Source organism: Nelumbo nucifera, chromosome 2 (assembly GCF_055504915.1).
Source record: "Nelumbo nucifera cultivar China Antique chromosome 2, China Antique-T2T, whole genome shotgun sequence".
Lineage (NCBI taxonomy): Eukaryota > Viridiplantae > Streptophyta > Magnoliopsida > Proteales > Nelumbonaceae > Nelumbo > Nelumbo nucifera.
In genome coordinates this window covers 32,454,561-32,513,928 of record NC_142650.1, presented here as the reverse complement: position 1 = coordinate 32,513,928, position 59,368 = coordinate 32,454,561, and the positions used below count along the sequence as shown (strand labels likewise).

Genomic DNA, 59,368 nt, shown 5'->3' with positions numbered 1-59,368 from the left:
TATGAGCCATAAAATCCAATAAGAATCATTGAAACATCAAGAAAAAGTGTCTAGAACCAGTAGAAAGAAGAAGAGAATAATGAGAGAAAGATTGTTTGGGAGGCCAAAAAAATTCCCAGCCACCCTAATAGATCTCTTATATTGATTAATATTACAATGAAACCAAAATACTACCCCTGCTGCCCTAACAGAGTGTGGTCCCAAATAACTTAGATAATAACTTAAAAATAAAATGTAAGCCAGGGTTAGATAATAACCAAAATAGGTACCCCCCTGTTAGAATTCTTTTTATTTTTTGTTTATAGATGGCAGGGTTATATCTGTCCTTTTCTTCTAGTTATTTCTTTTATTGCTTAAGTAGGGTAAAAGTTGTGATTTTATTTATTTATTTATTATTAAGTGAATAAAAGGTTGGGCGGCAGTTAGAGGTTGAACAGATTCACGATATCTACTGTTCAGCCCTAGTTCTTCTCCTATTATTCTCTCTATTCCATTCTATTTCAGTTTGCGATTTTCTGTTTGATTTCTACTTTTTCTTCTTTCATTATTTTCCCATTTTTAATTAAAACATGACCCATAGGTGATCAGGTGAGCAAAGGCCAAAGCTTCCAACCAGCCTGTCAAGCAAACCATGACCATAAAGAATGTTAACTATCTACAAGTACATGCCTGCATACATGCAAACACATATAGAAAGTGCAATATATGCTTTATATAACATTATGTGATTATTTTGCCCACCATGTTCACAGAGACAATAGCTATATGTTAGATCTGAGTTGTATAACTTCCCCTACATGCACTAGTTGTATAACTTCCCATACATGCACTAGTAAGACTTTAAGTTCAAACTTCTACTTGGATTCAGCAAGTTTCTAACTGAACATCTGTCAAGCATATGGGACTTATATCCTGATACATTGGGGAAGATTTCCAGTGTAGCATAATTGTGGATTTTTATACTATTTTAAATGATAAAATCCCCCTCCAAGTTGTTGAGATGGTCACTTAGCACCCCTCCAAGTCCCATATGCTTATATGGGACTTATATCCTGATACATTGGGGAAGATTTCCAGTGTAGCATAATTATGGATTTTTATACTATTTTAAATGATAAGACCCCCTCCAAGTTGTTGAGATGGTCACTTAGCACCCCTCCAAGTAAGAGGTGTGGCAGCAAACCCACAAAACGGTTGTCCATGTTATGCCTAGTAGGAATCCCATGCACCCTACTATGCCCCATCCCCTAATTGGCTTCAAGCTTAGCTGAGTGTCTAACATTTATGGACTAAGACCTACTTAACCAAGCTTGATTGAAGTCAGTGACTTGATTTTAGAGATTGCAAAAAATGGAATACTAGATTAATTAAGAAGCAATTTTTTGTAGTAGTCGATCAAGACTATAATCAGTCTTGAATCTCAACTGATTTCGGATTGAGAAAAAACAAAAGGAAGAGGAAGAAGAAAGGAGAAGAAGCAGAAGTGCACAAGAGTTTTGAAAGGAGGGACAGATTGAATGAGTCTGCTGCCGACACTCTCTTAATATTTATAGGTTATGTTCACTAAATGTAGGAAAGGACAGAACTGCCCTTAATACTTACATGGCAAATAAAACAAATAAAAGACTGAAATAAATAACAAACTGAAATAACAAGCTGTCTAAAGATAACTACCAACTAACACTGACATGACTAACAAAGGTTACACATGCTGTCATACGAACACAGTGGGGACCACATCCATGGGGCTCACATCAGTGTTCTCTACACTCCCCCTCAAGTTGGGAATAGATATTTGTCATTCCCAACTTGAATAGGTCTGCCTCTAACTTCTTCCTTGGTACAACCTTGGTGAGAAGATCTGCGAGCTGCATGTTGGAGGTGATATATGGGAGACACATTTCCTGTGATGAGACCCTCTCTCTGACAAAATGTTGTTCAACTTCGATATGCTTAGTTCTGTCATGCTGCACCGGATTGTGAGCTATATCAATACCCAACTCTTCAAGTAGTGATTTCAGCCACTCTGTTAGCCATTGACCTGTATTCAGCTTTGGCACTAGAGCGGGAAACAACACTTTGTTTCTTACTCCTCCAAGAGACAAGGTTACCTCCCACAAGGGCATAATATCTAGAGGTAGACCTCCTGTCATCAGCACTCCCAACCCAATCAACACCTGTATAGACCTCCACCTTCATGTGATTGTTGTTCTTGAACAGTATACCTCTACTTGAACATCTCTTCAAGTATGCTAATATTCTTTCTACTGCAAGAAGATGAATAGTTCTAGGGGAATGCATGTACTGGCTGACAACATTGACTGCATAACTGATATCTGGTCGAGTGAGACAGAGATATAGGAGCTTTCCAACCAACCGTTGGAACATAACTTTGTCTTCAAGAGGCTCCCCACCCTCTGCATTGATCTTTGTGATTCTGTTTAATGGGTGTATCGGTAGGCTTGACACCCAACTTTCCAGTTTCCGCCAACAGATCTAGAACATATTTCTTCTAAGAGATAAATATCCCTTGTTTAGATATAGCAACCTCAATACCCAAAAAATATCGTAGTGCACAAAGATCTTTCACCTCAAACTCTTGATGAAGGAGCTGTTTGAGAGACTCAATCTCACTACTATTATTCCCTGTCACTACAATATCATCCACATATATAGCAAGCAGGGTCAAAGAAGAGTCCACCCTTTTAATGAATAGTGTATGATCTGATTGGACTTGTACATACGACCTGGCCGCCTGACACAAGCGCCAACCTGACAACCTCGAGGAGTTCACCGTACCCCGTTTCTGACGGGATATGATGAGTCTTACCGTTTGAAGGCTTTTCACCCACTTAACCCACGAGGACACCCCTATATAAGGACTCCGACCCCCAAAGCTAGAGGGAGGATGAAAAAAGGATGGTAACCCCTGCACTCTAGCTCTCTCATTTCTCTCCAAGCTCTCTGTAATCAGAATGCTAACTTAGGCATTGGAGAGTCCCCGTCGGGAAAATACCCCCGGGTCCTTTGATTCAGTTCTCGCAGGTCCCTCAGCTCCTGCCGCCTACAAAGAGGAGGAAAAGATGGAGTTCTCGCAGGTCCCTCAGCTCCCACTACCTACAAAGGAAAGAAGGTCACCTCATGCAGAGGGCAGTCGGATTGCGCTGCACCAGGGAGCTCCACCACTCTGAGTCACAAGCCGCATAGCAAGGAGCTCGCCACCAGGGAGCTCGTCACCAGGCAGCTCACCACCAGGGAGCTCGTTACCAAGCAACTCACCACCTCACAGGCAGCTCGCCACTAGGTAGCTCGTCACTAGGCAGCTTGCCACCAAGTAGCTCGGCATCTCACAGGTAGCTCACCACCAGGCAGTTCTCCACCAGGGAGTTTGCCACCAAGTAGCTCGTCACCTAGTAGCTCTCCACCAGGGAGCTCGCCACCAGGCAGTTGTCCACCAGGGAGTTCGCCACCAAGTAGCTCATCACCAAGGCACTTCACCACCAAGTCAAATAACGAGGTACTTAGCCAAAAAAAATTTATACATCACAAAAAATTGGTACATGACCAGAAATGGTTACATCAACTGCCGTGAGGATAGCATCACCCCAGAAATGGATAGGCACATCAGAGGTAAACATAATGCTTCTAGCCACTTCCAAAATGTGCCTATTCTTCCTCTTGGCAACCCCATTCTGTTGTGGTGTATGAGGACAAGTGCTCTGGTGAATAACCCCATGATCAAGTAGATAAGAGGCCAGTGGCTTAGCAAAGTATTCTTTTGCATTATCAGATTTGAGAACTTTGATTTTGACCCCAAACTGGGTTAAAATCATCTGATGAAAGTTTTGGGTCAGAGCGGGAACCTCATCTCGAGAACGCATAAGGTAGACCCAAGAAAAACGAGTATGGTCATCAACAAACAACAGAAAATACATGTACCCACCCATAAAAGGGATGTGATATGTCCCCCAAACATCGGTATGCACAATATCAAAAGAATTATTACTTATTTTATTACTCAAGGAATAAGATGTTCTACAATGTTTGGCAAGCTCACAACTCTCACATCTCAAATTTGACATTTCAACAGACTCAAATAAAGTGGAAAATAGACTCTTCAAAGACCGAAAAGATAAATGACCTAATCGATTATGCCAAAGCATAACCAGACTTACACACTGAGAAACAAAAGACTTCTTATCCACTGGCTCTTTCCAATGAGGACTCTCTCCAAGCAGGTAGATCCCATTCGTCTCACGGCCAATCCCAATCACCTTCTTTGTCTCCAAGTCTTAAAAAACACATCGGTCAGGGAAAAAGGTTACTGAACATTTTTGATGTTTGGTAATACTACTGGCTGAAAGCAAATTAGTATCAAGTTTAGGAACATGCAAGACAGAGGATAAAAAGATAGCATCAGATAACTTGATGTCACCCTTGCTCGAAATGGGAACAAGAGAGCCATCAACAATGGATACTTTATCTCTACCAGAAGACAAGTGATAAGTAGTGAACAATGATGACAAGCTAGTCATATGGTCAGATGCTCCTGAGTCTATTACCCAACAGTGTTCAGTATTACCTGGAGCTGAAGCATGGTAGGCTGAGGCTCGGGTACCTGAATGAGCAAATGCATATGTGGCAGAGGCTGATGGTGACTGAGATGACTGGGCCGAATTCCCAACCTCCTTTTCCAACTGTATCAGGGCAGCCCGAACAACATTTAAGGTATCTAGGGGTGTGCCTTTTGTGCCTGACGAGGATGCCGAATCAATATTCACAACCATATGAGCATTACCCTTTTTATTCCTCAGTTTTGCTGTGACTAAATGAGGGTGGAGCTTCCAACTTGTATCGTTCACATACCAGATCCCGTTTGTCTTCCTTCTTCATGTCTCTTTTTGTATCACTCCCAGACTTAGGTTTAACTGCTGCCAGGGCTGGGGGAAAGCGCTGATGTTGCATCATAACCTTCCTCATGGTCTCTTCACTATGCACAAGGGAGTATGCTTGAGAAAGGGTCACACTATCTCTTATCAGTATCTGCTGTCTCACAATGCCATAATCTGAATTCAGGCCAGCCAGAAATTCAAACACCCTATTGGTCTCAACTTGCTTTCTATGAGTCTGTGCATCTTTTGGACTTTCCCACTCAAGAGTCTCTAGATGGTCAATTTTATGCCACAGTGATTTCAGTGTAGAGAAATACACAGAGACTAGTTTCTCTCCTTGTTTAAGGTTATTCACTTCACACTTTAGTTCATAGGCCCTAGCAACATTAAGGGGTTGGGAGTAGGTCTCATTCATGACATCCCATATCTCCTTGGCTGTCTTTGCCCATAAGTAATTTTGGCTGATATGTGACTGCATCGAGTTGCACAGCCATGTCATAATCAAGTAGTTCTCTTGAACCCACTTGGTATACATTGGGTCCTCCTTGGAAGGCTCTTTCACATCTCCCAATAGATAGCTAAGTTTTCCCCTTCCCCCAATAGCCATCATGGCTGATTGGGCCCATTCCAAGTAATTGGATCCATTAAATCTCAAGTTGTAATCTGAAACGCAGTCTCAGACATACTACCAGAACTGCTGTTCCCAAACACACCTTCTCCCTGATTTTTGAACTCCATGCTTGGTCAAGAATCAGTAGTTAAGAACTATTAAGGTTTCCACACTTGAAAACAACACTGAAGCAATCGATCACAATCAGAAAACTATATGAAATCAGTTCAGATATGATCTGAAACCAATCGACAATCAGGATATATGCAGTCTGATAACAGTTCTCACTCTCAAAACTGGCTCGGAATCCAAAACCAGGTCTGAAACTCACTTAGAAAGCACTCTGTAGAGTTGAAGCAGAATTAGGATTTCAATCGTAGGGTTAGGAAAACCATTGTGAGAACATAAACAGTGCTCAACCACACTTTCCAAGAGAATTCACAGTCAAGTCTAGCCGTAGGGTTAATGACAAACCCTAAAAAAAAACTGATCACCTCTGAGAGAAAATAGGAGGGTTCGGCCGCTCCTCCTAGATAGGTCCAACCTATCTTGATTGACAGCAATCTCAAGGGAAAAATAAAGACTTACCTAGAGATTTCTGATCGCTACCTTCAATCGTGGCCTGAACCCTAACCTCTTTTGATTCTTCCTGATTACCAAAACACTCTATCTTGATTGACAACAATCTCAAGGGAAAAATAAAGACTTACCTAGAGATTTCTGATCGCTACCTTCAATCGTGGCCTGAACCCTAACCTCTTTTGATTCTTCCTGATTACCAAAACACTCTGCAAGCCGCGACAAGTCTTCGAACAGCTGCTAAACTTTTCTGGTAACCTCCAAGAATCAGCCAATGAACAGTCCTTTGTAAGCTTCCAGCCCTAGATAGTTCTCATGTGGTCGGCTAGACTAGACTCACATGAGAAACCCTAGATAGGCTCTGATACCAAGTAGTCGATCAAGACTACAATCAGTCTAGAATCCCAACTGATTTCGGATTGAGAAAAAACAAAAGGAAGAGGAAGAAGAGAGGAGAAGAAGCAGAAGTGCACAAGGGTTTTGAAAGGAGGGACAGATTGAATGAGTCTGCCGACGCCACTCTCTTAATATTTATAGGTTATGTTCACTAAATGTAGGAAATGACAGAACTGCCCTTAATACTTACATGGAAAATAAAACAAATAAAAGACTGAAATAACAAGTAATAAACCTAACAAACTTTAGTTGGGAGGATAAGTTAAGGTAAAAATATATACAGTTGAGCTTCAATTGTATGGAGCCCCATTTCGATCTCTTGGGATCTATGCCTTTAATTTTTATCTTCTCTTGAGTCCTTCAATGTTTGTTGACTAAAACTAAAAATTTTGCATTAAGCTTGGCCTACTAGCACTTTAGCAAAGTTTTTTTTTTTTTTTTTTCCTAGGGGTTTAAAAGCATTAGCTCTTATGACACTTTGAAGAACTAAATGTGAGCACCTAGTTATGGTAAGTCTTCATGACACTTTTCTTTTAGTTTCTAGTGGTGGTAGGTTCTTCATTTTACTTGAGAAATAATTGGTTGCATTGCAAAGATGGCTTACAAATTGTAGAATTATGTTTTTTTTTCACAGAATAATAACTACAAATTGACAAGGTTTTTTGAGTTAATGTTGCAATTTGTTTGTAGTATGAATTGTTTGAGTGGTGAATTCATAAAACCACTTCATGGAATTATAATGATACTGGAGTTTAGCTACCTAAGAGATAAGTTGGTTCTAACCCAAAAAATAAAAAATCCCAAACCTTTGAACCATGGCTTAGGCCCAAGTCGAGAACCGAAAGTTGAAGTTAGCCTGTATAAAATTATGAGCTAGGTCAATTCAAACTCGAGTTAAGCTCACCAATTTTGCCTCCCTATATGGACCATTGACCATTAATTAGATGCAAAAACATTTTTCCTTTTAAGTTAGTTTAGTTTTTAATTTTATTTCTATCATTAATAAAAATAACTCCGATTTTTCACACTTGTTTTTGTTTAATATGATGAATACATAATATTAGAGATGCACCCAATTTTTTTTACAAAATTTCTATGTTTCTAATAATGTTTTTGTCTCTATATTTTCTAAGTTTTTATGATTTATTTATGATGCCATGTGTAGACACCCCATTTTTGTGCTCATTTTTACAACACTTTGAGGTTCAAGCATACTTCAACTAACCTTTCAACCGACTTGGGGGTAGTTTTGGAATTTTACAAAAGTTGGGGTCTCAAGGATCAAAGGCCATAGGTACATAAAGCCTAAAAATCCAAATCCAATGACACTAAGGTTACCCAAATCTGATACCTATGGGTGATAGATTCCAATCGTCTAAATTGGAGTCATTTTGATCCTTAATGAACAGACCAAGGCCATAGGTATATTAATAAGTCTTGTTAGTATGTCCAATCCGTCTAAATTAATTTTGGACTGGACGGGGTCCAATCCAAAACCGGTCCATTGACACCCTAGTTGTAGGTCCAGCAGATGCAAGTTCTGAGGCATCTGAGTTTACTGCTAAGGTGTGACAAGTAAGAGGAGAAAGGAAACAAAACCTTAAATAAGTAAATAAGGGTAAATAACAGAAAAAATAAATGTCTTTAATATTCTCTCTCTTCCTCTTTAATTAAGTATTTGATTTTAACCTTTCATTAATGTGACTATAATGATGGCATCATTGAAATTAAAAAAATAAAAATAAAAAGAGAGAGAGAGAAAAGAATCTGATTGTTCAAGTAATAAATATCTAGTTATGCTAGGGTTACCTTGTTTTGGAGATTGTTGGTTCACGAGATGCACTTAGTAGCAATAATTTATCAGTTCAGTACTTACCTCTATACGATTTTACAAGTTCAAATTGTTTCAAAGGTGACAAGGATTACTGTTATCTTGTGGAGAGGGAGGAAGTGCTATCACGCTACTATCACTTGTGAAGAGAGCCAAATGGAAAGAGTCCAAGTAAATATAAAAAATTAAAAAGTATGGTACGAATTGTCTGTCAGTCTGTGAGACTCCAGCCATCCACTGCGAAATGTGGAATTTGTTTGTGCTGGCTTTCATTTTGTAATCGGGCATACTATTAGAGAATCTCTAATTGTATATAAATTATATTTTTATTTCATTTTTAATTGACAATTCACTCATGTTGAGAGCTCAGCAGTGATTGTCATGCCTGCATCTGGAGTCCAAAGTCCAATCATGGTGGTTCCTCTGTTAAATTATCACCGAGAATAATTGAATTTGAAACATATCGTGGTTGAAATGCAATTAAACACATTACCTACTTTCCTTCGGTTAATCGATGATTTCACCAAACATCGTTTTTTAACTTTTTATGCCTAGAAAGTTGAAAAGCTACAATGGCTGGGTTTTGTCCTCCCCAGTCCCCACTGGGTTTTTCTATATTAATCATTGTGGTAGAATCCTCAGTTTCCTACTAAGTGGAGAGGTGAAACGGTTTATGCAAGACTAATTATAAATGAATCAAACCGCCCAAAAAATCAGAAAAATGAAAAAGAATAGTAACAGAAACCGTAACAGAGAAAAGAGTTTGGATTGTTCAAATAACAATATCTAGTTATGCCATAAATACCTTCTTTAATTTGGGGAATGTTGCTTTGTCAGATAAACTCAGCAGCAATTATTCAACAGTTAAGTGCTTAACACCTTGTAACTGTGCAATTTTAAAATTGTTTGAAAGGTAACAAGGATTATTCCAGAGTACACTTGTAAGGGGGGCTTTCGTGACTGGATTACCTAGTCAGCTTATCCTTCTTCCTGTGGGTGAATACCTGTTACAATATCTGTGTTAAACCCAAGAATATATTGAAAGAGTTTTCTTTGTTTTACAGACCACTTGTAATGGAATTTTCATGAATTGAGTACTTGTCCAATTTATCTTGTTTGTTTTTTTCCCGCCTATTTAGGGAATGCATTTTTTCTCTTAATTGTTGTTTCACATGCAGAGTCAAGGTCAATTCATTTTAACTACCGGGGGGGGGGGCGCGGGAGAGAGAGACCTCTTGCTTACTTTGCTACTCTCTTTTCTATTCTCTGCCTGAAACGATATCGTGTCTTTTGTGGAAGAGCCAACTGTAGCAGCTTCTTTTAAATTTCTCTTGGTTCGGATTAGACAGTTGAACTAGTAATATGACGTTTCATAATCCTGGTTAAATGACGGTTCTTGCCAAACAGGCCGTCCAATTAGCAAAGCTGTGAGTGAACATTCCGGTTTTAGGTTTGGTTCGATTTCTCTTACAACAATTAGACCAGTTTATGGGTCAGGCTTTTGTTCTTTATTAACAGAATCTTTTCAGGCCTGAGCCTAAGCCTGGCCCGACTAATGGGCCCGAGCCCAAGCCCAACCTAACAAAATGATTGAGGACTTACCATCGGAGAGAGAGAGAGAGAGGAGAATGGTGCCTGAGTTCGTCGCCGCTTCCTGAGAGTCTGAGCTCGCCTCTAAGAGTGAGAACGGTGCCTGAATTCATTGTCGGTTCCTAAGAGTCTGAGACTGAAGAGAACTAAGAAGATAGAAGATGAAAAGAGAGAAATGGGAAAGGGTTAGTCGGTCTAGGAATTTAGGGTTTAGTAGAAACTATAAAAGTTGGGCCAAGTTGGGCTTTTTTGGCAAATCTTGAGCCCGACCCAAAATATAGTCAGGTCAGGCTTTTAGGCCCGAGGTCAAACCCACAAGTTAAAATTCATATTTAAGCCCATCTGGGGGTTGGGCCCAGGCCGGCCCATCGGCCTACCTGGCCCATGAACAGGTGTAACAACAATATATGGTTCATACAAGGGTCAAGCCCTTAGTTATCAAAAAAATAAATACACGAGTCAAGGTCAACACACCCTTTAACCACTGCAAGGAGTATTTTTTTTGAATAGGATGATACGTCTATTGTGCTACAGGCCATGTGAATCATCCAAGCACATAAGGATCTCGATCTTGAGATGGGATCCATTTAAATTCATGAGAATTATTAAAAACCATCGCATGTAAATTAATTCAACATCATGAATATTCGATTATTGCAACTTGTAGAGACATTACAAAAGAAAAAGAAAATAATAATCTTGCAACTTGTAAGGATGAATAGCATAAAAGGTGATCTTGGAAGAAACACTCAACCACCAAGGGACCTCTCGTGGTTGATTAGGTAGGTGCAAAATAGAAACAGAGGATATATATAATAAATAAAGCTGGATTAATTGTTCTCTTAGACTCTTCATCTAGCTACTTATTGTTATATAGTGTATGCCTTTAGTTCTAATCAGAATGATGTACATTATGATATTTAATGTAAATGAATAAAGTACATATTTGATTCATATTATTATGGTGTGTTTCTGTGTAATACCCTTAAACTGGATACATTTGAGACTCGTGTTAGTTTAGAATCTTCATAGCCGTTAGATAGATGTGGGGAGATTTATTTTGCCAAGGTTAACACTGATGTGCCACCAAGTTGGTTGGGGTGGCTTGTCTCATTTGCTAGGGTGAGATCTGAGGTACATGTAGTGTGAGTTTTCTTAAAACCCTGAACCGGACCAAAATTCTAGTATTGCCTTGGATCTTGGAGATAGATGGACAAAACTGGAATGTTACACCTGACTCATTGACTCGATTATGATACTACACTAGGTGTCAGATTGGTTTGTCTTTGATATGCCAATCAATGAGATCCTTAGAGGGGGTCAAAACCTGGGTACGTTGGGACCGTCTGAGAATTCACCTGAGTGGGTGATCATAATGACAGGATCAGCCTCTTTGTCGGACAAAGTGAATGATCGGGGATGCACTCTCTCTGATAGAAATCAAAACTGTCGGCAGTCGATTTCAACCGTTGAAATTTGTTTTGCAAAATATATTTATATAGAGATATACATATATATATTTTATGGTTTCAAAATGTTTGCAAAATGTTTTAATTCCCGGGATCCATGTGAGTAGAGAGTGTAGCACTGTACCTTGCAGCCGAGGAAGATGGCCTCTCTTGTCGAGTAGTGTTTGATCATTATGGGCTGAGAGGTTAAGTGTAAGACCATTGAGGGTAATACCTGATGGGCTAATCTTGCATTTGCCCAAAGTCCTTAGGTTTTTATAAGGTGGCTTGACCCAATGACCATTTAGTGTAAATGTTGGGCCCATTAAGAGCCCATAGTGATGGACTCAAGGGTTCACTATCTTCTACAGTGAATTCGGCCAGGCCTTGTAACAAAGGTTGGGCTGAACCCATGTGGCTGATGTGTAGATCAATGTTTGGGTCCCACGCCATACAAGGATAGCCAACTGGGCAACAGATTAAGAGGGCTAGTGAGTAGATAGACTTAATGGGCCTAAAGCCCAATTCAAACAAGCTTAATAAGATTAATTAAACGAGGGCGGTTCTGGGATTTGGATCAGGGATTATCCCTATCCACTTAAAGAGTCCAGATCAAAATAAAAATTTGGATCATGAAACTCCTAATTTGATTAGGAAGGCTGATCTTTATTTGCGGATAAGATAAGAGATTATTCTTATCTCTTAAATATAAGAGATCCAAATATAAGATTTGGATTAGAAAACTCCTAATAGGATTAGGAGAACTAAGGATATAAATATAAGAGCAGGGTGAACCTACAGAGATATAACACACACACAACAGATAGGCTGTTGAATGAAGAGAGAAGACAATATATAGTTCGATTGCTTCTGTCTTTTGCTCTTGCCGCCCTATCCAGTTCGATTTCCACCAGTGGGAGTGATCAAGAACAGTTCTTGATATTTCCTTTTGCTAGAAGAGGCAATCTGAAGTCGTGCTCACCAATGGGAGTGATCAAGAACAGTTCTTGATATATCCCTCTACTCCTTTTTGGTTTCAGATCTGGTTTGGTTTGGTTTCAAGATTGATCATTGAAAATGCAGTTTTCTAAAATAGGGAATGCGATTCCCACATGGGAGAAAGAGAAATTTTTGAAATTTCGCCCAACATTCCCGCAGGGTTCGGCCATCCTTATGATGGATCTCTCATTCCTTCACTTATATCCATATTTGTTTTGTCTGGGTGGTGCTATAATCCCCAAAGAGACAGATCCTTGCTTGCTTTGCTATACAAACCCTACCTTTGGCCTTTCTTACCTGAAATAATATGATGTCTTCTGTGGCAAAGGAATCAATTGTAGCAGCTTCTTTTCAAGTGCTCTTGGACAAGTTGGCCAGCCCAACTATCAGGGACTCTTCATCCAAATGGGGCATTGACAAGGATCTCAAAGAAATACAAACATGGTTGTAGACGATTAAATTTATGCTCACAGATGCGGTGGAGCTGCAGGTGAAGGACAAGGAAGTGAAGGGTTGGTTGGATGAACTCAATCATCTGGCTTATGATGCAGAAGACATATTGGACGAGTATGCAACCCATGTTGAAATATTGAAATTGAAAATGAAGCCAAATCAGGTATGCTCCTCCATCCCCAGCTTTAATGTAGTACGTTCAGTAAAAATTGGGATAGAGAATGTTAACAAGAGACTAATGGAACGTAAAAATCAAATAACTATATTTGGTTCAAAGGGGGTTAACACAGAAAGGAGGAAGATGATAGTAACTGAAATTATAGAGAGGCGACAAACAAGTTCCCTTGTGGATAAATCTCGTGTCTATGGTCGGGAGACTGATAAGAATGAGATAATTAAGCAGTTGATGATGGGGGATGCACCCAATGGAAAAGATTTTCAAGTGATTTCCATAGTTGGTATAGGTGGGCTGGGTAAAACTACCCTTGCTCAACTTGTGTACAACGATGAGGAGGTAGAGAGGCATTAATTTTCATGTAAAAGCGTGGTTTTGTCTTTTGTGTGTCTGAGGAATTTGATATTGCAAAAATAACAACTCTTATTAGACATTGGAGGGAAGGAGATTCTTGATTGTTTTAGATGATGTCTGGAATGAGAATCGCCAGTCCAAAAGGAAGTAAAATTATAGTGACAACAAGAAATGAGCAAGTTTCACTTCCCCTATTTACTTTCTTGGTGGTTTGCCATATGGAGATTGTTTGTGTTTATTATGGCAGAGCGCATGTGTAGACAACAATTATTTGATTGCACATCCAGGGCTGGAGGCAATTGGTAGGAAAATTGTGAAAAGATGTAAAGGTGTGCCTCTTGCAGTTCAATCACTTGGAGGTCTCTTATACTCTCTAAACATGAAATATCGGAAGAGTGGGAGAATGGCTTGGCATGTGAAATGCGGGAATTAGAAGAAGATGATGAAAGCAGTATTAATGTCAGCTCATCTGAAGCGGTGCTTTGCTTATTGTTCCATTTTCCCCAAAGACTACCAATTCAAGAGAGATGGATTGGGGAAGGGTTTAACAAAGGAAGTAAACAAGTGGAAGAGATAGGGAGAGAGTATTTTGATGAGCTATGTTTTAGGTCATTTTTCAACCAATATCATCATGGGACATCTAATTCTCCAAATGATCATGAATCATCATCAACCTTATTTGTGATGCATGATCTTGCCCGATCTATTGCAAAGGATATATGCTTTGCGATAGAAAAAGATGATGATTTGTTTGATATTCCCTGTAATGTTCGTCATTTGCGGGTTTCTGGCTTAATAGATTATAATAAATTAGCAAATTGCGCTGCCTTGTACAAAGCTAAGAGTCTACACACATTTCTTCTATCATACAAATATGTAAGAATGCCACGCCATTGGCCAGCCTTTGATAATTTGGATTCATGGGCATGCTTACGTGTTTTGTCCTTGCGATATATAGACTTGACTCGGGGTGGGTTGCCAGATTCCGTTGGGAACTTGAAACTTCTACGGTACCTGGACCTCTCCTTTACAAAAGTTCCAAAGTTACCAGATTCTATTTGTGGCCTCTACCAATTACAATTTCTGTTGCTTGAGGAACGGGATTTGCCTTGCATTCAACCTCGAATCTTGGAGTTACCTATAAACATAAGCAACAGCAGCAACATTCAACTTCTCAAGATCAACACCTACTATAATTGCAGAATTGGAAGGCAGAATGGAATTGAAGCTTTAAAATTCTGCGCCAAGAACATTTGGGCAAAATACATTTCCATATCAGGATTGGAGAATTTGGATGAAACAGATGTTGCCCAAGTATGTTGGGTTTCACAAGCTTACATCTCTTCAAAAGTTGACAATAACGATCTTATTTCCTTTCCAGATGAGGAGTGGTTACTTCCCACCTCTCTTATACAACTGCGCCTTCTTAATCTCAATAATCTCAAGGTCCTACCATCTATGCACAGACTTACTGGAATCACTGGAAATACGGAATGCTCCTTGCCTCAATAATCTTGAGTGGTCACTGCCCACCTCTCTTGTACAACTGCGCCTTCTTAATCTCGATAGTCTTGAGGCCCTACCACCTATGCACAGACTCACTTCTCTGGAATCACTGGAAATACGGAATGCTCCTTGCCTCTCACGGCTGCCTGAACAAGAACTTCCCTCGCAGCTTCAAAGTTTGATAATAGTTGGTTGTACTGATCTGACATATCCATTAGTAAACGAGATATCCCACATCCCAAATGTACATTTTTCTTATAGCGATGACATTGAAGTACGGAAATAGCCTTCAGGTGGAAAGTTCTCTGGCTTGTTAGAGCAGAGATTTGGGATCAGATCCCATATCACCAGGTTTGGGGGATGGAGTACCCCCAGTTTCTCTGTCTGCAAGAATCTATGACCTGTGACATTATGATGGGGCTTGCTCTACAGAGCTCCGCTGGATCATCCACTTACTCATTGGCCAATATAGAAGTTCCAGCACAATATTCAAAAGAAGATTTACACTATTTGGTAACCCTCTATCCACGTCTCTACAACCAACCATAAGATAGCATTGCTGCCGACTCTGCTTAACGTTGTTGTTACGGGATATGCTGAATCCACTGCATGATGGTGATTTACTAACTTCGACAGCGGCTACAAAACAGGGGACTCTCGAGGGTGATATCAAAGCAACAAGGTACTTCATCTTCCCAGTTCTTTTATTTTGTCACTTTAGAAGGAAAATTCAATAATAAAATGGATCTTTAGCTATACTATATAATATTAGTTGCTTTGTGAAAGGGTATATTCTATTTCTTTTTCTAGCCGGCATGTCCTGTTTATCTTCATCCAAACAAAACGCATTTAATTGGAGGGTTTTAAATTTCCTAGTTTCTTCTCCCAGTGCATACTTCATGTATTTAGTTCTTATATTTTTCTTATTTCAACTAAGAAAGTTTTCTTTCTCTACTTGTTTACATGACATTGGATATGCATGTTATTATTGCATATTGTTTAGAGTGAAGAAAGGAATCCGTTGAAGGAAATAACGTTTAATTCAATTTTACTTGTAGGAAATATATTCCTTTTTTATCATAAACATGATTATAATTAGAATAATAAACACATCAGTGCATAGAAAATCTAAGATTCATTGTTAATCCATTACATCTTTATTCTTATCTTGTCCTATTGTTGTATATGCAGCAAGAGGAAAAATCAATACAGATCACCAAATTAAATTTGGTTCATTCAATGGCAAAGGGACAACTTTTCAGCCACAATCAAATGAGAATAACCTGTCCAATCTCTTGGATGAGTGCTGAGCAGGAGCTTCTACAGGACATAACTATTACTTTGTGGATTATGAATGTGAGTGAATTTTCTAGGTTTCTTAGCTTTAAAGTCTTGTTGTCTCTCCCTTTTTTTTTTATTTTCATTTAGATTTTTTCTCTTAAGCTTCCATTCATAGTTTTACTACCTTTCTCTATCCAGCCAGGTTATTCATTAACAAAAAAAAAAAAAATAAAAAGATTCTGAGAGTGTTTTTGATTTGTTCTCTCCACTCTTAAGTTCCACATCTGAATGACCATTACTTCCTCATATCAACCTCGCCCACTATATATGTAATTGCTTGAAGTGATTTTCTACCACAAATATGAAATTTGGATTAGAAAATCAGTAGTTTGTTCCCTTTTTGCTATCAATTTGAGAGAAGAAGACTTGGACCAAAACATGCCATCATTGTAAACCTACAACAATTGAATACATCTATTCTCTTATGTCTCACGTGGCTTCCTGACCCATGAATTCTTCAGATCCTTCAGACACAGTTGGAAGGTGGGTGAAACAGAATTGCCAGGTATTGGGATAACTTTGGCTGTTGGGGGCCAAGTGGCCAACAACCTATGCTGTTGAGAGTGTTTTTGGGCTGGGCACATTCACCTATTTACGCCCATGTCTTTGTTTTTGGTTAAAATAAATTAGGGGGTAATTACTAATTTACCCATTTCCATGATAACGTGGTATTCCCCAAAATGTACGCTCTCAACAGCATAGGCTGTTGGCCCCAACAGCCAAAGTTTTTCCATAACTAACCTATGCAAGCATCGGAAATGGTTCTGGTTATCGGTTTTCTTTCTCTTTGTGCCAGGGTGGGAAGTGAGTGGAATGGATGCAGATACAAACTATGGATATTTAGTGCAAAGCGGACACTCAAACTTATGGATGACACCTTGAGATATTACTATCATACCAAGCAATGCTCTGCTTTTAATAATTGAAGCACTCATTTTTGAAATCTGTATGTAGTCTATGTGAGTAAAAATATATATCTTAATTCCCTTACAATGCTAGGTGTAGGAATATAATTGGAGAATGGGCTGACCGGTTAAACCCAAGCCAAACTCTAACCCTAGGTGGCAGACTAGGATAGGTTTTGCAAATGACACCTCTTGAGAATGTCCTACACAGAATAAAGTATGAAAATTTGATGTTAGTGACTAAAAGAACCTTTGAGTACATGCGCAAGGGGCTTCTTACCGACCCGGTAACTATGTAGTTCAACTATTTTTACATAAACGTGTCAAATGTTATATAGGTAACATGCCCTGTATCCTAAGGCGAAAATGATTTTCTAGAGAAGCATGAAAAAGTCTATTGGTTCCTTATTAGACCAAATCTCATAATCATCTTAATCATTTATTACTTTTATATCATTGTTGAAGGTGTAGGTTACACATTCTTGTTTTCCATAAACAAGGAGTTTAGAAAATATAAACTGTCATTCAGACACTTGTTATTTTATTTTTGTTATAGGTGCTAAAAGCTTCATAAAGGCAGAGATGCTTTCTGTAATGCAAGGTCTCATATAATAAATATAATACATTAGTATATATTTACCAAGAAATTAGTACATAATAGAAATCCCCAGAAATTAGTAGAAATTGTAAAATAGAACTAATTTCCACTAATTGACCAATAAACTATCATATAGTAAGTATAAAAAAATAAGTATATATTGACCAAGAATTCTCATAAATTAGTATAATAGAAATTAGTAGAACTTAGCCCTAATTTCCATAAAATATTTTATTTACCAAGAATTATCATAAATTATTATCTAATAGAAATTACCAGAAATTAGTAGAACTTTAGGAAAAATAACCACTAATTTCCATAAAATAGATGAAATTAGTACAACTTTGTAAAAATAACTATTAAATTCCAAAAATTAGTAAAACTTAGGATGATTATTACTTCAAATTATCAAATAATATGAACCTAAATAAATTATAATAATTTATCAAAAATTGCATTTCATTTTCCCGTGCATCGCACGGGTCCCCGCTTGTATATCTATTACTATAATAAGCTCGATGATCATTTCAAGGATTTGTTCTTTGATCATCGTCAATACGAAACTAGTTTTGGGTTCAAAAAACAGACGATCACTATAAGTGTTCAAAAAATAGACGATCACTATAAGTCATCCAAGTAGTTGTTTTTTCTCCATTGTGGTTAATAAACCAGACGTTTGGACTGGAAAAATCAGGAATCGTTCATTTGACTAGTTTTGTTTCACCCCAAAACCGTTTTTGGCTAAAATTTGTTGATTTGGCCAGTAAATCGATAACCTGAATAGTCGAATGGTCGACTTAGATAACGGCTTTTGGCCATTTTCAATTTTTTATTATTATTATTATTTCTTGTCCAAACGAGCCATCTATTCAAATCGGATGATCGGACGTTTGACCCGCAGTCCCCAGAATGGTTCCCTGTCCAGTCCGATTTTAAAAACCTTGATAAATATCTTCTCTTTACACAAAAAAGGTTAATCAAATTGGATATATAACAGAGAAAAAGTTGAGAGATTTTTTTCATTAAGAATTAGGATGAAATGAGGTTGTGTTTGGTTTGAAAGAAAAGGTAGGGAAAGAATTAGTATAGGTTTCCCATCCATCTTCATTTTGATTGTCGGTGTGGGTAAAGGACAAAAGTTATGAAGAGCATTCCATGCGTCCAAACCAAAACCGTGTGGAGACTGGGTGTCATTTCTGGTATTTCTGTTTAGAACGCAATAGTTAGAAAGGACAAATAAACATATGGAGTATCACTTGGTAAATCTGAATTATGATGTTTGAGGAATTGAATAGTTTTGTAAGCCAAAAACGAAGAGAAATTGCTTCTTTTGTTAAATGTTATAACATCTAAAATGTGCATTTTTTTGTTGCTTATTTTGCTCACAATAAATATTGTTTATTAGTTTAAGTTGGATATAAAGCCTGTGATGAATTTGAAAATTAGCATTATATATCATTAGTATAAGAAGATACACAAATAAAAGGTAAAGTATATACAAGTTTGACATCATAAAATCAAATTTGACTTTTATCACCTCCACCAAAATCAAGTGCAGTATCTGTTTTAATGGACTCCATAGACCCATCCTATTGGCTATTCCATGTGGTAATTAAGGTTGCCAATGAACTCCTTGATGATGTAGGTTCATTCAAAATCGAACCTTAATAAGATATATCCCATTAATAATCAGATGGTTGAACCTTCATCTATCGAAACTCATAACAGTGTCTCTGTAATTAGGGGTGGATTCGAGTTGAGTTGAGTCGAATAGTATAAAGTTTGAATTTAGTTCGTCAATGTAGTATAAGATTCGAGCTTGAATCTTGAACTCGAGTTCGACTTGACTCAAACTTGATTTAAAAAGAAAATATTTTATAAAAATAAAAAATTATATATAAAAAATATTTTTATTTATATATTCGAACTTGGCTCGTGGACACCCTTAAAACTAGCAATGGATGCGTAATTACCAATATATTTGTCCCGATTAATAGTTGGTCCAATTCAGGATGATATGGATATGTTAAGAATGGAATCCAATCCCACACCTGGCCAGATTAGTGATCAGCGTGTGGTTGAAGTTTAATCAGGTTTTTTTAGTCCATTTGTATCTTCACTTCTGGTGTAAATGAAAAGATTTTACAACAGAAGTTCTAAAACAAACATTTGAATATATATATATATATATATATATATATATATATATATAAAAATGAAATTTATAAGGAACAAAAGTAAATCTTTAACTATATTCACGCAAATGGTTTAAATTTCAGTGCTATTTTACACAAGTTTATAAATTTCCCCTAAAGTTGACATCGAAAACAAGAGTAAACTTGGCATCTTACGGAGACAGAGGAAGTGTTTTTTCCGACACAAGTCATTCTGATGTGAAGTGTGAACCCAGCATCTTTTGCTTGTTTTCTTTGATTCTTTCTTAAAACCGCGTCAAAAGAAACCATACCGCATTTACACCACCACATTCACTGGGAAATAAAGTGAACCTGAACCACGTATGAAACGCCATTGAAGTTGCTGCAGCACAAGAGAGGAAAGGTACATAAAAGGCTGGACTATATTTGGATTCATTCTCTGAGATCAGAACTTTTATAATTCCATCTTTCTTAATTCTCGAGTCTTTTATTTCGTTCCATCATAAGTTTGAAGCATGATCAATATGTCTGCTGTGGGAGAGGCACTGGTGGCAGCTCATTTTGAAGTGCTTTTAGGCAAGTTAGCCAGCCCAACTATCAAAGAGTCTTCATCCAAATGGGACAATGCTGAAAAAGATCTCGCAGACCTAAGAACAGCACTGCGGAGGATTAAAGGTGTGCTAACCGATGCCGAACAACAGCAGACAAAGAACAAGGAAGTGAAGGATTGGTTAGATGAACTCAGTCATCTGGCCTATGATGCTGAAGACATCTTGGATGAATATGCAACCTATGGCGGACAATTGAACGTGACAACCAATAAGGTACGCTCTTCCATCCCCAGCTCTGAGTTACGTTCAATAAAAGCTAGGATGGAATATATCAACAAGAGAGTGAAGGAACTTGAAAATGGAATAATTGAATTTGATTTAAAAAGGGTTGATATAGAAAGTAGAAAGATAATGGTCAAGCAAATTACAGAGAGGCGGCAAACAAGTTCCCTTGTGGACAAATCTAATGTTTATGGTCGGGAGACTGATAAAAGCAACAAGATAATTGAACGGTTGATGGTGACCAACAAATCCAATGAAAAAAATTTTGAAGTAGCTTGTATAGTTGGTATAGGTGGATTGGGCAAAACCACCCTTGCTCAACTTGTATACAACGATGAGGAGGTAGAGGGGCATTTTGACCTAAAAGCGTGGTTTTGCGTGTCTGAAGAATCTGATGTTGCAAAGATAACAAAAGGTATTATTGAGTCTGCCACAGGGGAACTGTGTGGTCTCACACACCTAGACACATTTCAAGTAAAACTTAAGAAGACCTTGGAGGGGAAGAGATTTTTAATTGTTCTAGACGATGTTTGGAGTGATAATTGCGGTGACTGGAAGGCCCTTCGCCTCCCTTTCATGTATGGAGAAAATGGAAGTAAAAGTATTGTGACAACAAGAAGCAAGAAAGTTTCAAACATCATGGGAACTATTCCTACTTTCTTTCTTGGTAGTTTGCCAGACGAAGATTGCTTGTCTTTATTATGGCAGTGTGCATGTGTAGACAACATCCATTTGAATGCACATCCAGAGTTGAAAGCAATTGCTAGGAAAATTGTGGAAAGTGTAAAGGTGTGCCTCAGTAAAGTCACTTGGTGGCCTCTTACACTCTCAACATGAAATAGAAGAGTGGGAGAGAGTCTTGGCAAGTGAAATGTGGGAATTAGAAGAAGATGAAAGTGGTATAATGCCAGCTTTGAGATTAAGCTACCAACATCTCCCAGCACATCTGAAGTGGTGCTTTGCATATTGTTCCATCTTCCCCAAAGATTATAAAATCCAGAAGGAGGAGTTAGTTTTGTTATGGATGGGGGAAGGATTTATTGTACATTCAAACAAAGGAAGGAAAGAAATGGAAGGCATGGGGAGACAATATTTTGATGAGCTATGTTTCGGGTCATTTTTCATGAGCTATGTTTCAGGTCATTTTTCATGTGTTTGTGATGCATGACCTCATTCATGATTTAGCACAATCCATTACAAAGGACATATATTTTAGAATAGAAACTGGTGATCATTTGGAGAATATTCCCAATAATGCTCATCATATGGGCTTATCTCTTCGGATGGAAGATGATCAACTAGCTCACTGTTGCAATGCCTTGTACAAAGGGAAGAGTTTACGCACAGTTGTAGATTTGTACTTCTACAAACTCAGACTCACATATCCTCGGCCATTCCTTGACAATTTATTCAATGCATGCACATGTTTACGTGTTTTGTGCTTGCATGGTATTGTCCTTAGCAAATCTGGTTTGCCAGATTCCATTGGGAACTTAAAACTTTTACAATACCTAGACCTTTCCTTCACTGAAATTCCAGCTCCACCCACATCGATTTGTAGCCTCTATAATTTACAAATATTGTTATTTTTGGGAAATTACGAATTTGTAAATGATATGGAGTTAGGTGAAGTTGTAGGAAGCCTTGTCAATATTCAACTTGTCAAGATGAAGACCTATGTATATAATTCCAGATTTCCACAGGGATATCTCAAATTGTATGGTAAGTGCATCAAGTTAAAACAGGTTTTCCTATTAGAGTTAGAGCTTTTGAACATGGCAGATATCAAGGAAGTTAATTTCAAGAAGAATGAAGATATCGAGGAGTTAACATTTGAATGGAATGGCAGGACAGAAAGAGCTATGACGGAGGAAGTAATAAAGTGTCTACAACCTCATAGTAACCTAAGAACACTCAACATCTAAAACTATTCAGGTATAAGATATCCTAATTGGATGCTAACTATGTCCAATCTGGTGCAAGTGCATTTTAAAGGTTGTAAGGTCCTCCCTGCTTGTTTAGGACAGCAATCTTTCCTCAAGATTCTGAAAATAGCATACAGTGTGTGGGTCGTGAGTTGTTTGTGTCACGGGATGGCATTGTTGTGAAGCCATTATTTCAATCACTCAAGTATCTTGAGGTTTCGAGGATGCCTAATTGGGAAGACTGTGATGTAGAGCAGGTGGAAGGTGACCAAGAAGAACCATTATTCCCTTACCTTCATATCCTTGTAATTAAAAAATGTCCCAAGCTTAGGGAGTTCCAAATCCCATCCCCTTGGTTCCCCATGCTGAAAGCGTTTAAATTAACACATTGTGAGCAATTTACAAGGCTGGGTAATGAAGCAATAATAGAATCATCATCCATAAAACACAAACAATTTCCTTCCCTTTGTTCACTTGTGATAAAATCCTGTCCCAAGTTGACAGCATTGACATTGTACCCACCTCCTTCATTTGAAGAGTTGAACATGTTGGGCATACATGATTGTCAAGAATTGGGTGATATCGAAGAAGGCAAATGTCTTGGTGAGAAAAATGAAGAATGTTTTATTCTTGTTAGGGGTTCTATGATACACGGATGGAGAGTATTATGGCAAATATGTGGTATACAAACATTGCAACTTGAAAACCTCAGTGATGATGTTGAGGTCTTGCATTTGTTGCAAAACTTCACCTTCTTACCTCTTTGTTGGTAAGGGATTCTCCACATTTGGCATCAGCTTCAGAATTGAAATTGCCCACCAGCCTTCAAGAACTTCGGTTTGAGAATTGTGAGCACCTTCAATCCTTACCCAAAAATTTGCAGAGCCTAACATCTCTTGAACAGTTATGCATTTTGGAATGTCCTTGCGTAATGTTCTTTCCTGAGGGAGGTTTGCCCACCACTTTGAAGAGACTTATGATCTGCGGAGGCGGTGAGGAAGACATGGAAGTCCCACCCAAAGGTGTTGGACTACACAAACTTACATCTCTTCGATCATTGACTATCCAGGATTATTGTGGTCTCTGGTCCTTTCCAGATGAGGAGTGGCTTCTGCCTACCTCTCTTGAATTACTATATATCGGAAATGCTCCTATGCTCATGTCCTTACCCAAATATTTGCAGAGTTTCACATCTCTATAAGAGTTAATTATTTCCAAATGTCCTCGCTTAATGGATTTTCCCGAGGGGGGTTTGCCGACCACTTTAAAGAAACTTACGATCTCTGGATGCGGTGAGAAAGACATGGAAGTCCTACCCAAAGGTGTTGGACTACACAAGCTTACATCTCTTCAGTCATTGACTATCAAGGATTGTGGGTGGTCTCAGGTCCTTTCCAGACGAGAAGGAGTGGATGCTGTCTACCTCTCTTAAAAAACTAGAATTCTTTAATTTTCAGAGGCTCAGATTCTTACCTGAAGAGAGACTGCTCGCACAGCTTCAAAGTTTGACAATATTTAATTGTCCTCTTCTTAGAAAATCATGCAAGAGAGGAGGGAGAGATTGGTCTAAGATAGCTCACATCCCAATTATAATAGTTGATTGGTCAAAGATTTCTTGAGATTGAGAAAATGTTCAATGGGTCTTTGAAACACTGGAAGAGATTCTCTTTTTCTCTTTTACTATAACGAGAAGAGATCAGTCCATTTGTTCTGTTTCTCCACTTTTTCAATGAAAATCTATGATCTGGGGTATTGTGAGGCTTTCTCTAGTGAATTTGGACAGATTATCACTTACTAGTTGGCTAATTTAGCAGTTCCAGCACAATATGAAAAAAGAATGATTTATATCATTTGGTTTATACGATCCTCCTCCTTTGCACATCTATGCAACCATCCAACACCATTGCTTAAGACTCCCCTTAACACATGATAACCTCCCAACTTCAACAATGGCTACAAAGCAGGGGACTTTTCAAGGGCAATGTCAAAGCAATAAGGTACCTCATTCTTTCTTTTTCTCTTTTTTTCATTTATCCTTCTATGAGAAGAGAATTTGAAAAGTAAAATTGATTGTTAGGTTTATTATATATTATTTTGCTGAAACTGAAAGGATATATTCCAATTTTTCCCCTTTTCAGTTGAAGTGTCCCGTTTATCTTCATTTAAACTCAAGCCGTTTTATTGAGTATTTGTTAGCTACACTATTTATTATGTGAGAAATCTTATTCACATTGGTAATTTTATCACCTTGTGCATTGCATTAATCCTATCCTGTCCTATTGTTGTATATGCAGCAGGTAAAATATCAATGCTTAATCAGAATAAATTTGTTTCATTAAAAGACAATGGGACCTTGTTATGGTCCCGCGCGTAGGATCCCGTCACGGGTCGGTCCACGGTGCGAAAGCCCTGCTTTCCCTTGCGCCTTCCCTTGCGTGCAGACCCTATTGCGGAAACTGAATGGGTGATTTGTCCAAGAGACCACCCGAACTCTCCCTTGGGGTGATTTGTCCAAGAGACCACCCGAACTCTCCTCACTCTTTTCTTAGCTGGAAAACTGAATGCTTTACTTCAATTCGTAGCTCCTTAAATAGGAGATTACAGAAGGAAATTCCTAATTAAACTCAAACTCCAACTTGAACTCAAACTCCTAATTATCTACTCCTATTGGTAACACACTCTTACTTAAGATAAGATAAAGATAAGGATAAGATGAGATAAGGGATAAGGGATAAGATAAGGATAAGGTAAGCTGGCGGCGAGTTGGCTTGACGTGTCCAGATAAGGGTGGGTCCACCCCTATGAGCTGTCGTGCAGGCCCCGCTCTGCTGCTGCTGCTGGGTGCGTGCGCGCGGCTCATGGTGCCGCTGCCGTGCGGTGCCAGGCGTGTGCACGGTGCGTGCTGCCGTGCAGTGCGTGCGGTGCGCGCTGCTGCCTGGCGGTGCGTGCTGTGCGCCATGGTGCCGCTGCCGTGCGGTGCCGGGCGTGTGCGTGGTGTGTGCTGCCATGCGGTGCGCGCTGCTGCCCCTGCTGCTGCCGTGTGGTGCGGTACGTGCTGCGCGCTGCCGGCGGTGCGTGCTGCGTGCTGCCAGGCGGTGCGCGCTGCGCGTTGCCGGGCGGTGTGCGCTGCCGGGTGGTGCATGCTGCTGGGCAGCCCGCTGTGCGTGCTGCTGCCTATGACTGCGCCGCAGTGTGCTACCGGGTGGTGTGTCCATAACAGACCTTTTTTGTCTACCACAAATAAATAAAAAAAAAAACAAGTCCAATCTCCCAGGTGGCCTCCATGGATAAGTTCTGATTAAGCGCTTTTGCAGGTAATGGGCAATCACTGTATGGATGGTGAATGTGAGTGAAATTTCTATTTTTGTTAGCTTTGCAAGTTTTGTTGTCCCATTTATGTTTTGCTTCACATTCATAATTCTCATCACTTTGTTAAGGTTCAATGAGTTTTTGAAACACTCAAAGTTGGTCATCCACCAAAACAAGGATCTTTAGAAGAACATATCCACTGCAACGAAAAGGAGAGATTTTCTTTTCCTCTTTTACCGTAACAAGAAAGTATCAGTAACAGGATTGCTTAAGACTGCTTAACACATGACAACTTCCCAACTTCAAAAATGGCTGCGAAACAAAGGACTCTCATGTGCAACGTCAAGGCAACAAGGTACCTCATCTTTTCTTTTTCGCTTTTCCCTTTATAAGAAGAGTAATTGAAAAATAAAATTGATTGTTTTCTACACTATATATTAGTTTTGCTGAAAGGCTACATTCTATTTTTCCCCCTTTTAGTTTATGTGTCATGTGTATCTTCATCTAAACTCAAACCATCCGATTGATCATTTGGTATTTCTTATTTTATTATCTCAATGTAAACTCCTTCCACACATCCTTGCATTTTTCTTCTTTCAGCGGTGATTTTTTTTATTTCTTTCTTTACTCGTTTCCATGACATGGGATGTTCATGTTATTATTTTTTTTCAGAAAATGAATTTTTTTCTTAATTTTTTATCTCACAATGCAAAATTCTTCCACATATTAAATTATTGCATTTCCATATCCTTAAAAAGTTCTTTTGCTATCCATTTCCATGAAACATGATGTGCATGCCATTATTTCTTCTGAAAATTAATGTGTTCTTTTTTGTTTGGATTAAAGAAGTATTAAATCAATAAGATTTAATTTGATTCCATTTCTAGGAAACATAGGGTTCAATTATGAGTCTATGATACTGGAAAAACATATAAGCAATCAACCAGTGTCACAAAAGTGATAACCAATAAGGTGGTATTCATCAAAATTCACCAGGGGGTTTGATTGGCCAAAGATCTTTTGGAATCATACCTTTCCAGCAAAACAAGATCAAGACTGTTACTATCAGAGTATTAAATAAAGCACTATGTGCAAAATCTTATATTCGCATTGGTAATTTCATCACCTTCTACATTGCATTAGTCATACACAGTCCTTATTGTATATGCAGCATGAAAAGACTAATACTTAGCTAGAATAAATTTGTTTCATTCGAGGATAATGGAACCATTTTCATCTACCATAAATAAATGAGAATAACTTGTTCAATCTCCTGGGTGAGTGAAATTTCTATTTTTGTTAGCTTTTATAGGACATGACAATCACTGTATGGAAATTGAATGTGAGTGAAATTTCTATTTTTGTTAGCTTTGCAAGTTTGGTTGTTTCATTTATGTTGTGTTTCACATTCATAATTCTCAGCAATTTCTGTTAATGCATGACAGGTTTTCCACTAATAAAACAATGCTTCTGGTAGTGGTCACTTGCCAGCATAATTTTCTTCAGTTCTTTCTTTTTTCTGAATCCACATCAATATTATCAGCTACTACATCATATCAACCTCAATCCCTTTGTCATTGCTTGATGTGACTTTTATTGTATGTATGATAATTGGGTCTGGACTCTGTAACTTTTCTATTGCATGTATATTAAACATGTGTACTTGTTTTCTGCTTCTGGACATTAGGTGATTAAGCTCCCAGAAGGCCAGAACCACCATCTCCTTTCCAGAATGTTTCTGTGCAATAGGGTTGAATGTGACAAAGGTCTTTACCATTTATTCCACAAAAATCCAGAAATTAATTATAATGGTTCCATGTATCTTCTTTACTTTATCAAAAGGCTATTAAAGAGGGTCTTGGGAGGGGTATACTGGGTGCGGTCCTAACCTTCTACTCCAAAGGCTATTACCCAATCTTCTTTACTATGTAGAAAGTACAATGATGAAAATAAGAATAAGGTTTATCCCCATTTACTCTTCTACTCAACTTTTTTATTATAAATGACAGTTCTATGACTAAACATAGCCGTTATTGTCCTCTAGTCATTATGTTACTATAACTGGTTTGGGGGAATTTCTTCACAGATGTGAATTTTCCAACTGTGACCATGAGGTCACCCGAGGAGATATATTCAAATTGATTGAAGTTGATGGAGCTGCATGCATGTGTCTGTTCAAAGATACAAACCTATTCAGGATGCATGCATCTGATTAAATTTTCAGGTCTGTAATGTTATTTACTGAAGCATGTCTAGGAGTAAATTTTTTATGCACTTTCAACAACATATAGAGTTGATGTATGGATAAACCAGTTTCAAGATGATGACTGAGAATAGGTTTCAATGTTTGGTGGTTAGCAAATGCGCTGATTGTACACCCCAAAACCTTGCAGTATAATTTCTCCCTTATTGATGATATTAAATATTGTTTGATATTACTCCTGTAATTGAATTTCTGTTTAAATGTTGTTTATTATATATAGTTACATACTGGTCAAGAAAAAGAAAAACAAGATTATCACTCTTATTCTGCCATTCAAATATGTGTTTAAGTATCTGACATTCCTGTCACTAAATTTAGTAGTTTGTATCCTCTTGTCAGTAAATCAGTAAATCACCAATACCATACAAATCTTCTTATGCCCTATGATCACCTCTGAGGTCTTTCCTTGTATTGAGATTGATACAGCCATATGCATTAGTACAAATATATGTGGTTATTGCTCCTAAGGTGTAAACTAACCAACATAAGACATACCTGACAATCTCTGTAATTTTACAGCGCATGTTTGTGCCTAGATATGGGTAGAAGATAAATTGGATTTTGGAACATAGATGGATTTCTATAGAACCAGCAGTTGTAGCTTAGCAAAACAGAGTTGGATGCATTTCAAGGATACTGGACAGTGGGCTAAAATAAAATGAAATATTTTATCTTCAGGCATGTCTTCAAGGTTAGATTTTTATCTACTTGCATTTTAAATAATAAAAAATTCAAGGCACAGATGACTAAGAACTCAGGGAGAAATCCATCTTATACAAAACTTTTGGAAACTCAAATTTGCCTTGTGTAGTTTTACTATATACCAACATTGTAATTTGGAGCAAGACTTCAAGAGTATACTTTTTGTCTGTGTAATAAGAATGAATACTGTTTTTTTTTTTTTTTCTTTCCAAAAGAAAAGGAAGAATACTGTGCTTAATATTGTAGAAACATATCTAAATGGATACTCATTCTTTTTCTATTGATGCAAAGTTGGGAGTTTGTGGACAACTTGGTAAACCATTTCTGAGAGCAAGCTTATGTCTTAGAGAAGGGTGTAAAATTAGAACATAAATGCATTTTTATTAAATAGAAAATGTCATGCAAGAAATAGTTAGATGCAAGCAAGGGGCCAGGGTGAGACTTTGCAAGTAACAAATTTGTAAGAATCATATTGTCTTGACTCGTTACTCTTTGCTAGAACTAAACAGAATGTATGAAGAATAGATTACCTCCTATATTTTGTTAATACTTAGTGATCTGTTTTAGAAACACAAACCATATAATGAATAAGTTCCAAGACTGATATAATTTTTTTTGACAGGGTTGAAAAAATTTTCAACCAAGAGTTTGACATCTTTATGAGGTGAATCCAAAGCACCATATATGATATACCAGTGAAATATCATAGGATGTCTTTGTTTTCTGATGCATATTCAGAAGTTATGATAGACCATACTCTTTCCTCTGAGTTGATACCTTGTCTTTTTTAATAAAAAATCCGGTGTGTTTTGTTTTCGAAGTACTGAACAAACACCCCAAAAGAGAGTGCTAAAACCCACATAGCAGTCCCCTATTACAATGCTGTGCAAAAGAAATTGCCCCTGGTTGACCCTTGTTTAGCTAAAATATCAGCCAAGCCATCGGCTGGCCTTCTAAATGTCAGCCATGTCAGCCACAAAATTATGTCCATAGTCCATACCCTCAAGTTTCCTTCCTACATCCACTAAACTTCTCTCAATGGCCTTCCATCCACTGTATTTTGTTTTGATGAAATTAGATCCTATTCTGGATGCGGTGTTGTTGCTAGAGATGTTGTCTTATTTTGGCAGGAGGTCCTGGGAAATTAGTTCCCGTTAAAGTGATGGTTCAGCTGAAATGGTCATTTGGCTGAAGCTCATACTTAAAGCATGGCGGGATCCTATAGGAGTGTGACAATGGAGCTCTTAGGGACTAGCTTAAATTTTAACCCCTAAGGTTTGGTTGCAACTTCCAGCTTCCTTTTGCTAAATGATATTGGAGGGTTAAGGTAGTTGCTTTTGCCATTTCCAAATTGAAATATCTGTCTGGTTATGAATTAACTGTTACTTGAGATACATGGATTACTACTTTTCAACCTTTTTCAATAATTTATTAAGATTGTATTTTAATGTTTAATTTAGATGAGAATCATTGTAATTATTTCAATACCACATTCCTTTCCTTTCTTTTCTTTTCCTCATAGAAACTTTGTTCTTTATATCTTGGGTGTTGAGCGCTTCAAAATTGTAAGACCTACACCCGGTTTCACTGGACCTATCAAAGTGAATAATCTTCTTACAGAGGGAACATTCTGTTCATTGAAAATAAAGGGAAGGTGATTCTTAAAATCTGCTTGCATCCTTCGATTAGAATGATAGTCTAGTTTGGACTCTTGATGGTAAATGTAATTTTACCATCAAATCAGCCTAATTTTCTCACTAAGTCATGCAAGCACTTGATGCACCAGTTAGCTCATCGGGGGTGTAGTCATCTCCTTACTAAACAGAAACTTTGGGTCATTCATACTCTTTGTTAGAACTAAACAGAAACTTTGAAGAACAGATTACCTGCTATATTTTGTTATCTTTAATATTCTATTTCTTTCCATATCCATCCATTGCAGAAGTAACTGTTCCAGAAACACCAATCATCCAATGGAGAAGTTTCAAGACTGAAATTTTTTGACAAGAGTGAAAAATTCTTCTGCCAAGTATTTTGACATCTCTACGAGGTGAATCCAAAGCATCATGCAAGAGAAATAAATATCATGACATATATTTGTTTTCTGATGTTTTATCTTTCTGAATACAAAATCAATTCTATTTTCTTATGACAAAATTAGATACCATTCTTGATATGGTGTTGTTAATAGAGGTGTTGGTTTTCTTGTTTTCGCAGGAAGTTCTTTGAAATGAATTCCTCTTAAAAGTGATGGTTCAGATAAAATGCTCCTTGGCTGAAACTCATACAAAGCATTCCTGGTTCTTACTCGAGTTTGAGAATGGAGCTCTTGGGGGCTGGCATAAGTTCTAATCCCTGAGATTTGGTTGCAATGCTTACCCTCCTTTTTTTTATGACATTTGGAGGGTTAATGAAGTTCCTTTTCCATTTCCAAATTGAAATGTCTGTCTACTTAGGAATCTAGTATCTGAGTTTAGTTGTAAGCAAAAAACTGCTTGTGGTACTGAATTGTTACATGGGTTTCTATTTTTCATCCTTTTATCAAAATTGCATTTTAATGTTTTTTTTGGATGAGAATCAAATAATATGAGAATGATTTTCTTCTTCCTTTTTTCCTTCATTGAAACCTTGAGATCCAAATTAACCAAGGCCGCCTTTGGTATGAACCATTCAATTGTGGGCTATGGTCCTCCAAGGTCGCTAATATGATGCCTATGGTCCTTAAAACCTAGGCCCAAGAATAAGGATGGCATCTTGGCAACTTGGGACCTCACCATCCAACTCCAGTCCTGAGAGCCTAGGATTTTTATTGGAGTTTCCAAGCTGTAGCCCAGGAGGCTGGATTTCACACCACGGCCTGCATAATTATTTTCATTCCACCGCATCAATAGTCAAGCATTGATATCTATGTTCAAAATCTTGGGATCCATTTCATAGGTTGGATGGGCATTGTATCTTATATACTATTGTGCTCCGAGCCCATAGAGCACCGGTAGAGTCTTTTCATATATTGGCATGGTGTACCTTCTCCTTGCATCTTCATTATACATTCAAAGCCATGAGTCCCATTGGAATGAACAAGAAGAGAATTTCTTTTTCACGCAGGTCTTCACCTCCCACTTCGTCATCAGTAAGAGGTGCCCGAGGACCCAAAAAAGCCTTTTCAGCATAGTCTAGAGGGAAGGAGAGTCTATCCGGAACTATGTCAAATGGTTCAATGACGCTTGCTTACAGATACCCGATCTAGACCTTGCAGTTCGGCTCACTGCGGCCAAGCGTGGCATCACCCACAAGGAGTTCAAATGGCACGTGGTTGTCAACCAATTCAAGACCGTTATCGAGTTCATCGAACTCGTAGATCGATTCATAGGGACAGAGGGGGAGATCAATCAGAAGGGCGATCAGGCCCTTGAAAAAAGAAAAAGGGAACCGGAGCCCTTGGCTCCAAGTGACAGCAAGAAGAAGAAGGACCAAGCTCGGGGGGCAAAGCCAATTCAGCCTTTCCGAGCTCCGACAGCAGAAAGGGACTACATGCCCCTCAACGCAAAGCGGGTCGAGATCCTCATGGTGATCAAGGATGCCCCATATGTGAAGTGGCCACCTCGGCTTAAGGCCGATCCCAATGTTAGGAATAAAAACTTGTGTTGTAGTTTTCATAAAGATCACGGTCATAGTACCGAAAATTGCAAGAACCTTAGCGACGAGATAGAAGAACTTATTCGTCACGGATATCTGAGAAATTTTGTATAGCATAATAATAATAATAAAGCAGGCCGGCACGGGGAGCAGAGTAAAGAGGCTCCCGAATCCAGCAGACAAGTAGAACAGCCGCAGAGGTAGCCTCCCGACGAGAGACCAGTCCGGGGGACCATCCATGTAATTGTCGGAGGATCAATTGTCGTGGGCTGCACTTCGACAACAGCTCGGTCATCAGCCCGCGAGGCCGCCAGGGAAGAGCTTAACCCCCCAAAGCGGCTAAGGATGGAGGAACCGATCTTCTTCACTGAAGACGATGCGCGAGGGGTCCATTATCCCCATGATGACGCGCTCGTCATAAAGATTAAGATCAACGACTTCGAGGTCAGGCGTGTCCTAGTCGATTCGGGCAGCTCGGCAGATATTCTCTTCAAGGCAGCCTTCGATCAGCTACAGCTCCAGGAAAGCGACTTGAAGCCCGCAAACACTCCACTTGTGGGATTCAGCGGTGAGGAGGTCAGACCTTTGGAGAGAGTCACTGTACCAGTGGAGGTCGGCACCTGGCCCAGCATGGTAAGGCTCAACCACGAGTTCCTGGTGGTTGCGACCCCCTCCCCGTACAATGCAATAGTAGGTCGGCCCATCACCCACGCCCTACGAGCAGTAGTCTCCACCTACCACCTGGCGATGAAGTTCCCTACAGACTTTAGAGTCGGAGTGACACGAGGCGATTAGCTCGAGTCCCGCAAGTGCTATGTAGTCGCCCTCAAAGGAAAGGCCAAGGTAGCAGACGACCTCGAGCTAGAACAACCTGCGGAGCAGTTCACGGAGCGAGCCGCACCTACCGAAGAGACCATCCCCGTCCCGGCTTCGGCAGAGGACCCAACTCGGGTACTTTAGATCGGTGCTTCTATTGAGGAGCCCCTGCGGTCTCAACTTGTAAGTTTCTTACTCGAAAATTTAGATGTTTTTGCATGGTCAGTGATAGAAATGCCCGGCATAGACCCCAACATTATAACTCATAGGCTCAATACTGATCATGTAGTTAGGCCCGTTAGACATAAGAAATGCAACCTAGCCCCAGAGCGATGGAAGGCAGTCGACGAGGAGGTCGGGAAGCTCCTTGCAGCTGATTTTATCAGGGAAGTTCATTACCCGAGCTGGGTGGCCAACCCTGTTCTGGTAAAAAAGGCTAACGGTAAATGGCGCATGTGCATCGACTACACCGACCTGAACCGAGCTTGCCCAAAGGACTGCTTCCCACTTCCCAGGATCGACCATCTAGTGGACGTGACCTCGGGGCACGAGTTGTTGAGCTTCCTGGATGCCTATTCGGGCTACAATCAGATCAGGATGGACCCAGCTAATGAAGAAAAAGCTGCCTTCATAACCGAGTTCGGCCTGTACTGTTACAAGGTCATGCCCTTCGGGTTAAAAAAGGTTGATGCCGCTTTTCAAAGACTTGTAAACAAACTGTTTGAGCCACTAATTGGCATAAAAGTAGAGTGTTATATAGACGACATGATCGTCAAAACCCAATTTTCATATGATTTAATACAAGATTTACATTCAGTTTTTGAAATTTTGCGTAGATTTAATATGAAATTAAACCCCAACAAGTGTGTCTTCGGTGTCACCTCGGGTAAATTCCTAGGGTACATCATTAACCGACGAGGCATTGAGGCCAACTCGGACAAAATCAAAAACATCCTAGAAATGAGACCACCCCGGAAATTAAAGGAGGTTCAGAAGCTGAACGGCCGGTTAGCCGCCCTGAGCCGCTTCATGTCCAAGTCAGCAGATCGCTGCCTGCCCTTCTTTAAGGCCATAAAAAGCAAAGGCTTTGAATGGACTGAAGAGTGCCAACTCGCGCTCGACGAACTCAAAAGGCACTTCGCCAGCATCCCAGTCTTAACCCGACCCGAGGAGGGTGATATTTTAGAGCTATACCTCTCGGAAAGTGACGAGGTGGTCAGCTCGGTATTAATAAGAGAAGTAGGTTGGGTCCAATGACCCGTCTATTATGTTAGTAAAGTGTTGCAAGGAGTAGAAACAAGGTACCCAGAGATAGAAAAGTTAGCCTATGCACTGGTCATAGCAGCCTGAAAACTCCGCCCGTACTTCCAAGCCCACACCATCATTGTCCTTACCAACAAACCTCTGAGGCAAGTCTTACTCAAGCCCGAGGTCTCGGGAAGGCTGACAAAGTGGGCCATCGAGCTCAGCAAATACGAACTCCAGTATAAGCCACAAACTGCTATCAAGGCCCAAGTCTTAGCAGATTTCATCACAGAATGCACCTTCAGCTCCGAAGTCCCTAGACCGGTGGAACACGAGTCCCCAACGCGAGTGAGCCCGGGGTTCCCAGGCTGGTTGAGCTCGAGCCACATGAAGTAGCAACCAGTGCGGAGTGCGGCATCTCTCCTAGTTAGGCCAAGTGCGAACTAGGACGAGGAACCCTGGATCCTTCACGTAGATGGCTCGTCAAACCGGCAGGGCAACGGAGCTGGGATCGTTCTGTACGGGCCAAGCGGTGTGAAATTGGAGTATGCACTACGTTGAGTTCACGGCATCAAACAACGAAGCAAAGTACGAGGCGCTGCTAGCCGGGCTGGATCTGGCAAAGGAAGTGAAAGCCAAGCACATCGTCGTCTGCAGTGACTCTTAGCTCGTGGTCAATCAGGTTCTGGGTGAGTACAAAGCTCGCGAGCCAACCATGGTAGCATACTTAGCCAATGTAAGAGGGGCTCTGCTCAACTTCCGATCACACTTCATCCAACAAATCCCGAGATCAGATAATGCTGAGGTCGATGCCCTATCATGGTTAGCCAGCACGGGAGATAACACCATGAGGACTGTGTATATAGAGAACTTGCCTCGGCCTAGCATTCTCAGGGGGGCAGAGGAGGTCGCTCCCGTCGTTCAAGCAGAGTCGAGTTGGATTGATCCGCTCACGAGCTTCCTGCTACACGAGACCCTCCCTGCAGATCGTAATGCCAGCAGGAGGGTAGAGCGTCAGGCAGCCAAATACGTCATGATAGACGGATGGCTATACTGAAGATCCTACACGCTCCCCTACCTGCGCTGCTTGCGACCCTCCGAAGTCGAGCTCGTCCTCCGTGATACTCATGAGGGCTTGTGCGGTGGACACCTGGGGGGCAGAGCCCTCTCTCAGAAAGCACTACGACAAGGGTATTACTAGCCAACGATGAAGGCAGATGCGACCGAGCTCGTCAAAAAATGCGACAGGTGTCAGAAGCATGCCAACATCCATCACCGGCCTGCGCTGACCTAAAATACCTCACTAGCCCGTGGCCATTCGCACAATGGGGGATTGACTTACTTGGGCCATTCCCACCAGCAACAGGACAAAGAAGGTTCCTGGTGGTGGCAGTTGACTATTTCACGAAGTGGGTCAAAGCCGAACCTCTCGCAACAATCACAGCCCGGAATGTGCAGAACTTCTTTTGAAAGAACATAATGTGTCGTTTCGGATTACCTCGGGTACTGATCTTTGACAATGGTAAGTAGTTTGGAGACATCAAATTCCAAAACTGGTGCCAAGACATGGGAATTTAGTAGAATTTCACCTCAGTGGCGCACCCTCAGGAAAACGGTCAAACGGAAGTCACGAACAAAGCTATGATGACAAGGGACTATGGGCAGACAAGCTAAGGGACTATGGGAAGACGAGCTGCCCAGTGTATTATGGGCCTATCGTACCACGAAAAAGACCGCCACAGAAGAGACCCCCTTTAACCTCACCTACTGCACCGGAGCAGTCATTCCAGCTGAGATCGAAGTCCCCTCGCTCAGACTAGAAGCGTATGATGACAAGGCAAATGAAGACGAGCTACGTACCAACCTCGACTTACTTGACGAAGTACAGGACCTCGCATACATCAGGACTGCGGCCTAATAGCAAAGGGTAGCTCGGTACTATAACACCAGAGTCAAAAAGCGGACTCTCCGCGTTGGCGACCTGGTTCTCCGTAAGGTTATGGTGCTTGAGCCCGGTGTTGGTAAGCTCGGTCCGAATTGGGAAGGACCCTACCGAGTAAAGTGAGTACTCGGAGAAGGAACATATGAGCTCGAAACCCTGGAAGGGAAACAAGTACCTCGGACATGGAATATTGTCAACTTAAGGCAGTATTACCTATAAACAACCGAGTGGACCACGTGTCACTCTCAGAGCCTAAGGGCCAAGGTGCCGAGCTAACAAAGACCTCGACGCAATAAAACCCAGTCGCTCCTATGACATGGGCGAACTCCCGGAGCAGACCATGAGTCGCTCTCAGGACTTAAGGGCCAAAACGCCGAACTAACAGATTCCGGCATAATAACCTAGCCGCCTCTATGACACGAACGAATTCTAAGGGTGGCTGAACCCACTCCCCTCCCGGACAAGAGGCTAAAAAACCGAGCTGACCAAGGAGGTCGACACCACAGTACACAATGTGTCGAGGGTACAAGCAGACCGGTAGATTCCGCGACGCTTAACTCACCTCGGTGTACGCTAGAAGACAGTTTGGGCACATGCCTTACTATGCCTGTCAGTCACCTCGGTGTACGCCGGAAAACAGTTCGGGCACATGCCTTACTATGCCTGTCAATCACCTCGGTGTACGCCAGAAGACAGTTCAGGCACATGCCTTACTGTCAGTCACCTCGGTATACGCCAGAAGACAGTTCGGGCTCCTGCCTTACTATGCCTTACTGTCAGTCACCTCGGTGTACGCCAGAAGACAGTTCGGGCACATGCCTTACTGCCAGTCACCTTGGTATACGCCAGAAGACAATTCGGGCACATGCCTTACTATGCCTTACTGTCAATCACCTCGGTGTATGCCACAAGACAGTTCGAACATATGCCTTACTATGCCCTACTATGTCAATCACTTCGCACACTCAACCATGATAGCTCGGATAAAACAACACATGGAAAAAGAAAGATCAATTTCATTAACAAGTAAGTTTTGCATAACGAGCTTGACAGAAAACAAAAAAGAAAAACAACTACAAAGACTGATCTCGCAGGCTCGGAATATAAAGGCAATCACTTCGGGGGATCTTCATCTCTGCGCGAGACCTCTTCGGGAGCTTCAGGCTGGTTAGGGGCGTCTGCTTCCTCGTCACCGTACTCCTCCTTTGAATCCGGATCCTTTGTGGCTTGCCGAGCTATCTCATCCGTGATTCGCGAGGTGGTGATGGCGCTTGTGTCGAGCTCGGGGTACATGTGCCTTATCAGCCACCTGTTGAGCTTGAACCCCTTGCGGTAGGCCTCCCCCAGAATGACATCAAATTTATCAGATTGGATGTACTCCGCGACTGCCTTGATCTTCGTCTCCTCTATCACCTAAGTGAAGATCTCGGTCTTCTCTTCGATGTCCGCCTTGAGGAACTCCACCTCGTGCAGGAGGGCCTTCTTATTCTCCTTAAGGCCATCCGCTTCCGCCCTGAGGGCGTCCAGCTCGCCCCTCAACACACCCTTCTCGCGTGCCAGCTCCGCTTTGAGGACCTCCATCTCGCCCCTCAGCACGTCATTCTCGCGTGCTAGCTCGTCCTTCTCCGCCGTCAGCGCCATGATGACGCCCCTCTGGGCCATGGCGCCGCTCTCCAACCGGTGGATCTGCTCACGAGCTACAGAGCAGCGCGGGAAGACTCCTCGGCAGTTAGACCTTGCTTTAAGTTCCTCTCAGACTGAAGAGCGAGGGCGTGCACGACGCAGTTCGCCTGACAAAGGAAGTTAGTTAGTACCGAAGAAACGTGTATATAAAAGAAAAGGAAAGGAAAGAGAAGAGAACTTACCACCATAGTGTGGGTGGCAGCCCGGGCTCCGAGCTGAGTAGGGTTGAGCATTTCGGCCCAAACTGAAATTTCCTCGGAGTAAATGGTCCCCTTGCTCTTCCGAAGACCGCACTGGGGGACTAAGATACTTTGGCCCCCATCTGGGCTCCCCGAGCTGGAGACTGCCGTCTCGGCTGTACGGATGAGCTCGGCGGAGACCACAGCCGCTACGTCAGCAGCCCCGGTGGCAACCTCGGGCTCAGCTGCTGCCCTCGTAGCAGGTTCCCTTGGTGGTATGGACTCCTCCAAGTCAATGATCGGAGGAGCCCCAAGGAGCTTAGGCTCGGAAGTTAGAGCCGGTGGAAGCTTGGGCTCAGGATTGGGGGCTGGCGGCGACTCGATACGAGCTATCTTAGCAGCCCGCTTCTTCCTCCCCTTCATGTGCTTGAAGAGCTGATCTCCCTTGAGCTTATCTGCCTCCATGAGACCTGCAACAGAGCTCGGCATTAGCACTCGAGTAAAAGAAAGGAGCAGGCAAGACAACTAAGGTACTAACTACCTACTCGGGCTCAAGCCGACCTGGATGAGCATACTCTCGGTGGTGTAATCCTTGTAATTACAACCGGCCTCAACTCATGACTGGAATGTCTCCTTGGTCTTCTTGTCGAGGATGATGTCGGGGTCTTGGATAGCTGCCCTCCAGTGAGTAGGGAAGGGCCACCCCGTAGGGTTCTGGACTACAAAGTAGTCCTGCTTCTAGGCCGGGATCTTGCTAGGAAGCTTATGCATCAACTTAAAGCCCGGGCGAGGGGACAAGTAGTAAGCCCTCCTATGCTTGGGGAGAACGCATGAAGCGCTCTTCTTGATGGTGAGGATAGAACAAAATATGTCCAAGTCTAGGGGGAGGACATACTCGTAGCAGAGAGAGATGGTCCTGACCACGTTATGGACCAAGTTCGGGTGAAGCTGGTTTATCGTAACATTGAAGTGGTTCAGGACCTCCACTATGAGTGGATGGAAGGGAAGGCATAGCCCGGCTATGAGCTGCTCCCAGAAGATTATGACTTCATCAGGGCGGTGCTCCCATGGAAAGTTACCCGCAGGTAAACTGTAGGTGTACTCCCTGGGCAGGTTGTACTGCCGAATAAGGTGGCGGAGCCTCTCCAGGGTCATGGTGGAGGGTCCGCACCTGTCTGGCATCTGACCTCGGTGAGAGGTGGATGCCAAGTTACTAGAGGCCTCCCGTGCCTCAGGGGACTGGACTCCGGTAGGGTTACCCTGAGTCGAGGTACCCACCTCGGGTGCCTCAGGCTCGTCTAATTGGCTATCAAATGAAGACATAACGAAACTGAAGAAGAGCTAGGGTGACTCACCAAGGAGAGATAGACCGGACTAGGAAGAACTAACCCGAGCTGGAGGCTTTGGACGCAAGCTCAAGACTACGACTGAAGATTTGTGGTGAAGGAAAATGGCCAGGACCCCCACTATTTATAGCCACTATACGTAGGCATCAACGGTTGAGATCGAAACGATCTGATGGTCCTCATGAAAACCGGCTACGCGACCTTTGAGGCAAAATCAGTTTAGCGCGTTTTTTGACGTTCGCGGAGTGTATAATTCGCGTGATGGACACGAAATCTTAGACCCCTAGCACGGGGTCTATCAGTTTAGGCAAAATCAGTCTATAAGTTGGCGGACAAGAAAGCTTAGACCCCGAGCCAAATCCACCCGGCAGACTGCGGACTCCCCGCGCTGGGTCAGCACCCCTAGCACGGGGAGTGGGGGGCAATTGATGTAGGGTGATTTAGCCCGACCTTGTAGCATGGGGACACGTGGACATGACCTGGCATAAGTGACAACTCAGCGCGACTGCCTGGCCACAACTCGGCGTAGGAAGTTCGCCGAGGCCCAACCAAACGACTCAGCGGGTGTGGCATCTTGGCGAGAGGCGAGGCCCAGCTCGCCCCAAGCCTGAGGATGGAGCGCCCCAAGCTCCCTCCGAAGCAATCCGAGCTCCTCCTAAGGGGCCCCGAGCTCTCCCTTCCTAAGGGAGCACCCCAGCTTCTGGCTAAGTGTCCCGAGGGAGAAACACCTCGGGACAACACCTTCGTAACTCCTGTTCATACTTGCTCAAGGCCCGCTTCCAGGGCGAGCACCTCGGCGTACCTCGGCACCTCGGTGCAAGGCAACCCAGCTTCAAGTGGTTCGGTGCAAAGTAGCTCGGCAGTCTGCAGGGAAGATCCGTCTGACATCCGTACCTGCCGGATCTGGTGCCAGTGCCCACATCCCTTGCTAGGCGACATCGTGCTTGCCGTCTCTGAAAAGAATGGCGCGCCTGACGAGTCCGTACCCTACAGCAACGGCCTGCAGTAGCAGTCTGCACCTGCCACCTCAGTCCTGGTAGTAACGGCTAGGGCAGTGGCGGTTACGCCTGACGTGACTGAGCTCCGGTATAAAAGGACCCCAACCCTCACGAAGCAAAGGTATTGAAGCTATCACTTTCAGCACTCTTAACTCTCAATGTTTTCCTTAAGTTTTCCTCAGATTTCTAACTTAGCCATCGGAGTGTTCCCGCCAGGAGAACTCCCGGGAACCCTTCACCTTCCTATTCCTCTCAGGTGTCGGCCGTCACAGTTAGACGCCAAGTCTCAGCCAGTTACGAGTGCCCATATTGTCCTGCATCAATGCCCAATCGTACCGGTACAACCTCTTCTCTTTCTACAGACGTACCTCTACTCTCCATCGTTGATATCTCTTCGTTGACGAACGCAGCAAGTACACTGGTTATCCTTCTGTCATTCGCCGCCTGCTCTTCCTCCTCCGCTATATCCACAGAGACGTCACTATTCTTGGGGAACAGCTGCGTGAAGCGGCAGAGGGGACACAACCCATGAGCTGACAACCAAATGTCCGCACTGTGGATGAAACACGTGCCCACAGTAAGGAATCACCTTCACGGCCTCCCCCTCGTTGAATTCACTCAGACACTCGACACAGTCGACGGGCTCCTTGGCGCTCCTGTCGTAGGTGAACAGCGGCAGAGACTTAACGGTATTTGGGTCGAGACCACGAGGCAAGACACCAACGAGGCCGACCCTTCTCTGCGCTACTGGCCTCGGCTGCGTGAGAAATTGAGGGCATTCTCTTCGGCGAAGCGGCGGATGTAGATGGAGAAGAAACCCATGAAGAAGAGAGCGGTGAGGAGCACCACAACGGTTAAGGCCATGGAGGGAACCAAAGACAACGTGAACAGAGGATCTTCAGATCTTGGCTTTAAGAGAGAGGGAGAGCTGTGACTGTTGTGAATGGAGATTGCATAAAAGAGAGAGTAGACAGGCGGACAAATTGACGATGAAGCTTTGATTTGGAGCGGATCTAGATGGGATTTAGGAGAGAATGGCCTACAAAATAGAGAGACAGAGACATGATCGAGGGGCAAATGCTGTCTATGTGTAAACAAAAATTTGAGAGGAAGCGATGAAGCTGCTTCAGTTTGCAATTTGCAGTGCACCCGGTGGAACTGGAGAGGCGTTGTTGTAGAGCTGGAACTGGAACTGAGGCTGGTTCAGCGCTTCACTTCCCTACTGTGGAACTGTAACTGGAACTTGGCTTATGCGTTTACGACGCCGGTGGAACTGGAGAGGCGTAGCCAGTGAACCGCACGGGTGGGCTTTGGCTTCGTGGTCCCAGAGTTATGAAAGGTAAAAGGAAAAAAAATATGAGATCTCAGACCCTCCCACATCCGCTGCCAGTGGCTTCTGCGTTCAGTGAGATCGCCGGTCACAGGTGGATGCTTCAGGGCTAGGGGTTGGCGGAAAAAAGTATGGGAGGGTGTGTTTTAACTTTTTTGTCTTTTTGTATCCGGTTCAACCGGATTTTGTAACGAACAGCTAAACGTCTGTTAAAGTTAATAAATTTTAAACACGCCAACGTGGGCGTTTGTGCGTGTGAGGAGGAATCTGGTGGCTATTGTGCTTACTTTTCCAATTCTACAACGGACCTCTTTTGCGTTGCGTGTGAGGATGGAACGCGCAACGGGAAGCGTTGCTCCGGTATGTTCTCTCTCTCTACTTTCTTCTAACTTTTCCGAGAGAATTTTTATGACTATTACAACTACTATATCCTTCAACACATAAAATTTAGAGTATTTACATAAGCGACGAAGTTGAAGTTGGAATCGGAGTTGGAGTTGGAGCTCTTCCATCATCTGCCCGACCGAGTCTATTGGACACAACCAGAGGCTCGGAACACCACGACCACGACCGCTAGAACAGACGGTGGGTTTGCTGGCTTCGTCAGCCCGTGTCAAGGCTGGCAGCTGCACACATCGGCGAATCAGCGGCACCCCTCTTGTTATGGTCACACCATCCGGCAAGGCACTGCGGCGCCGTCATAGGCAGCAGCACACACAGCAGTGGGCACCGCCTGGCAGCACTGCACAGCAGCATGCACCGTCGATAGTGCGCAGCACACACCGCCAGGCAGCAGCGCGCACCACACGCACCGCATGGCAGCACGCACCATGCACACGCCTGGCACCGCACGGCAGCGGCACCATGGCGCGCAGCACGAACCGCCAGGTAGCAGCGCGCACCGCACGCATTGCACGCCAGCACGCACCGCGCACACACCCGGTACCGCACGGTAGCAACACCATGAGGCGCGCGCACGGCAGCGGCACCCTGAGGCGCGCGTACGCACTACGCGCACGCACCGCGCGGCAGCCAGCAGCAGCAGTAGAGCAGGGCCCACACGACAGCTCATAGGGGTGGGCCCATCCTTATCTGGACTCATCAAGCCAACTCGCCGCCAACTTACCTTATCCTTATCTTATCCCTTATCCCTTATCCTTATCTAATCTCATCTTTATCTTATCTTAAGTAAGAGTGAGTTACCAATAGGAGTAGGTAATTAGGAGTTTGAGTTCAAATTGGAGTTTGAGTTTAATTAGGAATTTTCTTCTGTAATCTCCTATTTAAGGAGCTACGAATTGAAATAGAGCATTCAGTTTTCCAGTCAAGAAAAGAGTGAGGAGAGTTTGGGTGGTCTCTTGGACAAATCACTCATTCAGTTTCCGTAATCGGGTCTGCAAGCAAGGGAAGGCGCACGGCAGCGTGCGCGCAGTGCGTACGTGCGCCTCAGGGTGCCGCTGCCGTGCGCGCGCCTCATGGTGTTGCTACCGTGCGGTACCGGGTGTGTGCACGGTGCGTGCTGGCGTGCAGTGCGTGTGGTGCGCGCTGCTACCTGGCGGTTCGTGCTGCGCGCCATGGTGCCGCTGCCGTGCGGTGCCAGGCGTGTGCATGGTGCGTGCTGCCATGCGGTGCGTGTGGTGCGCGCTGCTGCCTGGCGGTGCGTGCTGCGCACTATCGACGGTGCATGCTGCTGTGCAGTGCTGCCAGGCGGTGCCCACTGCTGTGTGTGCTGCTGCCTATGACGGCGCCGCGGTGCCTTGCCGGATGGTGTGACCATAACATTACACCCCTCCCGGACTACGAGCTTGTCCTCAAGCTCGTGTTCTGGATACATGGCTTGGGATTCTACGAATGGATCCAACGACTGCACACAATTTCTCAGTCCAGCAACAGTATGAACAATAGGGACTGCCCTGTCTCTCCGTGCGTCACGCTGGATTATTTGGTGCCGATCCCAGCCACCTTCTTTTGTTTCCCGCTCCCAGGCATAGCCATGGCTTACAGTGACTACACGCTCTGCTGCACTCAGGCCAGCCGCAAGGACATTGAAGTGTTCCCTACCTCCTGGGTCATATAGTTTGAAGTAGTTTTGTGAAAGGTCCACATAACAGAAATCACGTACTGGACCACGACCCCGTTGTGCTCTATTGTGGATCATAAGAATGCTGTACCGGGTATGCTTACAGTAGAGGACCTCCAGAGCGGCCTTACCGAAGAGGACCATGCGTTTTAAAATATCCTCTCGGCCTTCCCCATATATTTTTTCCTCAATATTACAAAACATAGGATTGTCCATGAACACAAAATCTTTGTCATCAATATAAGCTTGGAAGAAAATTACCTCTATATCCTGCCCCTCCACCTTACATCTCTTGCGCACTCCTGTTTCTTGGATTTCTGTATAGTTACCATATGGTGGTGCTACAACCATAACTTTATGTCCACGCTGAGCCAAGGCCTTCGGTAAAGCCCCAGCAACATTGCCAAGCCCACCTGCCGACCCGTGACGGGATCCTACATGCGGGACCATAACAATTGGTATCAGAGCCAAACGTCATGGGCGATATGGAGAAGTTGTCTTCCAAGGTCCACGAACTGGAACACCAACTTGCAGAAACTAGCATGGAGGTTCGTGAAGTCAGGGAAGACATCCGGGAGATGCGACGCCTGCTGGAAGCATTCCTCTCCAATAAAGAAATGAGTCCGGAGGGAATCGCCAACACAAACAGACGCCGTCCGGACTGGGCAGAGGCATGCAACGAACAACAGATCGCTGCCCCTACAGCTGTAGTTAATTCCAAGGATCAGCGCACGGAGGATGAAACTGTAAAGTCTCCTCTTTTGGCCAGGGACGATGACACGAACATTATAGTAGAACCTGCTGAATGCACTCCTTTGACGAAGGCAGGTGGGCTTGGCAATGTTGCTGGGGCTTTACCGAAGGCCTTGGCTCAGCGTGGACATAAAGTTATGGTTGTAGCACCACCATATGGTAACTATACAGAAATCCAAGAAACAGGAGTGCGCAAGAGATGTAAGGTGGAGGGGCAGGATATAGAGGTAATTTTCTTCCAAGCTTATATTGATGACAAAGATTTTGTGTTCATGGACAGTCCTATGTTTTGTAATATTGAGGAAAAAATATATGGGGAAGGCCGAGAGGATATTTTAAAACGCATGGTCCTCTTCGGTAAGGCCGCTCTGGAGGTCCTCTACTGTAAGCATACCCGGTACAGCATTCTTATGATCCACAATAGAGCACAACGGGGTCGTGGTCCAGTACGTGATTTCTGTTATGTGGACCTTTCACAAAACTACTTCAAACTATATGACCCAGGAGGTAGGGAACACTTCAATGTCCTTGCGGCTGGCCTGAGTGCAGCAGAGCGTGTAGTCACTGTAAGCCATGGCTATGCCTGGGAGCGGGAAACAAAAGAAGGTGGCTGGGATCGGCACCAAATAATCCAGCGTGACGCACGGAGAGACAGGGCAGTCCCTATTGTTCATACTGTTGCTGGACTGAGCAATTGTGTGCAGTCGTTGGATCCATTCGTAGAATCCCAAGCCATGTATCCAGAACACGAGCTTGAGGACAAGCTCGTAGTCCGGGAGGGGTGTAATGTTATGGTCACACCATCCGGCAAGGCACCGCGGCGCCGTCATAGGCAGCAGCACACACAGCAGTGGGCACCACCTGGCAGCACTGCATAGCAGCATGCACCGTCGATAGTGCGCAGCACGCACCGCCAGGCAGCAGCGCGCACCACACGCACCGCATGGCAGCACGCACCATGCACACGCCTGGCACCGCACGGCAGCGGCACCATGGCGCGCAGCACGAACCGCCAGGTAGTAGCGCGCACCGCACGCACTGCACGCCAGCACGCACCGCGCACACACCCGGTACCGCACGGTAGCAACACCATGAGGCGCGCGCACGGCAGCGGCACCCTGAGGCGCGCGTACGCACTACGCGCACGCACTGCGCGGCAGCCAGCAGCAGCAGTAGAGCAGGGCCCACACGACAGCTCATAGGGGTGGGCCCATCATTATCTGGACTCATCAAGCCAATTCGCCGCCAGCTTACCTTATCCTTATCTTATCCCTTATCCCTTATCTCTTATCCTTATCTAATCTCATCTTTATCTTATCTTAAGTAAGAGTGAGTTACCAATAGGAGTAGGTAATTAGGAGTTTGAGTTCAAATTGGAGTTTGAGTTTAATTAGGAATTTTCTTCTGTAATCTCCTATTTAAGGAGCTACGAATTGAAATAGAGCATTCAGTTTTCCAGTCAAGAAAAGAGTGATGAGAGTTTGGGTGGTCTCTTGGACAAACACCCTCTTAGGAGAGTTCGGGTGGTCTCTTGGACAAATCACCCATTCAGTTTCCGTAATCGGGTCTGCAAGCAAGGGAAGGCGCAAGGGGAAGCAGGGCTTTCGCACCGTGGACCGACCCGTGACGGGATCCTACGTGCGGGACCATAACACCTCTTCAAACACTGAAAGAGTGAAGACGCAGCTGCACACAACGGCACCCCATTCTTGCTCCGGTGGCAGCGATGAACCCTCTTCCAACGAAAACAGAGGGCAGAGGGGAGAGAGAGACAAGAGGTTGAGAATGGAGAGAGACAGAGGCGGAGGAGAGAGAGAGTGGGGGCTCAGGTACGAGGGCAATATTGGGTTTTAAAAAAAGTGTATAGGTCACGTGGAGTTACATGTGCATACATTGTGAGAGAACATTAATTAACGTTAACATAGTGTTAGTCAATTGTCAGAAACAAAGAATAGTGTTAGTTAATTTTCAAACATTAAAGGTATATTTACCTAAATTATAAGAATATTTTAAGAAATTTATCTTTAATTTTATTGGGAGATATTTTCAACAAAATTGAAATCTGCTCCACATGGAGACGGATCTTCTCTTCACAAATGGGCGCCTTACATGCACATCCACCATGTATTGGAAGCATCTCCTGTGAATAATAATTAATAAGTACAGGAAATATTTCTGATGCATGGTAGAATGTGCATGTGAGGCGCCAGATGTGAGAAACAGATCCGGTCTCCTCCACAGGGAGCCTTATACTGACCTCACCCTGCATTGAGAACATCTCGCATGAATAACAATGTATAAATACGAGAGATATTCTTAATGCATGGTGAAATGTGCCTGTAAGATGTTGTGAGGCTCCAACGTGCATTGAAAACATCTCCTAATTTTATTGAGAGATGTTCCCAATTCACAGTTGGGATGTTCTGTATGTATGACTGTATGAGGGTGGGCTCACGTCACCTTATAAGATCCGGCCTTTAAATTTAGCGTATCATTTAAGGGTGTTTTTGTCTTTTTAAAATGGGCACACCGTTTGAACAATGATTGGTAGTGTAGCATCAGACAACAAGAGCAAATGTATTTCATATTTGTGTTATGATGAATCGAATCTGAAAAGAGAGACCAGCCCACGAATCAGATGGTTGCTCACAGTCAAACAATAATTAAACCCATGGATTTTGATTATTCTTTTACCATAAAAAAATAAAAAATCGTCAAAAATAGTCAAAAATCAAAATCCATTAATCGACTAAGAATAGAAAGATAAAACCAACGATTGCACACAGGCATCACTGCCGGAAGTTCCAACTACCAACCATGAGAGTTCGAGCTCTCAAGTAGCAGGAGCCAGGAAGAGAGAAAGCTTTCTTTTGGCCTTCTTGGGGTTTCTTTCGGAGGGAGTTGGACACTTGACCAATGGATATCGATTCCTCCCACAAACAAGGTTAATTTTCCCTTTCTTGTATATTAATCGAATTTTGAACCAATTCAAGCTTCATATCAAGCTTTCACTCTTTGATTATTTCCCAATTTTTTATTTTCTTGCAATTTTCTTCTCTCAAGTGCCTGTTTTTTAGTAGAGTTTTAGCATTTCTCTTCTTCGAATTAATTAATTACTTGTTTTAAGTTGTGGGTTGTTTGTATTTTGTTTCCCTCTTCTGAATGCAAATGTAGAAAATTTGGGAAACCATTTCCGGGTTATTTCAATCGGTAGCCTTAAGAATTATGTCATCTCTTTTGTGGGCTTGGAGCAATTAAATTCTTGGAATTTATTCTGAATCCTGTCCTGTAAGGTTGTTTTTGTCTTGTTTGATTGTTTGCTGGTATATAACTTACAGTTTTTGTTTGGGTACTTTGATGGAAATGAACTGTTACTAAGCTGTTTGTAGCAAGTTGTATAAGAAAGATTCAAGGCGTTTGTGCCCTTTTATGCTCCTAACCTTGCAGAGACCTATTGCGAACGGAACTGGAAATATAAAAACATATAAACTAGGATTAGCTGTACTGGAGTTCTTTAAGATTGATGTCAAGTACGCCCATATATCCTTTCCAGGTTTGAGTTTCCTTTTCTAAGCAAAAGATGCATAATAATAGAAGGAGCTTTAAAAAGATAATTCTAAGACAATTTTTCCTTGGTCAATCTTGAAAATTTTCCAATCCTTTTCATCCACCCTCTAGAATTCGGCCTTTGTTGCATTAATAAACTGAATTACAATCTGGCGGGGCAGAATTTTCTTTTTCTTTTTCTTTTTTCATATGCTAGGCCTTCAAGAAACAGGTTACTGTCAGCCTAAAAAGGAGAACATGATGCCTGCTTCACTCTTAGACCCTTTCTATTGTTTTTGTTTGTTCACTTACCTAGGTCTTTGCAGGAATTGTGCTAACTAGCTTCTTGTCTTCTTTATCATAATAGGCAGTTTGCAGGTTCTGGTTTAATTGATTCATATCTGTTCTGGTAACGCAATAAACTCTTCCTTTTTTTGTTCTAATTTTTTTTTCCATCTGATATGAATAGATACTCATATTCAAACTACAACAAGGGAGACATCATCAGGATCCCCCGATTCCTTATGGAGGAAATTTTCCAAGTTTAGTACCATGGCTTGGGAAACATACAGAATGAAGCCAGCCTCATACTGGATTTTGCTATTTCTAAGCAGTGGGGCAATGCTTCTGGCTTTTCCTGCTTCCAGCCTCTTATCTCGTCTCTATTATGCCAATGGGGGCAAGAGCAAGTGGATCATATCATGGGTGGCAGTTGCAGGGTGGCCTCTGACTGCTCTATTCTTGGTTCCTATATACTTTCTCACCAATACTCAGCCCACTGCTCTTACCTTCAAACTCACTCTCTCTTATATTTTTTTGGGCTTCTTAAGTGCTGCTGACAACCTCATGTTTTCATGGGCTTATGCCTACCTCCCGGCATCAACCGCTTCTCTTCTTGCATCATCTTCCCTTGTGTTCTCTGCACTCTTTGGGTATTTTATTGTGAAAAACAAGTTGAACAGCTCCACCATAAATGCCATTGTGATCATCACTGCTGCCATGGTTATCATTGCCTTGGATTCAGAATCAGATAGGTATAGCTATATCAGTAACAAGCAATATATTATGGGATTTATCTGGGACATTTTGGGATCAGCTCTCCATGGACTAATCTTTGCTCTTTCAGAGCTAGTTTTTGTGAAATTACTGGGGAGAAGATCCTACCATGTTGTTTTGGAGCAGCAGGTCATGGTTTCTCTATTTGCATTTATCTTCACCACAATTGGGGTCATTGTGAATAATGACTTCCAAGGCATGAAATCTGAAGCTAAAAGTTTCAAGCATGGGGAAACTGCATACTGCATGGTCCTCATCTGGGGTGCTATTACTTTTCAACTGGGGGTGTTAGGTGGCACTGCTGTGCTCTTTTTGGCCTCTACTGTGCTGGCCGGTGTTCTTAATGCAGTAAGGGTACCTCTCACAAGCATTGCAGCCGTTATCTTGTTTAACGATCCCATGAGTGGTTTCAAAATACTCTCACTGATAATTACTTTTTGGGGATTTGCATCATACATTTATGGTCATTCCTCTCTGAGTAAAGGGTCCATGTAACAATCAGTTTGTAATCTTCCATTGTCTGGTTAAATTTGTTGTAATATATCCAGTTGATACAATACAAATTCATTTTCCTTGTTATTTTGTTTTACATGCCTTTCTTTGTCCCCATTAAATTCTTTTCTAGCTAATTGAAAATCCATATCAGAGAGGAATGCAACAAGTCCCTGATGAGAATAAAATCCATTATGGCGAGAGAAAACTAAATGATAATTCAGATGAGATAGAGCCTTCTTTGCTATTGAATGAACAATTCTGTTTTCCCTCTTACAAACAAACCTACTCTTCTCTTGATGTTTTTAGGATTTCCTCTGTATCCTCCACAATGATGTGAACCTCCCCAAAAAAAAGACAAAAGGACAGCTTCAGTGGAACTGTCGATTTTTGCTACTTTTCCTTGTCCCATTGCCTATGGCATGAGAGAGAACAACCTGAAAGGCTGAAACATCAGATTCTGCTCCAGTAGTCATAAATGCACTAGTTGTACTTTTGACTGTCTGTAATTGAAGCATTAAGTTGTATTGCTGCATCACAGTTGACCTTAAATTAAATCCTATGTGTGGGAGTAGAATGATTGGGATGGCATGCAGCTGGACAAAGGCATTAACTTGAAATGAAGCATCCTTTTACTCTTTTTGGACAATTTGTTCTGATCACTAATCAAAGTGCCAGGGGTGAAGCAAAACCAAACAGCTAAACAACCAACAAATAGAATCCTTGGATTGGGTCTTCTGATCTTTGGAATTGATAGGACATAATGAGACTTTATAGCCAAGGTGTGAAGACAGCGAGTGATATTCCAAAAGTTTTGTAATGGGGCAAATCCCAAGTTTGGACTTGTTTAATATCATTGCCCCATCTAAATTCTGACAAGTTGCTATACTAAAACTTGTGCCGAGTGTTGGTAGAATGTAGACTGCGGAGTGTGGATTATTATCGTGTTTTTAATCCAGTCATAATTTTACAATGTTCTGCCTATCTATACAAATCAATGCATCTTAACCATCTAATAGATGGAGTGAACATTGGATTCTTGAGATTTCCCCTAATAAGCAATTTCAGTAACAGGTCTAAGCAAAAGACTCTAATTCTTAGCTTTGGATCCTAATTCTTTGCTGGAACATGATAACCGGGTTTTTTTCTATTTAAAACATATCTTAAGATCAGAAATTCAAAATAGTTTCCCGATGCCCCTCTTTTCTTTCTTTTTACATTTTTTTTTTGAATAGGGAATTTTTTTATGCTTAGATATTATACATTTTGTGAAAATTTCTTGTAGTTCATTCTCTTTTCTGAATGATTGAATGCTGTCATGAATAAAATGATTTCATCTTCTTTCATTCATATTTTAGATCAGCAGTTGATCACTAGAGTTCACCATCTAATTGGGTTGTAGTTGGGCAGGTTGGGTTGGGTTTAGGCCCAACCCATGACCAAACTCTAAGCCCCTGGGCCACGGGTTGGCCACAAGTTCAATCCGTCAATCCAAATTTAACTACCTATCTATCTATCTATATATCCAACCTTGTAGTGGTGGATTTCACAAATCACAAGTAGTGTTGGCCATTCAGAGTTCAAAATTTTTTTGAATCAAAATCTCACATTCTTACTTACCAAAGTAGGCTTATTTTGTGCATGCGGCAAAAATGTTTTCGGGCCAAAATTGTTTCCATAAATAGAAGGTAGGAAGAGGAGCTCAGGGGTTCCTTTGGATCAGGTTAGGCTAGGTTCGGGTTATCCAAGGCCTCAAAAGTGTCCAACCACAGTTGGATAAGTCCAAGTTTTGAGGCCCAAGCTTAGAGCCCAATCACTTTTTCCTTGATTACTACTTTTACCCTTGGGTTTTGTATCCTGGTAGGGGCATTTTAGTCCCATAGCAGTTTGGATAACCTTCTCCTTCACAGTAAAGTGATTTATCCACTTAAGAGAATGAAAATGGTAACACCAATAGGCATGGCAATGGGTGGGGATCATATTCCTTATCTCCGACCCCGATCCCTGCTGGGGATAAAAGTTATCCTCCATCCCTGATCCTCAACGGAGATGGGTTCTCCGTGAGAACTTGAATCCCTAAAATTTTTTAATTAACAGTAATTTTTTAAAAATAAATTTTCTAAAATAATGGTCTTTTTATAATTCACTCCCCTTCAGAATTGTTTTATTAATTTCTCAAATGCATTTATCCGTTATAAACACCATCTGGTAAATTGGGAATCTCCCCCCCCCTCCGTCCCCTCCCCTTTGACACCGATCCAAAGTGTACGATCACATTAAAAATTAGAGAGAATGACCGGTCAATCCAGATCAGAATTTTGTAACCCTACCGTACAAGGGATGTGATTTATAGGGGGTTACTAAAAGACTATAGGAGACTGTCATTCAGAATTCTGCATTGGATTGCAGAGTACTTAACCCTAAAAATTATGAGGGACTGAACTAAAACTACCGAACCCCTTTCAAGTGGAAGATCCCTATTAATCCCATCCCTGTCACGGCCACATCAAAGCACATGGCCGGGCACAAGAAATTGCCATCCGTACTTGCCAAGGATAATCCAAAAGTTTACCCGAGGGAAAGTGATTTTTCACGGGCCCTATATTTTTCTGCAAAATAAAGCGAGGAAAGCCTGACACGGGGGTCAATGTGCATACAAAGTTAGAAACCAACCACTCAACCAGGATGACCTCTCAGATAACCATGGCGATCGGACTGTGCAAAAAGGTTGCCGTCAAAACCTTTTCCCAATTCATCTTCATTTGTAAAAATGCTTTTGACATTGTTGGGCTACGCCACTAGTTCAAGAAAGAGCCATAGAACCCTGACTGTTTCTGAGTCAAGCTCCAGTCTTCTAATCCTGAAAATGCTGTTTGTGATATCATCTCATGAAACTGGGAGGAGACCACAAGAAAAAGCTGGTGACTGGTGGTGACATCTGATTGACTTGTAAATTTCTGTAGCCACTGGCCTAATTGAAGTGGTTCATCACCCATGAAGCAAGAACTAACTGTGTTTTACCTTCCAAGTTGAAAATGCGGGTACAGGATCAAGTGCCACTGTGACGGTAGGAAAGGACCACAACGGTACTGTTTGTTTCGTTTTCCTGCACGATGTCTATTCAATTTGCACCCAGCTTTCAGACAAGTCAAATTCAAGAGTTAAATATCAAGACGGAAAAGGTCGCAAGGACGTAAAGGCTGTAATTAGTGGATTTGGCAAATGTCTCCTTCAATTCAATCAATCAAAACATTCAACATTATAAAACGAAAAGGGAGAAAGGGAGAATGACTGTTCAACCCACCTCAAAATTCTTTGTCTTACCGGTGATGACTCTTGAGTCTTGACCAATGTCAAATCCATGGGGAAGAAAGGGTTTATAGGGGGAGGTTACTAATAGATTATGGGGGGCTGTAATTTCAGATGTAGTGTAATTTACCATAAAAGGAAATTGTATGGGGAGAACAACCATTCAGCCCAGGGTCAGAATTCATAGGCCCAAAGTACAATTGGGGTAGGTGTCAGGTTGGAATTAATGTCAATCCACGAGTGGGTATAAGTGCATAGAGTGTGAATTTTTTACCTTCTAGATGTTTATTGATTTACACTAGAATTCAAAAATCTGCATTAGGCCTGTCCATACTTTTCTGAATTGCATGCTTGGTTATTTTTAGAGCAAAGTTTACCTGAACGCTTTAGCTGTTCAGTTGAGTGTAGAACCACCATGCCACAATTAAATACATGGGGTCTGCATATTTTACAGTGGGGTCCATGAATTTATTATGGGCATTGAGCCTCATCATTGGTTCCACAGCCCGCTGAACAGTTAAAACGTTCAGCTAATCTGAATTCCTACTGTTATCGGCACCATTGCTCAAGTTCGTGGTTGGTTGGCTTCATGGAAGTCAAATCATCGGAATGACAAGGTAAATAAATAAAATGATACTCTTTGAATTGATGTAAACTTCAACAGCTTTTGAATAACGTAGAAATTCCTTCTCTATTTTTGGTAGAACAGAATAGAAATTTCTAGTGTATTATAACTTCAGCTTTCTTCCCACAATGCAAGCTTGGGATTCAAAGATAACAAGCTTGTTTATTTTTTCCATTTATAAAATGCTCTCGAGCTACAACTTTCAGTAGGTTTGTATTTGTATTTCTAAACTGAGCCTTAAAAACAAGACCGAGGACAGAGAAGAAAGATAAAAAGACTTGCCGATCTTTGATTTATTCCTATCTTCCTTGTATTTTGTAATAAACTTGGACCTTAGGAGGGGGAGAAGAAACCAAAAAATAGAAAGCAATTTTAGTCCTAGCTCATTTCCTTTGGCCACGACTATCCCCTATTACTTTTTGTTCTACCTTCACTCTTCTGAGGAAACCACCCACTTTCACCAATTCAATTGGGTTCCATTTCACCATTTTATGTTCTTTTTTGTTTTCCGGATTCCTTTCAAGTATTTGGTTAATTGGTTTCTTTTCACCCTCATTAATTTCTGCGGGATTTATTCTAGGTAGGTCTTTGTCTTCCTCATCCATCCAATTCAATTCTCCTTTATCAGCTATTGCGACTTTTGAGTGGTCAGTTTACTATTTCAATATATTCATGCTTCTCATAATCATACACTCTTTTTCCTAACTTCTGTTTTCCTCTTCTGGGCAGATGTTTTTGTTCAAATTACTGAAGAGGGGGCATCATCAGGCCCTTCTGTTCCATACTGGAGAAAGTTTTCAAGACAAAGTTTGACCACATGGGAAACATATAGAAAGAAACCCATGTCATATTGGATTCTGCTACTTCTAAGCAGTGTAGCTTTGCTTGTGGGTTTTCCTGCTGCTAGCCTCCTATCTTGGGCTCTATTATGCTGCTGGGGGAAGAGCAAGTAGATCATTGCATGGGTGGCAGTTGCAGCATGGCCTCTAACTGCTGCCTTCTTACTTCCTTTGTACCTTGGTAACACCAAGCCCACTGCTCTTACTTTCAAATTAACTCTGTCTTATGTTATATTGGGCTCAAGTGCTGCTGACAACTTCATGTTTGCATGGGCTTATGCTTACCTCCCAGCATCAATTGCTTCTCTTCTAGCTTCATCTACTCTTGTGTTTTCAGCAATCTTTGGCTACTTTATAGTGAAAAATAAATTGGACAGTTGCAGTCTAAATGCCATTGTAATCATCACTGCTGCTATGGTTATCATTGCATTGGATTCAGATTCAGACAGATGTAGCTATACCAGTAGTAGCCAATATAACCTGGCAGTTTTCTGGGAGATTATGGGATCTGCACTGAATGGTCTTATCTTTGCTCTTTCAGAGCTACTTTTTGTGTAGTTACAAGGGAGAAGATCCTTCCATGTTGTGTTGGAGCAGCATATAATGGTTTCTGTGTTTTCCTGTGTTTACTACAATTGCTTTAATTGTAAATGGGGATTTTCAGGGAATGAAGTGTGAAGCTAAAAGTTTCAAACATGGAGAAGCCTCATACTACCTGGTTCTCATCTGGGCTTCTATTACTTTTCAGCTAGGGGTTTGGGGGGAACAGGCCTGCTCTATCTGGCTTCTACTGTGCTGACTGGTACTTTTAATGCAGTAAGGGTACCTCTTACAAGTGTTGCAGCTGTCCTCCTTAATGACCCCATGAGTGGTTTCAAGATCTTCTCATTGATCATCACCTTCTGGGGATTTGATCATACATCTATGGTCTTCCTCTCCCATTAAATAATCCACATAGTAATCAATTAGCATTCCTTAAATTTCTGTTTTAAATTTGTTACTGATCTATTTACAATTTGAGGTATGCAGTTTTTTTTCCTTGTACTGTAATACAGCACTTTTTTTTATACAAGTAATACAGCACTTTTTTGGTACATAATTCAACATCCAATTGAATTACGATTCCATTGACACATACTTGACACAGAATGATGCATCATACAAGCATTAATCAAGTTATCAACAAGCAGATTCTTGGTATAGTTGTTTAAAGTTGAGCTTCTGATAGAATCTTAAGTTTATTTCTTAATATTTATAAACGCATGCTTTTATCTATCATATGTAGCATGACATTTTGGGAATGCATCAGGAACAATTATTTGCCAATTGCAACTCATCAGGCTTTTAAGTTGTGTCAATACATGATTCAAAAGCTTCAATCAAGGCGACGGAGGAGATACTCAACTTGAACATCCTTAGTCAGAGGCATCACCCATTCTCCATAAAGGCGAGAAACAATGGATGGGTCAAGCTTGTAGTTTCCCTTGTCCCCCCTGTCACCTAGGTTCACCTCTTGTCCAAAAACCATTGCCTTCTTCTCAACCCTTCTTTTCACCATCTCTTCAACACTCTCAAATGTCAAAAGTTTCATCAGAGCATCTCTGTCCTGTAGGTATCAAAACAATCATTACCATGTAATAAAGGATCAAACCATTTGATATTCTGCTTAGAAACATAACTGTAATACCTGAGCACGGATTGCAGGCCCATAGTCCTGTGGAGCATCCCTGAATTTGACTTCAGCTACAAATTTTCCATAATGAATCCTTCTAGAGAGGGCCTGAAGATAACCACTTTACCCTTTCATATGTACTCTCATACATGAACTCAATTTTCAGTTCTACTAAGATTACATCCCCATTCTTACCTGCAAACACTGGACATCACTGGAAGCAGTGGATCCATAGTTACCATCATCACCTTGAACAGTAAAAAGTGGAAGGAGTTCCTTCACATACATATTCCATATGGTCTTATTTATGTTAATGGAAGCAGCTGCAGGATGTAATACCTATGATCAAGAAAAAAAATTCATTTTCAGATTCAGGAATGTTAAAATGGAGATCTGACTTTTAAAGAACAGCTGACCTGCGGGTAGTTATAAGGGGTAACCACTGGTGGGGGTAAAGCATCTGGGAAGAAAGGATTTTCCTCTGGGCTTTCATATCTACCTACCTGTAAAAAATTAAAAATAAAGAGAAACTCAACACCCTACCAACTTCTCAGAGAAGAAAGTGCCATTAACTCAGAACCCAAAACAGATGTGTAAATAAAGAGAGCTAAGACGGGAATTACAGTATTTCAACTGAAATTTTATATTGGTATGTCATCAAAGAGATTGGTACACTGAATAAAAAATCAAAAACAAATGAACCCATGTCGAATTTATGGAAATAGCAGGCATCGATGAATTTAAAGATGCCAGAAAGGTGAAACAGAAAAGAAAAGCTCTCACTTTGGCTTGAAGCGATTCTGTTTCTTTCACGATGAACTCAAGAAGGGATCCGCAACAGCCAGGAATTTGTGCACAAGGCTCATCGTAAACCGGAGAATTAAGCGGGAATTTGGCTCTCTCAATGAGATTAAAGACAATGGTGTCCTCCTGCCGAATCAGAGACTCTCTCACTGATTCAAGAATCAACCCATTTGCATTATCCGGGGCCCCGTTCTTGACAAATCTGCAACGGAAACCCACAAGAATCAAAACCCACGAAAACAAATGAACAACAACCTGAGAAGAAACCCCAAAAAAATCTCTAACTTTTCAGTGACAGAAAGATACCTCCAAAAATCTTCTGAGCAAGCAGGAGTCGCCATGAGAAGACCAGTAAGAAGGCGAAGAGAATAATTTCCGGTCGCACGCTTTATGAGACGACCACGTAGTTAAAACAAATGGTATTGCGCATTGTAATTTGTAACCAACGCTTTGCCTTTTGTGAATAGTGGCAATCTCCTGTCAACGAAATACATTCCAACAACTTACCAACATTATCTGGCATCCCACAAGGCCACAAAGACGCACCGATGAGGTGATGTTAGTAGGAGTTGGAATATATTTTGTTGGCAGGTGATCCGGATGGTGGAGAACGCCTTCACGGTGTCCACTCAAATTTAATTATAATTGTACGACCTGCTACAATTATTCCGCGTGTCGAACATCTAGCCGTCCGATAGATGGGATGGACCCCATGTAAGATTGTTGAAAATTTTGCTTAATAAGCAAGGACCAAGAGAGGTAAGATGGTAGACGACAATTGTTAGCTTGGACCCTAAATTCTTGGTCGGCCTAAAGGTAAACCAGTTTTTTTTTTATTCAATTTAAAATATACTCTATCCATTTCTTTTTGGGACTAATATATTATTGAAGCCCCACATGTGAAAGGCATCTGGACTGCTTTATAAACTATTTTATTTGTCAATGATATTCTCTCAAATTTTATACGATTTTGGAAGTTTATATTCAAATCGAAGTTATTCAAAGAGATTTAAAAGTTAACAATACAAGTAGACTCCTCTTAGCCTATTCAGATGCTTCATTAAGAGAATGATTTGAGTGCTTGTAAAGCCAAGTATCATATCAATACAAGGCTCAGTTTGTTTGCAGTTTCAATTTCATTTGTACAGTTGTAAATGGATGGAAGGGCGAATAGGATAAGTGTAAATTCTGATTTACTTTTGCTTTAAATCTGGACTTGTCTATTTTGTATGTAACAAGTAAAATGATGTGATCCCCATCTCATACGAAAGAGCATGGAGGTATGAGTAGGATTATTTGTTTGGGAATGAAATAAGAAGCATTAGCCAATAAAGAGAGAGAGAGAGAAGAAGAAGAAGAAGCAGCAGCAAAATGATATGATCCCACTCACTTTATATGAGAGAGAACTCATGTGGGTAAAAGTTGGTGCAAATTTTTAAACAGATTTTGAGATACAAAATTTGTAATACTAATGAGTGCAAAAGAGATAAAAAGTAAAATTTTGTTCCGGTTCAGATTAACACTGTAAACAAAGCCTAAAAGATGTGAAAACACATAATATACCATATTTTAATAGTTTATGTAAAATGTTAACTGCTGCTCATAAAAAAAAATAAAAAGAAAAAGAAAATATAAATGTAAACTATATATACTGTAAAGTATCAGAAAATAATTAAATCGTAATGAAATTTGAGTTTGCAAGTAAATATGGTGCAGTGGTAAGAGTAATTGTCTTTATCTGGATTTAAACCCGAAGCTTGTGTTTGTTTTGACGGAAAATAAGTGAGAGATATAGAAACTAGAAAGTTATGGGAAAATTCCGTCGAACCAAAAGTGACCTTACGTTTGATGTAAGAGTTAATGTAGGAATTAATGAGATGGTGGTAGAAGTTAGGAGGCGTTAAATATAAAGTATACATTAATTCATTCCAATATGACCAAAAACCAATGCATGACAAAAGATACTGTCATATACATATTTAAACCTGGCTGACTGGCTGTCACCAAAATCCTCTCCAAACTGAACCAACTATCAAGAAGACTAAATTACATCTAAGGGGGTATTCAGTGTTTTGTAAAGTGGATGAGAAATTAATGGGTGTAGTGTGGATTGCATTGATGATATCATACCACAGTAATAATTGTGGGCAAA

The 59,368-nt window shown here is 41.6% G+C and overlaps 3 protein-coding genes and 2 pseudogenes across 4 annotated transcripts; 4 read left to right on the top strand and 1 right to left on the bottom strand.

Annotated features, from left to right (window-relative positions):
• The first annotated feature begins 12,808 nt into the window (after window positions 1-12,808).
• Window positions 12,809-13,327, top strand: LOC104603413 (putative disease resistance protein RGA3). The gene has a single exon (XM_019198743.1). It carries the CDS (start codon window positions 12,809-12,811, stop codon window positions 13,325-13,327), a length of 519 nt encoding a protein of 172 aa, XP_019054288.1.
• Window positions 13,328-19,921: 6,594 nt separating this feature from the next.
• LOC109113868 (putative disease resistance RPP13-like protein 1) lies at window positions 19,922-42,294 on the top strand (annotated as a pseudogene). The gene is made up of 3 exons (XR_016082647.1): window positions 19,922-20,236; window positions 20,341-30,915; window positions 31,083-42,294. The product of XR_016082647.1 is annotated as a putative disease resistance RPP13-like protein 1 (transcript).
• A 5,223-nt stretch (window positions 42,295-47,517) lies between these two features.
• Window positions 47,518-50,064, top strand: LOC104603297 (putative purine permease 5). The gene is made up of 2 exons (XM_010267294.3): window positions 47,518-47,817; window positions 48,889-50,064. Exons 1-2 carry the CDS (start codon window positions 47,790-47,792, stop codon window positions 49,968-49,970), a joined length of 1,110 nt encoding a protein of 369 aa, XP_010265596.1. The 5' UTR covers window positions 47,518-47,789; the 3' UTR covers window positions 49,971-50,064.
• Window positions 50,065-52,737: 2,673 nt separating this feature from the next.
• On the top strand, window positions 52,738-55,827 carry LOC104603415 (putative purine permease 5 pseudogene; annotated as a pseudogene).
• A 104-nt stretch (window positions 55,828-55,931) lies between these two features.
• Window positions 55,932-57,682, bottom strand: CM2 (chorismate mutase 2). Its single transcript, XM_010267295.3, has 6 exons — window positions 57,523-57,682; window positions 57,196-57,418; window positions 56,829-56,915; window positions 56,608-56,751; window positions 56,428-56,520; window positions 55,932-56,346 (listed from the first exon to the last, which is right to left on the bottom strand). Exons 1-6 carry the CDS (start codon window positions 57,555-57,557, stop codon window positions 56,116-56,118), a joined length of 813 nt encoding a protein of 270 aa, XP_010265597.1. The 5' UTR covers window positions 57,558-57,682; the 3' UTR covers window positions 55,932-56,115.
• Window positions 57,683-59,368: the final 1,686 nt, after the last annotated feature.

Excerpts from the sequence above, each read along its gene's own strand:
- LOC104603413 (XM_019198743.1), top strand. The coding sequence starts at position 12,809 with ATGCTCACAGATGCGGTGGAGCTGCAGGTGAAGGACAAGGAAGTGAAG.
- LOC104603297 (XM_010267294.3), top strand. The coding sequence starts at position 47,790 with ATGGATATCGATTCCTCCCACAAACAAG. Across the intron at positions 47,818-48,888 it reads CGATTCCTCCCACAAACAAG|ATACTCATATTCAAACTACA; the intron begins GTTAATTTTCCC and ends TGATATGAATAG.
- CM2 (XM_010267295.3), bottom strand. The coding sequence starts at position 57,557 with ATGGCGACTCCTGCTTGCTCAGAAGATTTTTGGAG. Across the intron at positions 57,419-57,522 it reads TGCTCAGAAGATTTTTGGAG|ATTTGTCAAGAACGGGGCCC; the intron begins GTATCTTTCTGT and ends TTTCCGTTGCAG. Across the intron at positions 56,347-56,427 it reads GGCCTGCAATCCGTGCTCAG|GACAGAGATGCTCTGATGAA; the intron begins GTATTACAGTTA and ends TGATACCTACAG.